This window comes from Carassius auratus, chromosome 20 (genome assembly GCF_003368295.1).
Source record: "Carassius auratus strain Wakin chromosome 20, ASM336829v1, whole genome shotgun sequence".
NCBI lineage: Eukaryota > Metazoa > Chordata > Actinopteri > Cypriniformes > Cyprinidae > Carassius > Carassius auratus.
In genome coordinates this window covers 7,790,820-7,860,353 of record NC_039262.1, presented here as the reverse complement: position 1 = coordinate 7,860,353, position 69,534 = coordinate 7,790,820, and the positions used below count along the sequence as shown (strand labels likewise).

The following is a 69,534-nucleotide window of genomic DNA, read 5'->3' as shown; positions in this document are numbered from 1 at the left end:
CGAAAAGTTTAGGCCTCAAAGAAATCAATTCACTTGTCCACCGGTGCAAATTCCATAGGTATAAAAAAATCACTCTATTCTAGGATAGATTTAAAAATGATTAAAATTTAATTATTTTTTTATTTAGAATTCATTACTCGGTGCACTTGAAATAATTTGTTTGGGTTACCTTATTTTATTATTATTATTATTTTGCCTTTCAATTGAATTAATTGTATTGCCTTTTTCACTTTTATTTAAAGCCACTTAACCTTTTAAATACCTCTAACATTGTTTGTGTTTTTCAATTTCAGTTAAACCTAATGTAAAATGTCAAAAAGATGCGCACATTTATTTATTTTTTTTCCACCACACCACAAGCGTATTAAAGGCAAATCACACTTAGTTTCCAGTTAGACCATTTTAAGAATTTTACCTGCAAGTGTAAAAAAAAAACAATTGTCAGAAAACATGTTTTATAGATGAATTTCGGGGCACTTGCATACTTCTTGCTTGGAAATTAATTGAAAGTCAAAGGGATGCCTAATAAGGAAAACTCAGATCTGCTTTGATGACACATTATGCAAAGTTAACGCATACCTTATGACCACATTATGTTATTTTAAAACTGTACAGGCTGGTACCTTATAATTAGTATTACATTTTTTAGAGTCTCAATGTGCACGCACCACTTATGTGCAAAGCTTAACGGGGGGATAAGACTGTCAAATCATTCTCTGCAGCGTAACAGCATCACGAAATGCGAACTTCTGTAAGATTTTATGATTTTTTATGATTCTTGCATTTTCACATCTAAGATGTATACAAAGAATGATCGATAGAGTGTTTTGCCTTGTTTGTTTTGGGCTGTCGTGCTACCAGTCTAAGAAGAATAGGCAACAATTTGACAGCATGTAAACATTTCGATTTGCGTTTGACAGCTCTATTGCGTCTACGTGATTTTTGTCATCTTACTTGTTTTTGCTTCGCCATCACGCTATTCTAACATACATATCTCGAAAGTTAAGAAAGACGATCTACTCACTGGATTTGACATTTAAAATATCCAGACAACCACTTGTTGAACCAGCAGGCTTGCTCATGTTGAAGACCTCTGCTCCAAGAAAACTGCGTGGAAAAGTTACACTTTTCAGGCCCAGTAGAGTCTTAACACTTTCGACTTGGTTTTAAAAATGACATGCACAAATTTAACATCCGGTTTGCGATGGACAACTGGTCCTCTGCTTTCTGTTGGAGTTGTCTTTGATTGTGTCCAAGTCGCTCAACTTGTTTTTCAGCAAATAGAATCCAGATTTCCTTTGACTGTTGACTGATGCGATGGATGCAGCCCCACAGACAACATATGCCCAAACCGGTCCCTGGTTTCTCAGCGCCACGGAAACTTGGTGCAACTAATGGAAAAACCCTGGAGCTTGAGCCAGCACTGTATAACATGAGCTGGGAAATGTGTCTCAGCCCGGAGCCTTGTTGAGTGACTTTGTGATGTGTACCGTCAGATTAAAGGTTTGGTAATATGTATGAGAAGTATTAGAGTAGGAGGGCGGGAGAGAGAGGGAGGGAAGGAGGGTGGGAGGAGAGCCCAACTTCCTTTGACCACTTAGCTTTTCCCTGCCTTCTGCTTCAACTCCTGCTCGCGCATGACGTCACGGGGACGGATGAAGTGATATTCCACACACCGTGAGTCAGACACTGTCAGAGGCTAATGGTGCGCTCTATAGGAATTGATTGGGATCAGCAAGGCTGTTTAAATGACCGAATCAAACGTTTGCCTCGATTAGGAACACATTTCCATCCTCAGAGAGCTCAGTGCCCTAACTGCTCCCAGACCGAAGTAAACAGTTTAAAGCATTCTATTTAAATAACCCTTAACAACCTGATCACTCTTTCTTGTTGCAACGAACTTACTTTCTGTCGCGCTTCCCCGGATCCTTTCTCAGTGCGCGCGCACCTGTTGCTTTGGTAGAATGACTGCAGGAAAGAGATCGAGCCCAAAGTTTTTTACATCGCTCTCTCATCTTACCAGGTTTTCAGGCACGGCTTGAAAATTAGAGGATTTGTTTGTAAGTGTATGTTTATTGCATTTTCAGAGTGATTCAACAGGTAAATGGCTTATGTTATGATTACTGTATGTTACTATAAATGTTGCTGGCTTGTGGTAAATGTTTATTTAACATTGTAATTTGTTCAAATGCATTGTTCAAAATCTAAATGTATCTAATCTAAATCTATGTTATATTTAAAGGTCTATACTTAAAATAATTATTTAGGTTTTAGATGGGTAACATTTTCTTTCGTTGTATAGCCTACTAATGTGTATGTAACATAAAACTTTCAACTTTAGAGATTTTATTTTATTATTAGCCTAAAATGAGCTGTATATTTTTCAATGCTCATAATTTAAACAAACATATTGAATGCAAGGTATCTTTGTCGTGTGGAGCGCGAAGTAATAATAGTTAATATTTATTTATGAGACCCAGCCTAAACACGTAGCCATAAAAAAAACTCTATATATTTAGATTTACCTATACTCTAATGAGTTCTATATGAACAATATATATATAATATATCTTTCTTTCTTTTTTTACTAGCCTTAAATGCTTAATACATTTCACCACAGACTCGGGTAAATTGCTTTTAAGTGGAAACAAAACGAGAAATCGTTGTAAAATCAAGTGCGCGCTGTGTTTTAGAGGGGACACATGCGTGCGTTTGTCCCTCGTGGACTGGGAGAATCTCAACTGTACTCCTTTGAGAGTGTGCGCAATGACATCCTGACCTTAACAGCGTGCCGTGTTGTGGCCGCCGCCAGTAGACACCCATATTTTAGGTTTAATTATGAACATTCCCACGGTAGCTCGGGGCCATATGGGAGCCCTAAATCTCGGTCTAAACGTGGCGAACGGGGGCGTATCTAATCGCAATTAGTGATTGTCATGTCCTCCTTTAAACGGTGTACTCAGTGCACTGAAAAGAAATTAGGATTTTTGACAGGTGAATGACTGCACATTTAAATGTGCGTTTTTCAGGACCTTATGAGCCAGACTGAGAAAAACAGTGTCACAGTAAGACCCATATCTCTGTGGGCATCACCAGCAAACTCTAGGCCATGAGGGATTAAATCACAATGATTCTGAGTGTGATGACTTTTAGATAGACTATATGATATGTTAAGGGCATCATGCTCATTTTAAAAATGCATGCATAAATGTGGCCAAATCAGACTTTTTCTGTCCCATCTCTTTTTCTTTTTCATTTCCCACTTTCGCTGTCTGTGTGTTTATATGTGTGTGTGCCTGTGTGTATGTGTGTGTCTTAGGGGTGGGGTGGTCTGCTCGTAGTAATCTGCTTAACTCGCCCTAATCCTGTCATTCATAGATAGTCTTTACACAAACATAACCAACATCATGGTTGCCCCGGCTGCTTGCTTTCACTTTTTGTGCTTGTGACTCTCCTCTCAATAACAGTCAATGAAAATCTCTGACAAAGAAGCATCTGATTGTGTATCTAGTTGTTGGCTTGACAGAATCAGTATGCAACTGCTTACTTAGCCCTTAAAGTGGAGAGGGACAGCAAAACCATCTCTTCTTCTTAACCACTCCTGTAACAGCATGTTGGAGATGTTGCAAAAGACTTTTCTGTGTTGGCACTTTGTTCTGAGACGAACAAATGTATGAGGCAGAATCAAATCAGAAAAAAGTTGCGGATTGCTGATGACACTTTCAGTGCACTTCTGTTCCTGATTGATAGAGAAAGAAACACATGAGTATGGGAACTGACATTTTAATTTATTTTACATTATTAAAAATGGAAGAAATATATTGATATTACATAAAAACACCTGATTCTATTTGTTTAGAAATGTCTGTTAAACTGTTTTGTATTTACATGTACATATCTTTTATTTGATCTTATATATATATATATATATATATATATATATATATATATATATATATATATATATATATATATATATATATATATATATATATATATATATATATATACACACATACACACACCACAAATCACTTATTGAATACTCAGAAAAAGTTCTCACTAAATAGAAAATTATTTTTTTGTATTATTTTATTTGACATATTATCTGCCATTCAGACTGTTGCCTATTTGACACCTTTTTTTTTTACTTCTTTTTTTTCAGTAACAATCAGATACTTATTAACTTGTCTAGAATTAGACAGCTAACTTTTCCCTGGTAACTTAAAATATATACAGTATCTTCAAATCTTTAAATAGGTTTTATTGCTGAGTTTAGGATTGAATAATAACATTAGCAATTTCATATCATTGCAAATTCTTATGCAATAACATTTGTCCATATAGTATTTTAAAGGGAATTATATTTTAATAAATAGAAATATACATCTTCCCATAGCAAGTATGATGTATGAAAAATCATCTTAATAATTTTCTTATTCTTTCAGTTACTCCAGTTTCAGTTTCTTATACTTCAGTTTGACCCCATATTTCACCCTTTGATAAACCTTTTGGATTCACATCCACAGATGTTTTAATATTAAAGAGACCTGATAGAAAATTTAATTATATACATACAAACACACATTCCATGTGTTAGCGATTACCATATTCATTTCATCTTGCACCTTACATGAGGTTAGACTGTCACACATACATTTCTCCACACACCTCTAGTATTTTCCCATTATGCTGCCTACATTTCCAAAATATAATAATAGTAATAAAGGCCGAACACAACCTCGCCCTGTCTAACTGGCAGGTCGATGGATGCTTTCTGACAAATCTATTTGGGGCAAATTGTCAGTGAGAAACTTCCGCCTGAGCTGGCCTGGACAAAACTGGCTGTTGGACGGACTAAATCCTACTGCAGGAGGGTCGGGACAATGGGCTCTGAATGTGTTGATGTGCTGGCAGTGGCTTGGGTCTGACAATGGCCGGATTAATTGGTCCCTTGGCTGACTGATTTGAGATGGCTTCACTCGGGTCCTCTCCATGGGGAGCCCCATTGTCCTTCTCCTGATTCCCACTTTTCACAAACTCCAAACAAAAGTCAATTTCTTTCTCAAGGGGGTTTGGGAGAAGAGGAGAAATATCGAGACCTCGTGGTTCGGCTTCGCGAGAGGTGACTTTAAAAGAGAGCTCCTTTCTCCCCTCATCGTCTAAGTTTTTAAATGGATGACTTAACTCATTCCGTTTCCCTTTCTGCCTGCCCTCCCTCTCTTTAAGGCCCAGAGCTCCTCCTGAGACTTAGAGGTGTTATCGTCAGTGGGACAGGAGAGAGGCACCTGTTGCGAGTGCTGGCAGGCTGGGCTGAGGAGCTCGCTCTCATTAATATTAAAATGTCAGAGATGCCATCATGTTGTTGCGCTGAAATCGGTCTGATGTTGTCCCCCCCCCCGTCCCGGCTCCCTGGGGACCGACTCTCCGCTTCCACAGTCACTCATGAAGGGCACCCCCTCTACCCTCTCTCGCTGCCTGTCTCTTTTTTCTGTCCTCTCATTATCATTCTGCTTTTTTGAAAGGCCTCGTTAACAAATTATGACAGCTGGCTAAAGAGGCTTTAGCCGTTCACACCATTTCGGCAAACACTTTAGGGGCACGAAATGACAAACTTTATTCTGCTGTGACATCAACTTTCGTCTACTTGTTTGCACTCTCTTATTTGTCTCTTCAGTGACGGTTCATCAATGGCATATTTCACCGAAATGATTTGCTGCCAAAGCCCATCACATCATTTTATGCCTATAATATGATATGATTTATTTGATATTTTGGACTTTTCTTTATTTATTGATTTTGCTTTTTGTTGTCATATGTGAGGTGACACTGAAAGAATTGGATAATTTTTGACTATAGTTATGCTTGTATGTTCTGTGTCCTGAATTCATTTTAATTAAATTTAATTAAATTCTATAATATAGAATATATTATTTACATATTAAATAATATATTTGTTAAATAGTTAAAATAATCCTCTTTCTCTCTCTCTCTCTCACACACACACACAGACACACACACACACATATAAATGTCACTTTTAATTCTGTAGTGATTTGTACAATATAGATTGTGTCAAAGCAGCCTGGTAACACTACAGTACAATGCCTTTAGTTAATGCATTAACTAATACAACTAAATTAGCAATACATTTGTTATATTTTCTATTCATATTTGTTAACATTAAATAAAAATACAGATGTTCAATGTTAGTTCAGCTCCATTAAATAATATGAACAAATGCTACTTTTTAATAAACTTTAATAATAAGTAAATCTTGTAATTATCTCTTGGAAATTTGTTTTATTGTTAGATTATGGTGTAGTTAACCAATGCTGACAAATAGAACCTTATTGTAAGGTGCTACCAAAATCAAGTAAAAAGTATCTTTTTTTTCTACTAACCACTAAGTATGTAAAGATGTCCAACAACAGTTATTTTATATAAAAATCAAATACAATAAAAATAGTTTATAGACTTTGATAATTTAATACATTTGTCAAGCTCACTTGTGCACCTTTTGATTTATTTTGACATACATGCAATACAGTATTTAGCTACTGAATAAATATAAATAAGTAAAATAATATTTCAAATGAAAATTAATTTACAAAACATATGCATTTATCTATCTATTTTTTAACTAAAAAAAAGAAAAAAAAGGATGCATTATTAGCTATTATAATCCTCTTGTCTTGTGAATTTCATTTGTACATTTCCACCAGTTATTAATTCAATAATAAAAAAAAAATAGCTTGGAATAGCTTATAATTGTATATGTTACACTAGCAAAAGACCGTAAAGGTCAGACAGAGCTGAAATAGCTGATGTTTTGATGCTGAAGCTGGCCTCAGTGACTGTGGGAAGATCACACCCCGCTCATTACATGAGGAGGCTTGGATTTTGGGATCAGACAGAGGGTGTAGAGGGAGGGGAGGTGAGGCGATATTGAAGCTGGAGCTGGGGCGGGGTGGAGGGGAGGGGATTTCATTTTTAGGTGTAACTGATGGATGCATTGTTTTCCCAAAGAGTGATTTTTGTTGTTGTTTCCGTTCATTCTCCACGATCAGCTTTATCTTTCATTAAGCTTGATATTACTGTGTTACGTTTACATGAATTGCATCCGTCACCATGACTATCTCCGTTGTAGGTGGCCGAACTGAAAGAGATAAGGCCAAATATGTCCATGTTTCAAACTTCATATTTCTCGTCTTCCTAGTGAGAACCGCTAATCATACAGTTGGCAGACAGACCAGAAAGGTTTTTCCCCCAAACTCAGACTTTCTCAAAAGGTTTAAACACAAATGGTACACAGAAGACTGGCCCTTGCTCCTCACTCCTTAGACCCCAAACTATCATTCATAACCTTTCTGCGTCGCTCCGAAAAGGAAAAGAGGAGAGGAGAGAGGGAGGGGAGAGGAGGACTGTGGGGAGGACCATGAACGCTTATTTAAAAAGACTTCCTTTATTGGACCATGTGCAGGCAGTTCACTCACAAAGGCCTTAAATAGGATATTTTCTGTTCCCTATAGTTGCTTTCCCTTTTAAGTGCCGAGGCAAAAAAAGTAAGTTTACAACTCCTCTCACAATGAAGCTCTTCACTCCCAGGTTGCTGAGACCCGGGCTGACCTGGGAAAGTTAATTAGGAGGCCAACAATGAGCGAGCCCGAGCAAAATACCTCGCCTCTCCTCCAGCCAAAGATGTCATCCATTAATTAGGCAAATCTTTAAGGTGGGCTTATTGAATTTACAGAAAGGCCGCAGTTTGGGCGGGCCGCGTTTTTTGATCAGGCCCTCGCCCCAAACAATGCCTTCTCCTGGTTAAGGAAAAAGGGAGGGGATTGGTGGAAGCAGAGGAGGAAGAGAAAGAGAAGGAGGGGGAAAAAGGAGAGGGAGAGAAAGAAACGTATGGCTTGCAGAGGCTCAATGGGAAAAAGGACGGGGAGATTCACAGGGGCTTGGGGGGCATGCTTCAGCGATGATGTCATGCAAAGGCAACCTGGGGGCTTGGGAAGAGTGGGAAGGAGTGCGTTGGGGGGGCCACTCAAAGTTAACATGGCTGCATCTGGGCCAAAGCCTTCTCTCTAAAGGAGCAAAATGCATACGCACCCCTGCTGATCAAAGCCGGCTTTCACCTGACATCTGCGTTCCACCACGGCCGGATTTGCCTCAATGCATTACCGTGATCAATTAATGAGCGGTTATGCATTTCGTTTCAAATCAATATTAGTATCGGTACCTTATATTTGTGTATTGTTACATTACAGAATGACTGTTGGCTCGGCAGTCCATCATATTTAAATCATTTAATCTATACTGGTATAGTTGCTCTGTTTACACAATTATTTGTGACAACTGTCATGAAAAATTGTATATGTATTAAATATGAACGGAGACAGAATGCTTCTATTTGTCAAATATTTTTTCAGCAAATATTTTCAGTTGAAATAATTGCATAATATTACTCCTGATGCTATTTTTTTTTTTTTGAAAATGGTTAAAAATGCTACAATAAAAACTGAGCTAAATATATACGGTGTAAATTGATTAACATTGGATTATATGTAATTACACTGTAAGATATTGTGAAATGTATGCTTTTTGCATGTAAAAACTATAAAGAAATTGGTGTAAACAATAAATTTTATTTTCATTTGTGTATATTCTCGGTAAAAGGATATCTACATGACACATCACATGAATATGTTCTATATAAATAATTGGTAACACTTTATTGACCAATTCTCATTATTAACTAATTGCTTATTAGCATGCCTATTATTAACATATGGCTGTTTATTAGTACTTATAAAGCACATATTCTCCATGACCATATTCGAGTTCTCTAAAATCCTACTAACTATATCTTATTAATAAGCAACAAATTAGGAGTTTATTGAGGCAAAAGATGCTTTGTTAGTGGTAAGAATTGGAGCTTAAATTAAAGCATGACAAAATAATCTAGTTTGTGCTCATTGTCATCAGTGTCAAAAAACATAAATGTGTTTTGTGTTACATTTTATATTATTTAATTAGTGTTTATTTTATTAGTTTAGTGTCACGTGTTACACCATCTATCTGTATTGGCCATGTTTTATAAAACTCTGATTCATCACATGGATTTCTTTTTTGCCACCTCTATTATCCTGTTGGTTGTAAGTACATTTTAAGGGTAAAAGCACATTTTTGTAGTTCAAGTGCATCGATATATTAACATTACATAATTTAATGATTTATTATTTATGATATGTAGTAAATGCATCAATATGCCATTCACAGTAAACATACATTTAAACTGTGAATTTCTGGCAACCACAGCTGTCAATTGTTTTGAGTACTGACATGAAGAAAATAATTTCTGTTGCAGAATTAGATAACAATTGTCTAATGGTCAAGTCTTTGAGTGAAAGTTAAAAGTGCATAAGTGATTATCACTTAAGAAGACAGTAAGAATCTCACTAACATTACACATCACACAGAAGAGAAATTCCTCCAGGAACTGTATTGTCCTGGCCACATGAACCCAAGCTGCTCTTTTTATTTGATTATGACTGATATAAATCACCAAGCAAAGCCTAGCTTTGGATTTAATATATGTGGGATTTGGTCTGTGTGTTGAGATCTGGCTCTTCAGGAATTTCATTGATTCTGGAATTCCAGAGTTCTCAAACTGAGCCCTGGTGTGGTAAAAGCTGACACTTGTACACAGGCAAGCGGTATAGTGTGTATAAAACTTGGTAGTGGGAGGCTGGGTATCTTTCTGTCCTCCTCTTTGACATGACCGGTCTTTGAGAAAAAAACCCTTCCCTTGAAGGCCATACCCCTCTTCTCATAGCTCATGCCGCTTTAAGGGCACTGACTGGGCTGAGCACTACCTCCCTAAAATACACCCTCCCCCTGGCCTTCCTAATCGGAGGGGTAGATCTATGTGTTTTGTTGCTTGTCAAAAACAATCACTCTTTGGGCCATTACAGTTGCTGCACGTCCTCCTTTAATTGGTGTAACGCACAGAGGAATGAAAGCGAGGGCGGCCCACAAAAGCCGGCCAGTGAATAAGAACCGACTTGCACTGAACTGCTCTTCAGGGCAAAAAAAGTTCATAGTTGGCAACTAACAAGGAGTTGTAGGGGGGTCTTTCATTCAGCTATATCACTGGTGAAACTGCCAGCTCACCAAACCTTAAAAATGTATTCACTTAATATGTTGGATTAAAAGTTAACATTAATTTCAAACGAACGTAAATAGAAATATGATAAATTATATTACATATTACAGGGAAATTGACTAAGGCTCTTAAAGGTGCAATTTTTCCCTCTTTAAATAAGTTTTACATAATGAAATCCATTGCATTTGCAAAATTTATCTCCTAATGAAGGTGGCCATTTTTAAATCACATGACCAGCTGAATGCCATTTGCTTCCACTATTGGACTCTTTGGCTTCATCAGGTAGGCACTTCTTTAGAATAAGTAATAATGTGTGACCATTGAATCACTTCACGGTCATTCATGAATCCTTTTCCTAAAGGGCCTCATGTTCATGGGATAGCAAAGTGTCCATCGGATGCACACCAAATGATTATGAATACTATGAATTCAGACATACTACTCTTTTCATATACTATTTTTTGCCTACTATATATGAGGGAAGTATGTGATTTCAGATGCATTGTTTCAGTTAAAAAAAAAAAAAACAAACAATCATGGCTTATTTTTTTTTAGTTGATGGACCCAGGCATCTAGGTGTCACTATAAGCCCAAGACGATAACATAACACAAAGAGTAAGTCCTAGGGGCAACAAAAAGTGACCTGTTAAAATGTTCATGCAGTTTAAGTCCACTTAGTAAACTCTAACTGTAACTCTTTTCCCCCACAGAAAGCTGACTCTAACCACCCGCTTTTCCCTCTCTGATCGTCCTGTGCTGGAGGTTGTCAGCCGAGTTTTATGTCCAGTTCGCTGGAGCTGAAAGAAGTCAGCATCGTGTCTTGTTATGAAACAAGATGTCCTTGCCTTCCGTTCCGGGTGAACGATGCCTGGGGTGACTTGCGTGGAGCGATGGCCTCGCTGTGGCGCTCCAAAGAGGCGACCAACAGTGAGGAAGTCAATGCGCCATTGTGTATCGAGTTCGTCGGCTACATTTTTGGTAATTATCCCGACTGTTTGTTGGAGACTTGGATCTGCGAGCCAAGCGGGCCGACAGTGGAGCACAACACCGTCAATAAAGATTAACTTCTTCATGAATGGTCAACATGTCTAGTTGAGGGAGAAAAGCTCAAGATATTATTGATTAGTGCTATCAATAGGTTTAATTTTGTATGTTTTCAATAGTAAGACAATTGATACAATCCACAATTTTTTCACAGTGTGAATAAAAACATTAAACAGGACTTGTGCATTTTGCCCAAACAAATATTTGTCTATTAGAATAAGTTTAATAAAATCCACCTGCATATATGTAGCTGTAAAACTATATTTTTTGTGAAGGTCTAACCATAAACAGAAGTTTGATTTGCTAAAGCAGAACAGAAACTTCCAGGATGTGTCAAACGGCTCTGACATACTATCTTCATTAATCACCATTTTTATCAGCTAGCATAACATGACATAATGGTCGGTGCCCTTCAAAATTAATAAAATTAAGTGCATTTTTGGATGTGAGGGAAAGTTTATGGTGTTCAGCTTCCCCAAGAACCCAGCTTTCCACAAACAGTGGATGCAGTTTGTTTTTCCGGGGCAGCAACAGAGTGTATCAAGTGCCTTTGTGTGTTCTGGTCATTTGAGTGACAAATGTTTTATAAACAAGGCCCAAGTCGACGCTGGATTTGCACATTGTTTGAAATTAAAACATGGAGCTGTCCCTGTGATAAAAAAACCCCCATTCATTTCAGTACAATTGCATCAGATTTCTGTATTTTGTTGGAAATCAGCACATAAGTGAATCTATTTAAATGGAAACAACACGAAACATCCATATTTTAGCTCCACTCACTGCACGCCTTCAGGAGCTCTGATTTTTCCGGAAAGAATCGGAAAGCTGTAATTTTCTTTTATAAATATGATAAAACTAAAGACTTTTTGGATATATGAAGGATGCAGTACTATACTCTAAAGGTACTCAAGATTAACATGAGAACAGGTGAAACTGTGTATGTTAAGTAGGCTACCCTTTAAGGTACTATGCACCCTTTAGGGGTAAATAAGTAATTTGTTTTAATTTTAATGGGGCAGCTGTACATCATCTCCCCTTTAAAAGTTGTCTCAGTTTTGTTCTGAATTTTATTTTATATATATATATATATATATATATATATATATATATATATATATATATATATATATATATATATATACATATATATATATATATATATGAGACCAACATTTAAAGTATACAAAATAGTGAGGTCCTGGGAAGGTTACATACGCACAAAAGATAGATTTTATGTACGCACAAAAGTTTTTAGATTTATAAAACCATGCGTAGACTTTGCCAGAACCTGCGCAAAAAAAATCCCTTTATAAATCCCAGTCATGGAACGATAGTGCGCATGTGCATCTCCACACTCCTCCCCGAAATAACCATATATGGAGATTACAACCCCTCGTTTTACTATGCATAACCTCATCTGCATATCATTTCCATGCATATTCCCACCCACGTGACACCATGTTTAACGTCAAAGGTATAAGACGTAAAAAAAAAAATAAGAGACCTGACTAAATGCCATTTGTACCACATTAAATTTTATTGCCAAAATCATCCAGAATGTTTTAGAATAATATCTAGAAAAACAAAACTGTTTAGTTCTCAGATAAGCCTATTTTACTTGACCTAATTCTTTTCCACTGGCCAAATAGTATTTCAGTTGTTTTAAACAGTTCAAATCAGATAAAATGTATGCAGTTCTACTGAAAATGTGAACTTCGTTTAGCTATTTTTAGTGGAAACAGATAAGCCTGTATGACTCGGCGCAAGTATTTAAAGTTTAGTTTAGATTAAAACATTGCATGCCTCGGGACAAGTGATTAAGCGCATCAACTGCAAATACATATGTATAAATTAATATAGGCTAGCCTAATTTTTGTTTAACTTCTGCGTAATGACTTAATGTAATTTCATCTCCATTAATGAGAGTGGAATATTTAATGTAAATGAGTAGCCTATATCGAAATACGCACAGTCAAAAGCATCCGTACGCTGCGCACATATTTACGCCAAGTTTATTTTTTATAAATTCTGATAAGTGCTTGGAAAACAGCGTGCGCACATTTCTATGCCCATTTTGTGCGTACGCAACGTTTAGCTATAGCCTATTCCCGTTTTAACGAGAAAGTTAGCAGTAATTAATTAGGCTGCAGGGCTCTCTAAGCTATTTAGGGGCATCCCTTCATTGAACATTGAGAGCGCGTTTCTCCTGTCCAAGGGCTTTTCTCCTGTCCAGCTCTTCTCGGTTCACATTGCCTCTCAGAGGGCAGAATAGCCCAAGCCTTGATCCTCGTCAGTTGTCATCCCCAGTTCGGGCCACTTTGGCCGCTGCTAGTGGGGAAGTCAGGCCTAATCCCTGGAAGGAATCGGGGCAAAAGAAAAGCAACAATAACCAAGTCAACCGTAAAAAATGAAAGCGAAATCTCTATTATCAACCCCAACATTTCCCAGCGATGCAGTGAAATCAGGCTGGTTTGTCATTCGAGTCAGACACCGGGGGGAGAATCTGGGGTCGCTTTGGGTTGGTAGACTCACACGACGTTTAGAGAGCAATATTTCGGCGAAAGGGGGCCTCGCATTTGCAAAATCCCCCTCACATCCCGCCATAAGCATTAAATGCAGTCTGACTTTATGTTGTATAGGCAGCGCAAAACAAGAAAAGAGGCACAGTTCTCACATAAAAGAACTCGGTTTTTGGGGATTAGGGACGTCCCAAAGGATGGAGAATAACTTCTGCATAACTTTACAGCTCCTCTCTCTCCAGGTTTAGACTACGGCTTAAAGCGCACAGTCTTTAGTTAACCCTTAACTGGTCCCTACCCAGCAAGCAATTTTGCGTCTAATAGACGTCTAATAGCCGTCTAAACACAGCCGAGACGTCTAGGCTAAATCGAGGCTAATTTTGGGCTGTCAGTGAAAATCTAATAGACGTCTAAACATACCCCAAGAATAGACAGCTATTAAATGACTACATATATACGTCTAATAGATGTCTAACCATAGCCCAAGAATAGACAATCAGACAGCTATTGAACGACTATATTTATACGTCCAATAGACGTCTAAACATAGCCCAAGAATAGACTAGTCATCAATTAGACCGCTAAACAACTACATACGTCTAATAGACAGGCAATATGGGTCTAGGCTAAAACAAGGCTGATTTTGGGCTGTCAGTGAAAATCTAATAGACGTCTAACCATAGCCCAAGAATAGACTAGTCATCCATTACACTACATATACATGTAATAGACAACAAAATGAGGCATAAGGATTCTTTTCACTCAAATATAACAGGTTCTCATAAATTAAAATCCATCCAAACTAATTGAATATAAAGGGATTTATTTTGAACAATTATATAGACAACAACAACTTGGACAACATTCAAACATAAAAATGAACAAATAAAACATTGGAAAAATATGTAAAACAATTAATTTTTAAGAATTAACTGTTTACTTTAGATACATAACCCCCACCCCCTGCCCTCCCTGGTGCTTGTTTGAAATGATTAGAAATAGCATTTTTTATTTCACATTCCATAGCTGATGGAAAGCTGGTCATCACTGCGTCTGCCAAATGAGAAAAAGGAAAGAATTATTGCTCAAAAAAAAAACATTGTTGACAATCCTTTTTAACTAATTAGTCAATCACTTTTGCTAGGATGATTTAATAGATAGAGTTAACAGAATATAGATTGAGACTATATAATTTATATCAATATAGACAATAATTTATATCAATATTATAATTAATATCAATAATTGAACATTTTTGCTTGCTTAGTGGTGATGCAATACGGCGTGTAACGATACGCGTATTGAACAATTCTGTACAAGGCATGCATATATATATATATATATATATATATATATATATATATATATATATATATATATATATATATATATATATATATATATATATAGGCTATATAGACACACACATATACATATATATCTGACATTTTCTTCTCGAATGTTCATTTTTATCAAGCTCATATATGCAAGTTCTGTAATTTCACTTAAATGGCAATGAAAATGACCTATTAATTTTCAGCGAGAGCATTAACTCGATCTCTCAAGCGTCGCCATTCTCTTAGATATTTGGGATCCATAACTTCTGAATATGGAAATAAAATTAACATTATAATTGATTATGTAACACTGTTATCCCAAGACATGTCTGACTACTACCATAATGTGTTTTGAAACTGAAATACAGTATTTTTTTAAATTATCATTCTAATGAAGGTGAAAACAGATTTTATTTTCATTTCTACTTTAGTTCTTCCCCTCAAGTTTAAAGGGATAGTTCACTTCGAAATTAAATTTTGGTATGTTTTAGCTTACCTTAAGAACGTCCAAGATGTAGGTGTCTTTGTTTCCGCAGTAGTTTCAATTTTTTAGGTCAAACTATTCTTGTCTGTCAGTCATATAATGCAGGTCTATGGTCACCACCTAAAAAGGCCATGCACAGAGAAGTCCAAATTAAACAATTCCCCATTGTAAGTACACATTGATGGACTAAGACACGAAACGAGCAGTCTGTGTGAGAAAATGAACAGTATTTATATCGTTTTTACCTCTTGTACACAGCCACGTCCAAGTGATATGAGGGCTCGCGTGCTTCCAGGTGTGTGATGCGTCCGCGTTCTGGCTTAATTTGCGCAAGCGCCGCACTTAGACTAAGCCAGCCCAGAATGCACACACACCGAAGCACGCGCGCCCTCAGATCACTTCGACGTTGCTGTGTTATAAGAGGTAAAACGATATAAATACTGTTCGTTTTCTGACACAAACCGCTCGTTTCGTGTCTTAGGCTATCAGTGTGTATGGTGGGGAATTGTTTAATTTGGACTTCTCTGTGCATGCTCTTTCAGGTGGTGACCATATAGACCTGCATTATATGACTGACAGACAAGAACAGTTTGACCTAAAAATATAAAAATTGAAACTACTGCGGAAACAAAGACACCTACATCTTGGATGCCCATAAGGTAAGCTTAAACATATCAAAATTTAATTTCAAAGTGAACTATCATTATAAATCATTCTTTATCACTTACTCATATAACTCTAATAAACATAAAAAATACTTATAGGCATAGACACTTAAAAAAAATAAAAAAATAAAATAAAAAACAACAACATGTAATCATTTACTCACTTTCACTTGGTTCCAAACCTGTATGGCTTTCTTCTGTTGAACACACACAAAAAATATATATTTTGATGAATGTTGGTAACAAGACATTTAATGGTAGTCACTGACAAGTGTTCTGTATATTCAATTGCTGTACTTTGTTGACTGATTGCAGGATAATTTCCAATAAACAGTGTCTTTAAATCAAATAAAGTGGATTACATCACTCCAGTTCTGAGGTTTTTACACTGGCTATCTGTCTGTCAAAAAATTAATATCCAAAAACTACAGTTGGTTATTAAATTAACATTTTAAGGCCAAAGTAAATTTCTAATCTTCTGATGCACTATGAACCATCCAGAGCAGACCTCTCAGGACATCTGGGACAGTAGCCAGCTACTTTTATATCTCCAAAGTCAAAACAAAACATGGAGAAGCAGCATTCAAATTTATATCTGAAACAAATTCACTGAAAACTGAATGTATGCTGCATATTTTAATTATTTACAAACTAGTTTAAAGACTTTATGTTTGCCACTACCTTTTATTAAATGGAGAGGATTTTTATTTTTTTTTTTCATGTTGCACTATGCTGCTGTTAAATTTTATGTAAAGTACTTACAGAATTTGCTTTAAATCAACTCTAATTTAAATACAAATAAATACTGGTATCTTTATAATAATAAAAAAATAGTAATGATAAGTTTCATAGTTTCATGCTTACCACATTCATTGAATTTAGATACATTTGCAATAACACGTGCAAGGTAACGTTAACTTTTTGGAGAAAAGAAGTACTCTGCAATGTTAATGTTAAAATGTCACGGTTTCTACACATTATAACAGCTAACTAATTTAAACAATAAACATATCAAAAATAACACGCATACTTACAAGATCGAAGTAGAAATGTGAAGGTTTTCACTCAGACTGTTGCTCACCCGTTGCACTCCGACAGCTGCCTCGTGTAAAATAAAATGGCGGAAATGTTTATCGCGAGATTTGGCTTAAGTGATCTAGTCACGCAATGGCATTAGTTCCAGTAGACATGTCTCAGTAGTGTTTCAATTGTGCCATCTAGCGGTTGGGAAATGCAATTGCATTTGATTAGATATTTTTATCGTAGATTGTGTATGAATGTTTGACAGAAAATATATATTAAGCTGTGTAAGCGAAAACATTTCAAAGACTAATATTCTAGGTCGCTGGTCTATATCTGAGCCCAGATTGCAATAATTTCGCCAGGTGGGCTAAAGCAGACCGCATATAGCCCGTCCAATTCGGAGCTAAATCGTGATCTGCCATGCCGTGAAATGACGTATTGAACCTTGATATCATACCAATGCGAACATGATTGAATATTAACCATTTCATGCACTGCCTGGCAAAAAAATACAATTAATCAGTTTTGACAAAAAGTGGGCTACAATAGCCGGGTCTGAATACGAGCTAAATCGTGGCTACGCACAGCCTACACATATAACATGTAAAATAAAGTAAACCAAACAACTTGTAATCACGTTAGACTCTGCGTACATGATGGAATATCATACATCTCACAAGTTATTTTGCAAAAAAAATACATTTATCCAGATTAAATGTTATTTGGGCTAAAAGTGGGTTACACATAGCCGGACTATATCTGGTCTATATTTAACCCAGACGTTGAAATGACGGCTATTGCTTGCTGGGTATGGTCAGAGTCATGATTTACCAAGTCAAAGTTAAGGCACTTGAGAAAAAAAACAAAAAAAACAAGACCGAATCGCATTTATTTTTTAATCTAAAAATATTGTATTTATATTTTCTCATTTTATTTTATAATTTTATTTTATAATTCTCAAAATTAACTAAATTATTCACATGAGACAAACGATCAAAAGATTCCACATTCAGTTGTGTAGCTGTTATTGGTGTTTTATTCCGAAAGTTTTATTTGAATGGCAGAATTTTGTTTTAAGATTTGAAACGCCTTAATTGGAAGAAAAAAATAATTAATCTCGGGATAAAGTCATCACGATCACACGCCTCATTTAGGCTACCTCAGAAATCATTGTGAGGGTCAGGTGACCCATGAAATCAATGTCTCTTGTAGTTCCTTGAAAACCTGCTTTTCTTTTTAAAAATTCATTAGGATAATCTTGAGCCATGAACACTGATAATTTTCAGAATTTAAACCAAGTTGTCCAGGCTCATCCCTTTGCTTAAGAGCTCTCCAGTCGATGAAGATACTTCACTTAGGCAGCCTAATTAGTGATTTTTGTCCTCGTTCAATTGCCTCTTTCTCCGTTGTGCATTCAAATGAAGCCTTAATGCACAAGGTAATAGTAGGCCTACCTGTATAAAACCTGATTAGTTTCACAATGATCAATAATCTTTATTTCTTCCAGGACATGTGAGGTAACGTAACATATATAACCTAACATATATCAAATATTTGGTAATATTTTCACTGCAAACGTCCTTTTGGTATCACGATTTTGTATACCTCTTTCATAAACTCCCTGTTTGCAAATCAATGAATTCAGCTGCCGAGGGGAGGAGTGGAGGGATGACTTGGATCATCCAATTTAAGGCTATCACAATAACAGAGCTGCTACCAGGGGCGTAGAATTTAGTAGGGACGCTAGGGACGTGTCCCTACCAATATCCAATGACCACTGATTTGTCCCTTGCAATAATAATATATATATTTATATAAAACAAATTTTATATATAAATTAAAATATATTTATATATAAAACCACTCTTACAAGAGCGTTCTGTAAAAAAAGCGCAATTCCTGGTACACAACAATTGGTGATCTCGTAGAAGTCCCGCCTCACGAACCCACATCGCTAATCCGATTGGCTGTGCTTTTTCTTTCTAACTTGTGAGAGGCTGTAGCTTAATTCGGTTGTGAGAAGCGGCAAAATTCCTCCGAAACCTAGATGCGGTAAGTGAGGGAGAAAGAAAACAACAGCTATGTGAGCCAAAATACGGGACAAATCGCGTCAAATATTGATTCTGGGACAGTGCAGTTTTTTTTCAATGTATGACAATCGCGGGATAAGTAGCCAACCCAAACTGTGTGTGTGTGGGGTTGGGTGTTTTGTGTGTGTGTGTGTGTGTGTGTCTGTCTGTCTGTCTCTGTATGTCCTGGTAAACCCTTGTGGGGGTAAAATGCCCCACAACGATGGCAATATTTGAAATCCTTATGGGGACAAGGATTTTTTTATTCACATGAGGAAAACAGCTTATAAATTATCTAACTGATGTTTTTGAAAATGCAAAAAAGTTTTCTGTGATGGGTAGGGTTCGTGTAGACTTTTTTTTTACACAGTTTGTACAGTACAAAAAATGTGTGCGTGTGTGTGTGTGTACACTTTGTGATGGGCACTTACACTAAAAGATCATGACAACTATTTTATATTTGCTATTTAAAAAGATTTATAAATCTGACAAATCATGTTTCTATTTAAGTCTAGTGTTTTGCACAAGTTTCTGTAAGGGTTGTGTAAAATATGAATTTTGTACTTGATAAAAAAGTGGAAGTCTGCAATGTCCTGAGCTTACTAATATAGTGAAACAAATGTGTTTGTCAATTAGGCTTTTTTTTTGATGTGCTGAGTCAGGATGGCAGCTAAAAAAAGAAAGTTAGATATTAGGAGCTACTTTAAAACAAATACAAGTAAGTCATTTAAAATATTTTCTCAATTGCTAAAGGGTAGAGTCATCGGCAATTTTTTTTCTAAGATTTCTCTCCCTGTTAATTCTGTCAATGTGTTGTTTTGCCAGCTGAGGTGACAGAAACAGTCCTGCTAGGTAGTTGCTCAGGAAGAGAGGCAAGTGGAGAGGCAGGGTCACAGGTGAGGTCAAGTTTTGACATGATGTTGACATGTTAGTATAGTGAGATTTATTATTGAGACAATTGTTAGGCAGATGATCTGCTATATAGTTCGTCAATGTGAGTTTGAAATGAGCGCTTTGATCAGGCACAAGTTGTTGCATTGTTCATTTGTATGCATTGTTTCATTTTATCAGGTGACAGAAACAGTCCTGCTAGGTAGTAGCTCAGGAAGAGAGGCAAGTGGAGAGGCAGGGTCACAGGTGAGGGCTAGGCTGGTAACAATGTAATCATAAGAGTAAATGTAGATATTTGTTTTGTATTACATTGATATTGCACTGGTATATTTAGAGGTTTATTAATCACTCATCATACATGGTTTTAATAATATGGGCATAAAGTGCTTACTAGCCTTATCATAGTGTAGATGTATTTTTCATATGCGGTAGTTGATACAGAGTGGTTAATTGTGTACTGTGGTGTATTTTTAAGGATGCTGATCCATCTGTAGACAGCAATAGACAGAGTAACTGTGAAAGTGACGACATCGAAGAACAGAGTGACAACAATGAAGAACAGTGTAGAACTGGAGATATTCTGGACTTTGACATCAAGCCAAACCAACCTCACCCCAAGAACATTGCAGTTCAAAAGCTGTCAAATAGGGTCCTCCATTTTCAGGAAAATTGGTACAAGCAGTATCCATGGCTTCACTATAGCCCCACTGTGAAGGGAATTCTCTGTTTTTACTGTGTGAAAACATACACAATAAAGAAAAATACACTGTCCAAAAAAGCAGACCCTGCGTTTTCCTCTAAGGGATTTAGTAACTGGAAGAATGCTCTTGTTAGCTTTGAACGCCACCAGAATAGCAAATCGCATCATCATGCAGTCACAGTTAGTGCTCAAGAAGCAAACCCAGTAGATTCACAACTCTCAAGTGCCTGGGCAAAGCAACAAGATAATGCTAGGCACTGCCTGCAAAATATTGTAAGTTCAGTACAGTACCTAGCTAGGCAGGGTCTGGCACTGCGAGGCCATGAGACCCAAGATGGGAATCTATTTCAGCTTTTGAAATTTAAAGCCAAAGATGATGCTAGTCTCTCTAGTTGGCTATCCCGTTGTCATGACTATACCTCTCCTCCAGTGCAAAATGAGATTTTGCAATTGTTAGGAAATTGTATTGTCAGAAGTATTGCAGTCTCTATCCAGTCTCTACCAGTTTTGCAGTACTCACTCATCATAGATGGCACTCAAGATGTCTCAGGAGTAGAGCAAGAATCTATCTGTTTTAGATATGTGGACCATGACCTGATACCACAAGAGGTTTTTGTTGGTTTATATGAAGTTCCAGGGACAACTGGAGTAGAAATTGCTAGGGTGGCTGCGGATGTCCTCTTGAGGCTAAATATTCCTATGAGTTGTCTAAGGGGTCAGACATATGATGGTGCAGCCAATATGTCAGGAAGACATTCAGGAGCACAAGCAGAACTTAAAAGACAGCAGCCATTGGCTTTGCATGTGCATTGTGGGTCACACTGTCTTAACTTGATCACACAGTCCGCTTGCCTAGCCAGTCCCGTGATACGTGATGCCTTGCAGTGGGTCCATGAGCTAGGGACATTAAGCCACCAGTCTGGGAAATTTAAGGCCTTATTTTCAGCAGTAGCAGCAGGTTCAGAAAGACAGTCGATATCACTCAGACCTCTGTGCCCAACCAGGTGGACAGTCCGAGGAAAAGCTATCAGAGCAGTGCTGTCTCAGTATGAGAGTGTTTTATCTAGCTTGGAGGAGATGGCATCAAATGGGTCTAACACAGGTGTGAGGGCAAATGGACTACGAGAGAGATTTGAAAAGGGTAAAACTGTGCTTGGACTTTTTTTGGCGTTAGAAGTGATTGTTGAGTTAGAGTGTCTGAACAAGTCCCTGCAAAAACGGACAGAAACAATTGCAGGAATGAGAAGGTCAATAGACTGTGTCAGATCTACTCTAATAGGAAAAAGAAATGAGGACAGCTTTCAGGAGGTGTTTCAGAAAGCAGTGGCAATGGTTGACTCCCTTGGGATGGAGTCTATTCAGATTCCTCACCAAAGACAGCCACCAAAACGTTACACTGGTGGGGCGAGCCAGCACACTCCCAAGTCAGCTGAGGAGCATTATAGAACAGAGTTCTATAAAATGATAGATTGTGTTGATGCCCAGCTTCAGGACAGGTTCTTCAACCAACCAGATTTAGATGTCTTGCAGAAGCTAGAGGAAATTCTACTGACTGGAAAAGTAAATGACATTGTTGATCACTATCCAGAACTGAATAGGGATAATCTAAAAGTCCAATTAGCCATGTTTCGGACTAAAAATACTTTCAAATCAAGTACTGAAGTGGCTAATATCATGAGAGGAATGGCTATTGAAGTGAGAGGCTTGTTTGATCAAGTTGAAACCCTTGTCAGGCTGCTTTTAGTCATCCCAGTCTCATCAGCTGAGGCTGAAAGAAGTTTCAGTGCTCTTAGGAGACTGAAAACATGGCTCAGATCAACAATGGCACAAGTGAGACTTAACAGTATTGCTGTGTGCCATGTCCACCAGGACAAACTGGACAAAGTTGATGTAAAACAAATATGCCAACAGTTCATTTCTGTTAATGACAGACGTAGACATGTGTTTGGCTACTTCAAATAGTAAGGATTCGGAACAAGACAGTAGACACAAAGTTAAGTGAAGTTAAGTCTCTGTCAAACTGCCTCCTTGTCATTATTTGTTACCTGTAACATTACAGAATTAGTTATTGCATTACACTATAAGCAGAGTAAAGTTAATAAGTCTGTTAAACGGCTTTCTTGTCATTATTTGTTACCTGTAACATTACAGAATTAGTTATTGCATTACACTATAAGCAGAGTAAAGTTAATAAGTATGTTAAACTGCCTCCTTGTCATTTGTTACCTGTAACATTACATAATTAATTATTGCATTACACTATAAGCGGAGTAAAGTTAATAAGTCAGCCAAACTGCCTCCTTGTCATTTGTTACCTGTAACATTACATAATTAATTATTGCATTACACTATAAGCAGAGTAAAGTTAATAAGTCAGCCAAACTGCCTCCTTGTCATTATTTGTTATACTATTCATTTCCTGAATCCTCAGCTTCCGGGAATGTCCCCATCAATCTCAAAATCAAACCTACGCCTCTGGCTGCTACACTGTAGTAGTGGAGAGTTAATGCAACAATCCACGACATAAAACCTGCGAATTTACCCTCAGACATCAGCGCACGCAGTAGAATAGCCCTTAATGTGAGGCATTCTCAGTCCCCCATTTCCATCAGGCTCTCATGACTGCAGAATTGCCGCGGACTGCAAGTTATCAAGAGGCACTAATTTCACATTAAAGACCATTGACTGCAGTGGCTTGATTCGAGGGTTTGCGACAATTAACACAATCAGAATCGGAGCCCAGATCGTTTACCTTGACTCCGTAATTATTTTTGGCCGCGCGCGCTATAGACTACATTCGCAAAATTGCACACGGTGTCAAAAACCGAGAAGAGAGAGGATGCAGCACGTTTTCATAAAGACAGTCTCCAAACACACACAGAATAATGAAATGCAAAAAGAATACAGTGAGAATATATTAAAATGCTTATCAAACCCGATTTTAAACTGTTTGCCTTTATGTTGTAGTAGGCTACCTTTTAAAATTCACACTGACTAATAGATTAATACTGATAGGGATAAATAAAATAAATAGACTATATTCTGTGTGCATGATCAGAAACTTGAACGAAATAAACTAATTCTGCAACTTTTTAGAAGCTGTTAAATTTCTCTTTAACACCAGCAAAACGTAACAGCACCATAAATACTTTCCTTAAAAGTGAAAATTCACAGCGTTATAAACTAATAGTAAAATGTATATGTCATAAAAACAAAAGGGTATCTCATATATTTTACGTTAAATAGATGCCAGAGCCATCAGTGACCCTATTAAGCTCTTTCTGTAAAAAAAAAAATTGAGCAACATGCAGAAATTCAACTCTGAATAATAATAAGTCTAGTTCCGATCAACTTAAAGCAAAATAGTTTAGTTAAAATAGTACATTGTATAGACACAAAACAATTATAAATGGATGAAACGAGACTAAATTTCCAGTTCTTTCAATTTCACTTTAGACATTACAGGTGCACCCATCAGTTGAAATCCCGTCTATCGCGAGATTACCCTAGTGGTCATGTGACTGAGACATATGGAAAATAAGGACAACAGAAAACTGTGCTGAGTCACAATTGTTAACGAAATTTACATTTGTATCAGTATGCTTATTTGCTGAATGTGATGTTACTTTCGTTGCCGTTGCTAACTGCTCTTTTTCGCCATTAGAAATTAGTGGCTATAGTTCACTAAAGCTGCCATCAGCAGTCATGCCTGTATCACAGAACAGCTCTCTGGGATCAGTTTTTATCTACATTTCCAAAAGGCTTTGAAGTCAACGAGGATTGTACTGAACTGCTTCGTATCTATTGTGAACGCTACGTGAATTTGGCGAACTGCCTCGTGACTTATGCACGACCTGTCAAAGTCTGTCAGAACTGTTACACCGGCTTCAACAGTCTGGAGGACATTTAGAAAAGCATATCATTTGACAAAGTAGGTGCTCATCCCAAGTCTAACACTAAAGTGCCTATAAACGTTCTTGCGTAGTTTGAAGAATTACACGAGTCACATGCACTCATGTCTCGTGATTTTGTGTGTTCACTGTTTCACCCTGGTTTCACCAAGCCGACTCACTTTGACAATGGAATATTTTAGTATGCTTAAACAGATATTTTAAGTTATTATAAAATAAACCAAGTCTATTTAAATAGTTACACATCAGTATGCCTATAATATTCTCATTGTACCTTTTAAAACAAACGAACAAAAAAAGCTTAAGATGTCAATATGTACTGTATGTTTTTTTTTGACATTGTACAAGTTGTTTTTATTAAATCTGACGCAAAAGGTAAACTTTTTAAAATTGTCTTAACATTATCTGAAAGCTGAATAAATACTTTTTTTTCAGTGATGTACGGTTTGTTAGGATAGGACACTATTTGGCTAACATAGGGGAAGATACTATTTGGCTAAGATGGGGAAGTTTTGGCCTAGTGGTTAGAGTTTGACTCCTAACCCTAGGGTTGTGGGTTCAAATCTTGGGCTGGCAATACCACGACTTGGTGCCCTTGAGCAAGGCACCAAATCCCCAGCTGCGCCACAGCATAAATAGCTGCCCACTGCTCTGGGTGTGTGTGTGTGTGTTCACTGCTCTGTGTGTGTGCACTTTGGATGGGTTAAATGCAGAGCACGAATTCTGAGTATGGGTCACCATACTTGGCTGAATGTGACGTCACTTATTATTTTTACAAATATTTGAAAATCTGGAATCTGAATCTAAATATTGAGAAAATCACCTTTAAAGTTGTCCAAAAGAAGTCTTTAGCATTGCATATTACTAATCAAAAATTAAGTTTTTATATATTTAAGGTAAGACATTTTCAAAACATCTTCATGGAACATGATCTTAACTTTATATCCTGTTATTTTTGGCAGTAAAAAAAAAATCTATAATTTTAACCTATATTGTTTGCTATTGCTACAAATATACCAGTGACTTAAGGCTGGTTTTGTGGTCCAGGGTCACAAATCAGTTATGGACTGCAGCTGTAGAAGTTAATTGCAAAATACTTTATGACTTGTCATTATGTGTAGTCCTCATAGTCTGCCTCTGGAAATGTCAGTTGCCATGACAGCCATGACATGTTTTCTGATAGGTTGATACTGCTCTATACCCTCTTCATCGAATTAGATGAGATCTGGACATCAGCAGAATGCAAGCTTAAGTAACATAGCCTTAAATTTTGTAGGTTCAATTAAAACAGGTATTAGACTGCATGATTCCCTTAAGCATTTTCACTCTTAACCACTTGTTGCAGTATGAAGAAATTTTGTCTGTTTTATGATTTGTTTTTATTTAGTTATGATTATTTAGAGAATAATTCTAATATTTTTTGCATGTTAGAATGCCTGAATGAAGATCAAGATGCTCTTTCCAATGATACTCTTCACTTCATAGCCACTCAGAATCAGTCATTCTCCTGCTTTGAACCATATCAGGTAAAATCAAATGGCTCATATAGGTACGAGCTTGGTTAAAAGAGATTACTTGAGTTTGAGAGTATGCTGTTCTCTTAATAGAGGAACCACACTGAACTGTGTAAAGACTGAAAAGCCTCATATACAAAAGGTTGAACGAGGTATATGGTAGAATGGAGAAAAACCAAATGCTCTGCATTGATTTAGAAGATGCAGTGAGTTTGCACTAATATACACAAACCCTGTTATTGGATTTAAACACAGTCCTAAGTTATGATAAAATTAAGATTTATGATATGGGATTCTGGGAGAATTGTAAAACAGCACCCTCTATAGTCCTACATCTGTGCAAACTAAAGGGTGGAATACAGGATATGACTTATGTAAAAAATAAATAAATTCCTTGAATTTGACAGATGCATTGACCATAGTTGCCAAAGTCAGAGCTAGTCTTCAGATTTTGGCCAGTTTGAGTTGTTATGAGGGGCATAGCTTTTTTGAGCCTTAGAGTATTTATCCAAATGGAGAATATCAAACATATTTTACAAGCTGTTCAGATTTGAAATTTAGCAATGCATGGCTTTGCTCACCAGTGGATCCTCATTAGTGAATGGGTGGCGTCAGATGAGAGTCCAAACAGCTGGTAAAAAAATCACAATAATCTACAAGAAATCCACATGACTCTGTCCATCAGTTAACGTCTTGTGAAGCCAAAGGGTGCATGTCCATAATACATATTAACGCTTCCTCCAGTAAAAAAAAATCCAGCAACATATTTGTTTAGAATTGTTTGGGACTTCTTTATTTAATTGTTTTTTTTTTTTACTTGTATTTGATTTGTGCATATTTGTGCATAGAGAATTCATATTTTAGCCAGAAACAATAGTTTGAAATTAAGTAAGTCATAATGTTAGATTGGTTTCTTACAAAAATGCAGCTTTTCACAGGACATTAATTAGTGGGGTCTGAAGTTATGTGGATTACTTGTGGATAATGGTAATGCTTTTATTAGTGGTTTTGACTCATTCTGACAGCACCCATTCACTGCAGAAGATCCATTGGTGATCAAGTGATGGCAATTTTTTTTTTTTTGGATGAACTATTCTATTAAAAGTGGTGTAGTGTATTCCAGACTTTACAGAAGGTAGGAACACCACTTATTGGTTTTATTTTCAGGAAATGTATTAAAATCCATTATAAAATGTACATCTAAAATGCATTTTCCTTAGGATAAAATCATAGAACTATCTACTAAACACATTGTTTTTGTTTTGTTTTTGTTGGTACAATGTATTTTAGAATTATTTTTTTTTTTTTTTTTTACCACCATTCATCTTAAATGGCTTATATAGCTTCCTCTTAATTGAACTACAGTACTTTTGTTATTTCTTCTGTTTTTGCTAAAGTTTTGTTGGTACAGTGTGAACCAGCCTTAATGGTAGCAGATTATGATAGAACTATCAGAATTGTGGTATCAATACCTTGCTTATTTATCAGATGAATATGACACAGCACCTGTGGAGTACAAACTTTAGCTGCTTTTTGCCGCGGGAGGAGACGGTGCCTGTCATCGCAGTGTCCAGCTTCATGCTCTTCCTCCCCATCATCTTTTACTTAAGCAGCTTCCTGCACTCAGAACAAAAGAAGCACAAGCTTATACACCGTAAATAACTTGCCTAGCCTTGCAAATTGTGTCTTTAGAAAGTTTAAGGAAAGGGCCAAGGTCTTTGATAGTGTTAATTGTGCATGCTTGATCCTTACTGCTTTAGATTTCATGGTAAATGACTTTCAGACAGTATTTAACCAAGCGGTCTTGAAAACTACTAATTTTAGCATCTGTCAAAACATTTTAATGCTCTAAGCAAGTCTCTGACTTCAATGTTAAACTGTGCATTGATTATTCTGTTGCATCTGTTGCCAGTTTAGTTCAAATCTATTCTCTCATCCTGATCCACAGCCAAAAGAGTCGAGTCTAGCAGCAGCCTAATGAATATCCAAGACAAATTCAGCTGAGTGGAGATGAGGCAAGGAGGGGAAGAGAGGACAGTGATTCTTTGGTTCATCACTCCTTCTAAACCAACAGGCACTTTCACTATGGACAGGTAGGGTTCACATCTTCTTCTGGACTCCAAGCACATCAAAGAATTTATGATTTCCTATTTAAATCAGATTTTTATTTTTTTTTGCACGATTTGTAATTTGCACTTTGAAATACGCCAGTTGCAAGTATTACTGATAATTCTACTGATTTTCTCAGAGGATCAGTGATGATTTCAATAATTATAGTGGATGCTAGTATATTATTATTATAAATTGTATAAAGGAAATTTATCTTGTACATTAGAATATTTATGCTGCATTTTTACTGCACTAACAGACCATGGTACATTTTATATTCTCTATTTTCCTAGGTGATAACAAATGTACAGTCACACACACACACACACAAACACACAGTACATGGCTGTGGTGCCATTTCTGGAAGCACTCCATGTGCATTAGAGAAAGATCTTGTAGCAAATACTTTATTCAGGGTCAAAGGTGTATGCAGTGAGTAGAGGAGAAAAGTAAAGGACGGAAGAGGCAACATGAAGCCTTTTAAGCTGGTCCATGTGCCTGTTTACCTCTTTTTTTGTTTAACAATGGATTTGCCATAGTCTTCTCTCATTGAGTGGTTATAAACTAAACTGTCATATATTTAATGAACACACAAATTATTCTGAAAAAGATAGACATGGAATAGGAAAGCTTAATTAATGGTGATGCATCAAAGAGATCTTTCATTTTCTGAACTCAGATGTTGACCATAGCATTAAGTAAAGTATTATTTTTATTCTCTGAATGCAGTAAGGTTTATTCATAGGATATTTGCATACTTCTTAAGTTGCAAAATTGTTTTCAATTCAGAAAGCTTCCTCATACCTTTGTTTTAATTGTACTTGAATCCTAAATTCTTCCTTGTTGCTGTTGACAGGCTTGTTGTTTTCAGGGTTATGTGGACTTTCCATGGATTGCAAAGCACCTGCTTCTCAAGTCATTAGCAGCTAATCTAAATGTAGGATAAAGTTACTTGGCCGATTAATCGTAACAACACATCCGTTAAGCTGCATTGGCTTTTTGGTCTTATGGAGCCAAGCCAATGCCTATCACACTGCCTGTTAAGCGCATTTCACTTGATTTATCCCGTCATATGATCGTACAGGAAGATATGGGGCAAAATAGCCTTTTCATTTGTGGCTCATGAGTTCAATGTCTAACAAGAATGACAGCTTTCATCCCTGAAATGCCAGATCTGTTGGTGAAAGTCATTACTCCTGACCTGACTGCCAAATGCAGAAACCAGGTGAATTTTCAAGGCCACGTGTTCATAGAACTGAAGCAAAACCTGAAATACCTTTTGAGATGTATGACCCGAGCCTTACTTTACCTGACAAGAACCTTAGAGAGGATGAGGGGGGACTGGTGGGGGGGTGAGATTATCCATCATCACATTTTGCCTTGGTAAAATCGGAGCAGTGACTTTGGACCTTATGCAGTGAGCCCATTATGAAATATCCCTGAGCCTGAAACTCAGCAAGGTTTGATCCAAACAAACCTTCAAAGTAGCTGCTGCATTGTTTAAATATTGCCATTAGGATTTTGGATGACTTGTTATTATAAATCATTTCTGTGTGTTGATTAATGATTGCTTTGTGCTCTTTTGTAAAAATTTGCATACTAACAAAAGTCTGATTTTATTTTCACATTTTGTAAGGCTGTAATTTTATTACGAATAATAAAGAGATCTCATTCTAAAAGTGTTTCATTTTATTGTATATTTATTTTCCATATGTATTGTTTATTTATTATGTTTTATACAGCATATTTAGCAGTGAGTTTACCACGTTTTTTTTTTTTTATAATAACCCCTCTGGCTTGTTTCCAAGCACCATAATCTACCCAAAGGAGCTTTAATAGGAATTGAATAAGAAAATCATTGTTTATTTATTTATTTATTTATTTAGAAAATGTAATTTTGTAATTTGATTCAATGTCAGTCATTATTTTTTAAAATCCTCAATATTGCTTGAATATTGTTTGTAAGGAATAAATATAACATTGAAAGTAGTATGTATAAGTCAGCATAAGTTATTTTGTTTCTTATGTGTTAAAATCAGTACAAGTTAGATAAAATATTGCATGAAACATGAATTTAATCCATCATATAAAATCAAGTATTATGTTGGGGGTTAAGAATCTCAAAGGACAAATAAACAACTGATGTTTTGTTTATGATGACAGAAAAAGTATGCAGTGTATGTCAACATTGGGACATACTGTTAATGAGATACTGTTAATTTATCACAACTTAGGTTTATCAAATTTGTATTTCTTTCTAGTTCATCCTTTCTTAATTTAGGTATTTTTTGTTTTTATATCTGTAATTTGAGGTTCCTTCATCTACTCTATATAAATCTGCTCTGTAATCAGTCACACATACTTTCTGCGTAACCATGGTAGTTATGCAAACTTTTTAAAGCTGTCAATTATCTAAAGTTGAATATGGTGCTTTGTTGAAGAAGTATAGCTTTATAATTAGACAATTCTCACTTAAGAGCCAACGTGTGTTGCTGAATGAAAGGGGCCATTATGACCTCATAAGGGTCAAAGTCTGAAGATCATGGGATTTTGTTATTATGATTATAGAATCACTTCATCACAGTGGTCACTTAGCACCGCTGATGGCTACAGATCTCTCCATTCCAGCCTCTATTTGCTATTTCTTAAATGTTCAACCTCATTACAAAGGTCGTACAAGAGGTCAGCTGGAGGTGACATTGCATATGCTGATTGTTGTGTCAGAAACCTAAGGTTGATGACTTCTGTGCCCCGTAGCTTCATTTAATAAGACAACAGGATCACAGTCTGCAAGGCTTACACAGACCCAGGGGGTCTAGCAGAATAAGAGCTTTTGAATAATGGGCCATGGCATAAGGGCAGAAACATCTGACCCTGTTGGGCACCCCTGCCCACTCATCTTTGGGTACAGTGCATGGCCCATCAGCTGGATAAGACGGCTATAATGCCTCTTGAAGACAATAATGGAGAAGATCTGAGGGAGGCAATAGGTGGCCACTGTGGTGCTTCTGTCATCATCAATGATGAAGTGCATTCAGGACTATTTCTAAAATTAGTTTGGCATCTGAATAGCTCAGTACAACAAAACAGAAAGCACTGGATAAAATAAATAATGTGCTTTCCTAAAGGCCTTTATATTAATGTCCATGATGTTACACATTCAACTCAAGACGCTAATATATTTTACTCTCAAATGTTTTCTAATGGCAATGTTTGTTTAAGCTCTATTTCGTATTCATATTGAACAATTTTACAATTGTATATTATCTTAAACCGTCAGGTAGTAAAGAAAATAGTACAACAAGAACGAGCAACAATAACACAGTAAAATAAATACGTTTCGTTTACCTGCACGAACGGTCTAAGATCCAGCATCGCCTTGAAAGAAAAGATTTGATCGCTTGACTCCAATCAGACCAATCAGAATCAAGTATTCAGGAGAGCCGCGAAATTAATTGTTTACATGCAAATATTCTACTTTTAGGTATCAAATGGTTAGACTACATGCCAAATGTATTAGAATATTGAAAACCAATATTTCATATTTATGGAATTTACCTTTATTTTATAATTGCTATAACTGAATATCCACTGATAAAATTCTAACTGTAAACGTGAATTGTAAAGAGAACATTTAGTAAATATATACACAAAAGTAAATGTCACAGTCTTAATTTCCATGCAACTTGTTATAGTTGATTTTTATACAGATTTATGGCCTTATAGTGCATAACCTCCATGTAATAATGTGTAAATTAAGATGAGGGGTTGTGACCTGCACAATTACTTCCTGCATATTTAATTCTGTCTGATTAACGCTAGATGCTAAGAGCAGCTCTCAAGTGTGAAGCAAGCTGTCTCATCACTGTAGCTCTTATTTGTTATTTTGTGCTGCCATCATTCAGGTCAATGGGACTGAAGAGGAAACGGCAAAGGTTATTGAGGAGGGTTTGAGCATGATCACTTCCTCTCATTTCATTCTCTCTCATATCAGAAAACACACTTGATGTTGTTTTTCTCTTTTGTAAATGATATGAAATTTATTAACAGTTGATCTATACTAGTATCTACATGGAGATAAATCATAAGCCAGGTTTATTTTATTACTCTGGCTCCATCTATCGATGGAACATGATTTTAAGCTAAAAAAAATGACGATTCTGTCATAATTTACTCGCCTTCATGTCGTTCCAAACTTGTACGAGTTGCTTTATTATGTTGAACATAAAAAAAATATATATGTTTTTCCATACTATGGAAGTCAATGGCAACCACCAACTGTTTTGTGTGAACTATCTCTTTAATGAGTGAAAAATAGACTTGAGACCAGATGTGTGTTCATGCAATCATTGCTAAAAAAAAAAAAAAAAAAAAAAAGCCATCATAAACCAGTCTGTTGGTTTTGTATGCTGGTTTTAGTGGTTTTAGCTGGTCTCTCTGGAGACCAGGATTTTAACCAGCTAAACTAGCAGAAAACCTGCTTGGCCTAGACCAGCTTAAACCAGATAAGACCACCTAACTGTCGTAGTTTGATTCAAGATATTTTCTGTCTAAATTTGCCTGGTTTTAAAACAAGTTCACAAACAACATATCCATGAAGAAAATCAACCACATTTAGTAGGAAAATCCATCACATGTTATAAGGTGGATTTGCCATATGAGGGCGCCATTGCAACAGTCTGAATCCGAAAAGCATGGCGCTGGAAACATGTATTGCGTTTCTGTTAGCAGACAGCTATGATTTTGAAGATTTCTTGTTTTTCAAGAAAAATGCAACTCGCAAGCGCAGGAAAGTAAGGTAAGGTGAAGAAAACTGTATTCTATATGTCTACAATTTGCTTTTTTTGGTTACAAACAACACGGCACCTCTTTTATACGCCGTTTATTCACTGTAGCTTGCAACTGTTTGACTTGGAAATATTCTTTCAGTTGTCCAGCCTGTCCAAAATCCATCTTAAACTGGTGATATTTTGAAACCTGGTTGCTGTATGACTACATACGATGTGCCAAAAACCGCTCGATTATATAAATTAAGCGTTAATTGAAGATCACAGCTAGCTGGAAACCAGCATCAAAATACCATTTTTATTTTCAGCTGTGAAAACCCAATAATACAACCACTATTAATTCATATTTCAATAGAATGAAGGTGAAAACTGAGCCAAGTGATGATCTGCAAAGGTAAGATGATCCACACAGTATTTGAAAAAAAAAAAAAGATGCTGTTTTTAATACACATTGGATGTATGCATTAACATTATTTTGTTTTCACATGTCAGAGAGGATGACAAAAGAGATGTTTTCAATACCGTGCTGCAAAGCTTGACAATAAATGATTTTAAGAGTCACTTCCAGCTGACTACATCTCAAACTGAGGTACTTGAGTTCATGCTGGTCCTATTTTCTGCTAATCTCCTTTGTGTTTGGTAAAACAATTGTTCTTTTTGTGTTTATAGGAGTTGGTACGGCTGCTGGCACCTTGTAAATGGACTTCCATTAGGCAAGAGGGATGGACAGTGTGGCATGCAGTGCTTGCTAGCCTGTGGGCTCTTTCTACCCAAGAGTCTTACCACACTGTGGCAAACCGTTTCCACATCACAGAGTCACTCATTTGTGATCAGCTGGATGAGTTCTCTACCCTTGTTACCAGTAACTTGGCTAATGAAATTCACTGGCCGCACGGGGAGGAAGCAGAAATGTCTGTGGTGGGGTTCCTTTCTACTGTGGGGTTACCAGATACCCTCTGTGTAGTAGGAACGGGTTTCATTCCTATTGAGAAACCTACAGATGTGCCAGATCCAGAGATATATAGAGATGCAGAGGGGTCATACTCTGTAAAACTCATGGCTTTTTGCAACCACAAGGGTCACTTTACCTACGTGTCTGCAGAGCACCCTAGAAATTGGCACAACTCAAGAGTCCTTTCAGCATCGGAGGTTGGCAAAGCATTGCGGGAAAACCCTGTGGCTCTGCTACATGGCAAACACATTATTGGCAATTCCACCTTCCCACTTTCAGAGCACTTTCTGACTCCATTCCCTGATTATGCAACACTCGGACAGAAAAAAGTTTCTTATAACCAGAAAGTGCAGTCATCTCTTGCAGTTGCACAAGGCTCCATCCATACTCTGAGATCTTGTTTTCAGAGGCTCAGATGCCTGCAGAAGCATTCGGTTTGCCAAACCAGTTTAGCTGTGAAGACCTGCTGTATTTTATACAACATGTTCCTGGAAACCTACAATGTTCTAGTGGACTGCATTAGGGATGATGTAACTCAAAAACCTTTCCATGAACTACGCTACGGACATTCTGGAAGTCTTGGTGGAATATCTAAAAGACAAGACATTGCAGCCTCACTCGGGCGAACCACTAAAAAAAGAAAATATATGTACAGTCAGTGTTGAAAAGTAGTGTTGCGTATGATAATGAATGCAACATGTTGACAAAATGTTCTACTTTTATTTATTAGGTGACTGTTTTGTTAATCACTGTAGTATGTATATATTATGTACAGTTATGTTGTCATAATGCAATGCATATGTTGAATTACAAAATCAAGAAGGACAAGTGTCTGTATAATAAAACAATATCCTCCAAAAGGATCTAAAGTTTTAATCTGCTAATGATTTAAAACTAGGGTTTTCAATTAGGGGTCTGTGAACCTGTAACCTGTAAAACAGGATTTTCCACTATGTTTTCTATGATAGGTATAAATTGATAGCCTGAATGCACTGTAAGTCGCTTTGGATAAAAGCATGTGCTAAATGCATTAATTTAATTTAATTTTTCTATGCATTATTAATCCATTATACAGCATGGAATCTTATTTTCATTAAAGTTCTAAATAACACGAATGCTATTTTTAAAAGCCATATTGGAGTTTTTGGGTTGGCTAAGAATCTGTGTGAGTGGTCCTTAAATCTGTAGAGGCTAAAAACCCCTCTTTATTTGTAAAATAAATGAAAAATGCATCTAAAAGTAAGAGCTGTGTGTAAACACGTACTCCAGTAGAGCGCGTGCGTAGAACACGTACACCGCAGGCGCACAGATTTTTCGTGTTTCAGAACTTCGACAGCAAGCGGTGAGGCGTTATTAACTCGCCATAATAAAAGCCCAAGTCCTGTTGAACGTGGAAATCCACTCATTATTTATTCTACTGGCAGCTTGATTGCAGTACAAAAAAATAGCATGCGTTTTTACAAATACCCCCTGCTTTTTAAACGGTAAGGACTGTCTTAATAAAATAACACGAAAAGCTTTTATTTTGAAAACAATCGCAATCGTGGCAGAAAGCGTGGATGCTGGCTTCCTTATCCAGCAGATGTGACTAGTCCTACTACAGTGGAGCGACTGATTGGGCGGCATAGCGGCAGAAAAAAATCGGGGTTTAGAGCCGCTGCGAAATGGCTGGACAACAGTTTCAGTACGACGACAGTGGCAACACCTTTTTCTATTTCCTCACGTCTTTTGTGGGACTAATAGTCATCCCAGCCACCTATTACCTCTGGCCCCGGGATCAGAATGCGGGTAAGGCCCCATATGCAAAAACACTACCAGCTAACGTTAAGTAGTTAACGTTACATGTCGCTTGATGATAAGCACTGATAACCAGATTGCCACATCTGTGAGGAATGTTTTCTGACATTGTATTAAAATTATTTAATAAAATGAATACCGAAGGTAACGTTAAATATAAGTAATGGCATTAAGTTCTCGCCTGATTATGGATAAGTAGCATTAGCAGCTGACACCACTCAGCTTAACTAACAGGTAGACTACAGTTATTTCCGATATTTTTTAAATGCATGTTATGCATCATAAGGCTATATTTGAACATTGATAGCATCAAATGCATGCTACCCACGTTAAATGAACTGGCCATTCGTTTAATATGAGCTTTTTTCTTATGTCCTCGTTTGTTTAGATTGCTTTGCTTTAAGATTAGCTGATCTGATCAAATAATGCTCGTCATAGATCTTTAATTGTGACTTTTCTGTCTTCATGGCATGCCACTCCCACTAATTTTTCAGCACGTGTTATGAAATGTTGCAAATGTATCTGTTTATTTAGCTGCTCATGGTGTGTTTTTTAACTTTGTTTTGAATTACACTGTCATGAACTGCACTTTTACATGCTGTTTGCACTAGATCGACATGCTCTTCAATTTTAAGTCAATCGAAGCTGATCGAATATCACAATAAATTAACCCATATTTGCAGACAGTGATTTCTAGATTCTGCAGGCTACAATAGAACAAATATGACAGATTACTAATTTAATATTGACACCATGAAATTGTTTCAATAAAATTAAACACTTAAGAATAAATGCAATGTGTAATTAAATTAATCTTTTGAATATAAAGTTCAAATGTCTGTTTTAGTGTAGATTTTCAGTATGCAGCGCAATAACACATTCACAAGAAAAGTTAATAGGTTATTGTTTTTTATGCCTTTATGGCTCATTAATTTCCTACCAGACTGGAATGAATGGAAAGTTATTTGTGTGTGTGTATAAAACCCTTTAAATATAAATAAAGATGGGTTTGTCGCACACAAATCCATGTCTTCTGTTTATTCTGTTATAAAACAATAACATTTTGGCATACTTTGAGGCAGCTTTCGTAATCTAGCTTGCAATGTAAGAGGGTCACATTCAGATAAAAATAAAAAGGTTTGCAGTACCTCACTAACTAAAAAGTAACAGTACTACTATGCTTTTTAGACATGTTAATATTATTGCTTTGTATAATTTACTATCAAAAACTTTCTGTACTCTGGTACAGTTCTGTTTTGGCAGAATTTGCATGTTCGCATAGTAATTGTGAACTAGAATTTATTTTTCTTATTGTTGTCTGTTATGTGAATTAATTCACAGAGCAATTAAGGTTGAAGAGTTTACGACGAGTTCATGGAAGATGTCTGTGGTATCGCCTTCGGCTTATGAAATCACAGCAGAGCATTGTTCCAACTCTTAAGTAAGTGATTATGTTTGTGTGTAATTAGTAAAAGGCGGTTTAGGGGAATTGATCTCATTTAGCACATTGCACCAAATATTATTATGACAAACTGTACTTGTGTCCTGTCTGTTTGCTGTTTGTGAGCATTTAGTTTTTAACATGAATAAATCATTGTAATTTCAATAGATTTCTGGAGTTGTGTGCACTGTATACAGTGAGCACTAAGGAACAAAATTAATTGGACAACAGCATCCATTTAAAATGATGTTAAATGCTAAAGTATTATTCCATTTGCTTGCTTTGCATGGTAATTATATTAAAGGATCAAAATAAACATATTTTGTTTTAATTATTGTATTAAGTGCTTGGTGTTCTGAGAATATGATTTAATTTCTTTTGAAATAGCAAGGGGACAGCAGTGCTTTTTGGTTTTGCAACAGATATCATGCGTTTTTTTAAAATTTGATTTATGAATTTTCAGGGTCAGACAAGTCTAGATCCATTTGATTGTGTTTGTCTAATAAAAAAAAAAAATCATATTATTGTAATATTGTGGCACTTCCCATAGTTGTCGAAATTTATGAAATTATGAATTCTACCGGATGATACTGACTTCAGACATTCGTCAAATCTCTGCTCTAACTATTTAAAGAACAAAGCTTGCATCAGATGTGTGGAGTATTCAGAAATACCCTGTTTTTCATTGCTTAAATATGTTCTTTTTGCTGTTTAGTCACCAAGTGTTGGTTCCAAAGTAAAAATGTACTTCTCTGTCATTTTAGAAAAGCAGCCCTGTTGTTTGGGTGGGCAGTATTTCTTTTCCTGGCCTATAAGGTGTCTAAATTAGATCGAGAGTACCAGGAGTATAACCCCTATGAGGTCCTCAAATTGGAAGCAGTAAGTAAACCTTTCTTACTTTTTGAGAATCTTCTTCTTTCTCATTTGAATCTTTAATCTACTTCTTCTCAGGAGTAAAGTATCCATTATATTTTTGTTTAGGGAGCATCTATTGCTGAGATTAAGAAGCAGTACAGAGTACTATCTCTGAAACACCATCCTGATAAAGGCGGAGATGAGGCCATGTTCATGAAGCTTGCTAAAGCTTACTCAGCGTAAGACTGTCGCCTTTGACTTATTTATTGTTGCCTTTTGCATTTAATCTCATGTTATTTATAGCATTTGCCAGCTCATTTTTATGTGTATGGGTTGGAGTTGGAATTGCAGTGTGTAATCATAGGTGCAATACAATACAATTCGTAAAAGCTTTTAATAAAAATCGAATCCACTGTGCCAAAATTAAACACTTAATCTTCTTAAAATACCCATGCAGCACCTTTCTGTTACTTATCAATACTGCACCACATATATAATCATCCGGGTTTTAAAAACTGTTGTCCACACTCATGCTTTCTCACAGTTTAACAAATGAGGAATCACGGAACAACTGGGAGATGTATGGCAACCCTGATGGCCCAAGAGGTGACGGTTTCTTTAACTTGTTAACGTATTTCTGAGGAAGTGTTCTGCCTTATGCTGAAAATTCATCATTATTCCTTATTTCTCTGTGTTCCAATTCACTCTTGATCAGTGACGAGTTTTGGAATCGCTCTTCCTGCATGGATTGTTGACCAGAAGAATTCCATGCTGGTATGTTCACCTACTCATTTTGTCCAGCTGTCAGTTAAATTTAGACCACATTTAAGTGTCAAATAATAGTTACATAAATATTCCAAAACCTGTTGGCTTGTGCCTTTGAAAGGTGCTGCTTGTCTATGGGTTGGCTTTTATGGTTATTCTTCCTGTGGTTGTGGTAAGCTTGACTTCTAATCAATTACTCTGACATTAGATATCATTAAAGACATGTTTGGGGTCAGTAAGAATTTTTTTTTTTTTTTCAGTGTTTTTGAACGTTTTCTATAATGCTGACCCAGATAATTGTTCCAAAATACATTAAAACCCTAAAATTGTGAAGTATTATTACAGTTGAAAATGACTTAAAACAGTTTTGTTAATGTGTATCATTATAAATGTTTTTATCACTTATGATAAATTGAATGTGTCCATGCCATATGAAAGTATCCATTTCTTTTTTTTTTTAAAGTTAGTGTGCCTTGTTGGATTTTGGTAACCATAGAATAGGAACCTTTTTAATTAATTGATATTCTGATAAACCCAATAGTAATGTTCATTTTTGTTTAGGGCACATGGTGGTACCGCTCCATCCGCTACAGTGGTGATCAGATCCTTATCAACACCACTCAGCTTTTCATGCACTTTATGTACAAAACACCTACAATGAACATGAAACGTAAGTTGAAGAAAAATAAGTCATGACCCTTTAGATCCTTTAGATTCTACAGTCTCTTCTCTGTTTGACAGGATTGGTGATGGTGCTGACGGCAGCATTTGAATTTGATCCTCGTAGTAACAAAGAGGCCATTATAAGACCAACAGACAACATAGAAGTTCCCCAGGTAAAATCTTCCAACATATGTATTTTGTGCCAAACATTTAGAGTGCTTAATGAAGTGGCTAGTGAATAATGATTCAAATTGAATGCTTGTGTTCCTTTGTGCAGTTGATTCGGGAGCTGGGGAACATTAATGTGAAGAAGAAGGAGCCTCCATTCTGCTATCCCTATAGCCTGAAGGCTCGAGTCTTATTACTTACGCATCTTGCCAGGATGGATGTTTCTGAGAACATAGAGGAGGGTATGCATTCACACACACCTCTCAAGTGCCAATTCTGTAGGATGATAACACACCAACTACTTATCTAATGCAATTCATTACATTTCTGCATTTGGCAAGTGTGTGTGTGATCCCTGGGAATTAAATCCATGAGCTTTGTGCTGCTAATGCAATGCTCTGCCAGTTGAGCTACCCAAACACAATATTCATGTTATTTATGTGTATTAATTTGCTGTTTTGTATTTTCTACAGATCAGAGGTTTGTCATGAAGAAGTGCCCTGCTTTACTACAGGAAATGATCAATGTTGGCTGTCAACTTACTATGATGGCAACCAGTAGAGGAGGTAATTAATATAAGGATGTTATTAATTTAATTAACATGTTTTCATTACCGTTCAAAGGTTTGTTCATTCAGATTTTATGCAGTAATGAAATTACTGTATTATTCAGCAAAAATCCATTGAAGTGAGCAAAAGTGACACTAAAGACTTATGAAAGGTTCATATTTTGCTTTTGGGAGTCCCTAACAACAGGTTTACATGCTTGCAAGGTCAAAAAACACTTTCATTGTCTTATAATATCCCTTAATTTTTTCCTTTTTTGCTCAACGACTCCCAAATGGTTCGCTCAACGATTCATTTTTCCAAACCCCTCCTTTGAGTGATGCTAAACTGCAGTGATTGGTCTGATGACTCAGTCTGTTGTGATTGGTCTACTGCATGCAGCGCAGGTCAATAACGGAACGCCCATCACCATTACTTAGCCCACATCTCGGTGACCCTTTTTCTGTTAGTAAAGCATGTGATGTTTTTCTGTGAGTGGCGCTTAGGTGGAGGCAGAAAAATTCCCCTGACCACTTCAGTAATGCTAGCTATAAAATTTGTTAGCTAACCGACCTTCTGTAAATTTATAGCTTCTCTAAATGTACAGTGATATAACATAACCTTTATTTGACATACAGTACATTTAAATTGAGAGTGAATATTTTCTAGAAAAAATTCCAGAAACTAATTTTGAACTTTCTTTATTTGATAATTTTTTTTCTTACCAAGTTCTTAAAAAAAAAAAATCCAGCCACTCCCTATCACAACAATGTATATAAAATTACAGATCATTAAGCATATAAATCGTTAGTTTGTTGTTTTACACACATGCACACAGACATTATTTCATATGCAACATAGTTGTGAGATGTGTAATACACACCATAATACATAACAACAAAAGACAATACTTTATTTAACCTTTTCTGACAAGAAGTGTGGACTGCAAACACGAGCATTTTTGATACGCTTCTGTCCAGTCCGCTCGTTTTATTGCATTTAACGACAGATTAAATTATGCTTATGTAGCTGAATCTGTGCTGGTTTGACTTGGCTGCCTCCAGTTTCCCCTTTGTTTTGCCTCCAGCTAGCGCGGTGACGTAACTGTGACGTCAGGTCTAAAGGGCTCTATATGTGTTCGCCCATTGCAGAAACGTATTGATAAAGCACTGCAGTTTGTACACCAATGTATTGCTCAATTCTTTAACAGAACTCCAATAATAACAACAACAATCATTCACTATTCATCGACATATTTCCAGACCATTACAAGCAAACTTGCTGTTATCTGGTTAGACAGAGACCGACAAGCTGCGTGAAGCAAACACAACACACAACTAAATACGTATTTTGTATGCTACAGTACGGAGTACATTACAGCAACAGTTTTTAAAAGAATCGCTCCACTTTTAGAATTAAACTTTCCTGATAATTTACTCACCCCCATGTCATCCAAGATGTGAAAGTCGCAAAAAATATAAGGTTTTTGAGAAACATATTCCAGTATTTTTCTCCATATAGTGGACTTTAGTGGTGCTAAACGGATTAAAGGTTAAAAATGTAGTTTCAGTGCAGCTTTAAAGGGTTCTACACATATATTATCTAGCAAAACGATCTGTAATATATATAGATATAAAAAACAACAAATGCTTGTCTTGTCTAGTTCTGCGAGGTTCATGCTTAGTCTGTGTTTGTGTGTGTGTGTCTGTAATGGTTCAAGTCAGAGTATTTCAAAAAAATCCCAACACTTTTCTCCTTTGCACAGCGAAACGGGAACCGGATCAATTCTTTCATCTTCCATTACAAGCAGCAAACTAGTAATTAACGCTTAGTAGTAATTAGTAATTAACATTTGTGGCGTGCTCTAATGCTAGTATTTCCTGACACTGTTTAAGTTTAGAGATGTAGACTGCCTTCTAGCGGTTGGGATATAAACTCAAAACGAATCAACTGTTTATTTTTTTTAATATCGATATTCTGTTTTTGAGAATCGATACAGTATCGCCGAACAAAAAAAATCGTGATTCTTGCCTATATCGATATTTCCTTACACTCCTATTCTTAGTGTATTGCTCATCATGCATCCTTGGTGAGCATAAGCGACTAATTTCAAAAATGTACAAAATTATTTCAAAGGTGGTGTATATATTAAATGACACATGATTAAAAAATGATTGCTGATGTTGGATTGTGTAGGGCTTCGGGCTCCCAGGCTGACGTCTATAGAGAACTGCATGAAGTTGTCTCAGATGGTGGTTCAAGGACTGCAGGAGGCCAAATCTCCTCTGCTGCAGCTGCCCCATTTTGAAGAGGAGCACCTCCGATACTGTATCTCGAAGAAGGTACATCTTTCTGAAAGGCGTTGCAGAACACAGAAGGATCTGTTAAAACTATTGTGTTTGATACCGCAGCTGTTATGGGTAACTGTTTTCAAATCTTCTAAATATGGCCCATCTGTCATCAGTATAAGGTACGGACGTTGCAGGATCTTGTCAGTCTGAAGGACTCTGACAGGAGAAACATGCTGAGATTCCTTGGGGAGGAGAAGTATGAGGAGGTCCTGGCGGTCCTCGGCAGCTTTCCCTATATCAACATGGAAACCAAACTTCAAGGTGAGATTGTTCAGCAGATTTTCAATAAAAATCACATAACATGTGATTTTAAACTCTGTGTATGTTTCATTGATCCATAGTGTTGGATGATGAAGATAGCAATAACATCACGGCAGGATCCATTGTCACCGTTACAGTCACCTTGACGCGAAAGAGGATGTCTGTAAGTAGTACATTTGTGAGAATATCTCACGAGTCCATCCAGATGTTTAGTTGAGGGCTGAGGGTGTAATGCTATTTTCAAATACAGCAGTTGATTTGTGAGTTATGTTTAAATTACGCTAAGTACTTAGCCATGGAATGGCACATCTTGCAGTTGCAGCAGACATCCACAAGAGGTCAATGCTGAGCTTCTTTGTTTTTTTAGGATTAGCTTTTCATTTCGGCAACAATACATGACGAAAACAGTCTGTATTATATGACTTCGTTTTAATGCACAACAACATTGAACTAAATTGTGATTGTGTTTAGGAGATGTTTGAGAAAGAGGAGGATGCACCACCACCTACTGAGGAAACTAATGCAGAGGAGGTAGCAATGCTTTCATGTTCATCAGATGTAAATTTATAGTGACCTTAAAAATTTCCATTTACATCTTGTTGTTTGCTCATTATAATCTCTAAAGGATTTATGAATATTATTTTGTACTTTGCAGCAAGGAGATGCCAAAACAAACAAAACAAAAGTTTGGCAAAATAAGAATAAAGGAGCCAAAAAAGCTGCCAAGTCCAAAAAGAAGAAACTTACTAAGAAGAAACCAGTCACCCAACAGCAGGCAAAGGGAGACAAGGCCAAACAAGCCAATGGCAATGTGGGAGGAAATGTAGGGATTCTAGAACTGTATACATTCAGTGTTGTCTTCAATTATATTCGATAAACACTAGCATTCAAAAAATAGATCCAAAATATTTTTTTGGAGAGATATGAATACATTTATTCAGCAAGAATGCATTAAATTAGTCAAAAGTGTTCGTTAAGACATTTAAAATGTAAAAAAAAAAAAAAAAAAAAGTCATCTAAAATAAATCCTGTTCTTTGGAACTTTGGGGGAAGGAAAAAAAAAAAAAGTGTAATTTTCCACAAAAAAATGGAGCAGCACAACTCATTTAAACTTTTTTTCTTGATCACTAAATCAACATATTAGAATGATTCCTGAAAAATCATGTGACACCAAAGACTGGAGTAATGGCTGCTGAAAAATTGTCTTGTTAAAATAGAAAAGTTTTGCAGATATTATATATTTTTGATCAAATAAACGCATAAGAAGTTTGATTTAAATTATATTAATTAAAACAGAAGTCTATATTTCATATTTATTCACTTTAGTCAATTTTACTATTATGCACATCTATATCCAAATAAAAAAATCTTTCATCCAGCTCCATGTTCTTTTATTCTCATTCACAGGACGTTGCTGCTGCATCAAAAGTGGAAGAGGACGATCTCTCTGATAAAGGCAGTGAATCAGACGAGGCAGAGGGAAATAAGGACTCACCCAGCGAGAGGGATGAAGAGAGTGACAAGCAGAGTGACACCGAGGTGGACGAGATTGCTGGAGATGACGAGGAGGTTTGTGTCCTATCCCTCAGACTGCTGATTGTAGCCATTGCAGTGCAGCTTTCCATAACCCACAAATCTCTTCTGTAGGAATGGGAGGCACTACAACAGAGCATCCAGCGTCGTGAAAAGGCACTATTGGAGACCAAGTCTAAGGTCACACATCCTGTCTACAGCTTGTACTTCCCTGAGGAGAAGCAGGAGTGGTGGTGGCTCTACATCGCAGATAGGAAGGAACAGACGCTGGTGTCTATGCCCAACCATGTGTGCACACTCAGAGACACAGAGGAGGTGAGGCCACAAGCACTTGTTTGTGCGGGAGAGTTAAAAGAGGGAATAGAAAGTGTGAAATTGTGTTGTCAGGGTTTCTGTGTGTCTAAAAGTCTTACATTTAGTTGTATTTAGTTGCCTTTAAAAATTCTTAAATTGATCAAAATTGTCTTATTATTTCAAGAGGTCTTAAATCTGGGGACGGAAAGACCAGAATTGCGATATGGCTGAATGTGAGGATTAAACTTCAAAAGGCTAACATTATAATTTCATTGAATAAACATGAGCGCTGCACATTCAAAGTCTAGTGCTGCCTGTTTATGGTATAAAGCATATGGTATACATTTTTTGTATACCCTGGTTGTTCAGTGGTGTGAAGTTAGTTAGTTTTTACAAGATTTATGGGCCTGAAAGTGTCTTTTAATTTTAAAGTCAGAAATTTGTGAAAAATTTGCTAAATATATTTATTGGAAAGACTACCTTTTGTGGAAAGGTTGTGCAAAGTAAATTGTGATTGCAAATCAAATTGATATTTGATTTTTTTTTTTTTTTAAATTGCTATTTTAATTTTTGCTAATTTTTTAAATGTTTATATTTATTATTTTATTTTTTATTTTTATGTTACTGTTTAGGTGTCATTTATTGAATTTTTAGTTTTAGCTTCATATTTTTTTGATTTTTTTATTCAGCTAGTAGTTTTACTGCTTCAATTTAGACTCCAGTTACTTGCCACGGCAACCTTTCAAATTTTTATTTTATTAATTATTTTTTTGTAATATTTATATTCCATTCAGATATTCAAAATGTTTTTATTAATTTTAGTTGTAGTAACCCCATTTGTGAGTGAAGTGATTTGAATTTATCAAATTGGTTCACAAAATATGAATAAGTGAATTGATTTGAATCCGAATAAATATTTTCCAGTAATCGTAAATGACTGATCATGGTAAAAAAAAAACTTTATTTCATTTTTTAAAATACTTAAATACTATTATTTAGGTTTAATTTACTTTTTCACATTTAATTGTGTTCTGCTTTAGTTTACTAATGTTTTGCTTCATTTTAATCTTATTTCACATAGTTTCAGATGCAACCTGTTTTAAGTTTTTAGTGTAATAATGTATTTTATTTCATTTCAGATTTATTTCAAATAGCCAAACAACCAAATGTTTAGTAGTTGTAGTTAACAGTTTGTGAATCAAATAGTGAATTGAATTGAAATCAAACTAAAATCAAACTGGTTCAGTCTGTATCAGAATGATAATCACAAATGACTTGTTATTGAGTCAATATTGACAAGGAGTGGGAGCCCAAAAATCTCTTTATTGTTCATATAACCATGACTGTAGTTTGTGCCATTGCGGGATTGGGAGTGTACTTCTGTGTACTGTATTTCTATTTGGAGAGATTTTCAGTCAATTAATTTGGTGGGGTTTTTGTTTTTGTTGTTTTGGAAGTCCTACAAGAGAGATATAAAGGCATTTAGAGTTCGAATACATTGACAAAAACGAATTACTATAATTAATTAAAATATGGTGTGCCGTCATTAAAATGTAGTAAATGGAAAGATAATAGAATGAGTTTGTGTGTGTGTGTGTGTGTGTGAGAGAGAGAGAGACTGGCTGAATGGTACTAGCTACACAGTCTCCTGCACAGCAGTTTTCCCCATAGCTTGTTGCCAGGCAACCTCCATACTGCAGTCTCTGTCTGGTTACAGAGCAGCCAGACGCCTGTCATAATTCTGTCTGACACACTGAGTGCTTCCTCTCTGTGAGGAGCATGAGAATGCAAGGATGTAAACAAAAGGGTCATAAATCACCCCATATCTCCCAATTACTCCTCCGTATAAGGTTTTGTTGAGTTGTGTAAAATGACCAATGATTATCCAAACTTCCTGTCTGCCTCAGGTTGAACTGAAATTCCCCGCTCCAACCAAAACCGGAAACTATCAATATTCTGTGATTCTCAGATCAGATTCATTCATGGGATTAGATCAGATCAAGCCACTCAAGGTCAGTTTATTTTATCTTATTTTTATTTTTTATAAACTCTCATTTTTGGAAATGTTTTTTCTTATTTCTGTCATAAATGTATAAAATATTTATGAAGTTTTTTTTTATATATATATTGATTTTATTAAGTATTTATGCATTTTATAAAATATTTATAAAATATTTTAAGATGATGCATGTTCAAAGGTTTGGAGTTAATTAGATTTTTGTTTTGATAAAAAAAAAAAAAAAAAGTTCTTATGCAAACCAAGGCTGCATTTATTTGTAAAAAAAAACATTTTTGTAATATTGTGAAATATTCTTACAATTTAAAATAACTTTTCTATTTGAATGCATTTTAAAATCCTATTTATTCCTGTGATGAAAACTGATTTTTCCTCAGCCAGTTTCACTTGAGAAATCATTCTAATATGCTGATTTGGTGATCAAGGAACAGTGTTAATATCTTCTATAATATAATGAAAAATATGTATTGCATACATCATATACATATATATTATTTTAATATAAATGTATTTATTTACTATAATCTTCTTTGTTTCAGCTGGAGGTTCATGAGGCAAAGGCCTTGATGGATAACCACCCTCAGTGGGATATCCCAGAAACTGAGGAAGAGGAGGATGACCAGGAGGACAGTGATGGCATTGAGGAATCTGACGAAGACGAAGAAGATAACGACTAAACCAGTCATTTCATGCAGACTTGAGCACAGCTCATACACACATGTGCCCACTCATGCGCACACACACACACGCTCCTACACAGCCACATAGCTCCAAACCATTGCCGTCTTCTGGGCCGCCACACACCGGAGGCAAACAGGAGGCAAGGACGTTGATGCCCCATGTTCCTGTTCAAAACACTCATGAATCACAAATCTGTCCTTTTATTTTGCCAATCAAAATAAGACTTAAGGAACTGTTGGTTACCTTTCCCTGCGTTCGTTATCAGTGGGCTGTCACAGTGGTTATTTGTGGGGTCCAGCAGTGTTTCAGATTCCTCTCCACTCGACGAAAAAGATGTCTGACCAACCAATGCGTCAGAAAAATAAAAACCAGAGTACCACTGAAAAATCACACACCTCATGGCTGTCATTTTTCAATGTCACTGTTTAGGCTTCAAGGGTGTTTTCTACCTTATTTTGTAGTTTTATGTAGTTTATTAGATATCAAATTGACCAGGTGTTTCCACTTTTTACGAGGCTGTGTGACGAGTAATCTGGAGTGAGCATGAACCGCAAGGACGTGGATGTGCGTTCTAAGCTTGAGCAGAAATGACGGAGTGAAGGGTGTACTGCACCGCTGTGGGTTGCCGTCTCAATTTGTCTCCATGGTCATGAAGTGTGGAAGTACAATACATTTATAAATCTCACCTATCTTAACTTCTTCCAGCTTCTCATCACAAGTGCAGGTTGTCACAGCCTCACAAAAAAATAAAAGAAAAAAAGACTGCAGACATTCCACAGCCAGGTCTATGGTTTAGTCCTGATTTAACTCCTGATGCCGCTGCTGTTCAACAAATACGCAGGTTTGTCATATGTTTATTGAAATCTTAGAACAATTCAAGTCTCTCTCCACCCCAATTTATCCATCCCACTGACTTTTTAAATGTCCCCATTGTTGCAGAGTACAGTTGTTACAAGGAGACCATGTTTACAGCCTGAAGCCTTTCCCCATCAGTTACACTAATCTGTTGGCCATAGTGCAGCAAAACACAGTTGGGTTTTTCTTTTTTTCTTTTTTTTTTTACCTAAAAATGATCAAACTTATCAAAACTTCACTTTAGGATAATGGTTTTATCTGGTTTATTTTGGCACTAGATATCTCAATTGTAGATCATAGTTTAACGTTTTTTTTTTTTTTTAAATATAATTTTGTCTTACATTCCACTCTCATCAAATATGAATGCCTTATTCGATTTCCTTGTGGACACAAACATTGCAAATGGTTTGATACAAATCCGTCAGTTTGAGTGATGGGAATAATGGAGGGTCAGTGTTTATTTCTGCAGGTTTTGTTGGTTTTATGTATGGAGGCTCAAAATTAAGGGTAGATTTAGCTTTTTTATGGATCTGATTATTTTTGTCCCATTTAAATGTTATTTTGCACCAGTGGAAGGTCTGACAGCGTATTGGAAGTGCTGATTTAGTGGTTGTGAAAATATTAGTCTGTTCTGTTCATTTGTCAATTAGTGGGAGGGGTTAAGCTGACTGATATGAAATTATTTGAAATGTAGAAATGCATATGAAATGTAATCTCTTCATTTAATTTTCTCAGTTAATTTTCCTAGTCTTTTTATATATATATATATATATATATTGAATTTATGACAGGAAATTGGATTTTCTTGTTTGTTCCCAATAGCTAATGTATGTAATTTATAGATACGTTTTGGAAAACTGCAAATGTCATTCAGAAATCGTTTACTTCTTTTTCCCCCCTTGTGTTCATTAGCATAAACACAATGCAATCTTTACTCACAGAGGGAAAGTGTCATTTTCTGGCTGCTTGTAACATGCATTCATTCTCAACCCATTTTATCAAAATTATGTATCAGTTTTATCTAAGAGTTTTACAGCTAAATAGACATTTTAATATTATAGCTCCAAAAAGATTGTAGCCTCATTATTCGTGCTGTGTACAGAAAGCTGTGACCTGAAGTGCACAGATTATGAGAAATCATACCTGGACATAAACCGAGAAACTCACCGGCCAGAAAAAGGGGTGAATTGACTGGTAAACAGTATCTGCCACTTTTGTTTACAAGAAAACTGTCATTGTAAATGGAAAATATATATTATTTGTATTTAAATAATTTCAAATAAAATAACTTTTTAAAAGATTTTCTTTTTGATTAAACGAATGAATATTTCCCCCTGAAACTACATCCTCTTTGATAAATGCATGGGTTTATAGATCAAAAACTTAATCTAAGTTTTATTCTTCTGCAAGCATCTGGGGGTTCCCATTAAATTTTCATAAACTATTTGAAGGAATATTTGTCAATGGCCTGTTAAGTATTGTACAAAGGAAACTTATCATTATGGCAAAGTGCTACAGGGAACATCCTGATTTTTATATTGAGGGTCCCTAGTCTATAAAATCTACATTTTGTTTCTTGCATGTTTACTGTCAAACAGCCTAGCTTCTGCTAGGCTAATATCTAATATAAATGTTTTTAGGTTTGCAATTTGGACACGAGTGATTTGATTTGAATAGGAAATCCAGCTATTCCAATAATATCTCAGTTCTGTTGACAAGTTCTAAAAGCGTCTAATAATGTAGAATGTTTATATTTTTCCTCTACAGAGTTAATCATATGTACCTGATTAATTTATATTCATCCACATTTTTTGCCACTTATAATTGTTGCCGTTTTAAGCAAATTAATGTATTAAGTTAGAATTCCACGCGACACGTCAACATGTTAAAAAGTGCAAAATAACTAGTTCGATGTAGTTTAGATCAGTTATTCAATAACTAGATTCACTCCATGTCCTGTAGACTATGACGGACACGCTTTAGTGTATTTCTGCAACCAATATCAGTTCCCACTGACCTTGTGTGGCGTCCTGAACAGGTTGCGATGCATATTCAACACCCAGATCCAACATATGCGAATATTTATCTTTTTTTCCCCCCACTTCTGATTTTCAATAGCTTTGAGGACATGACCACAGGGAATGGTGACATATATTTTCAATTAACGTAATAAATAAATAAAGATTTATTAATAATCTCAGTTCATAAAACGACAAGAAAGGGAAAGTTTTTTTTTATTCTAAAAGAGTCTGTTTAAAATTACTTAATCTGGAGAAAAAATAAAATAAAAATAAATAAGATATAGCACCTTAACCAAATCACCGTGAATTGAGGTCTTAAACATTCTGAGATTTATTTATTTATTTATTTATTTTACCAAAAGTAAAGTAGACTAATTCATTTAATTAATTTTGAATTCATGGTAGGCACACACATGTACAGTAGAAGACGACTAGTTGGTAAAATTATAATTTAGCTTACTGTAATTTAGATCAAAATTTGCATTGAATTTCATAAACAAGATTTATGTTCTAGTATATGGTTTATAAAAAAAAAAACGAAATTAATGAGCCTATTTACAGTGGCCTTGTTTTATGCAATGGGTTCTTACGAGTGTTAAAATATCACTGGGTCTTCTGTATTTTATTAGGCTACTTGAGTCTGTGGACAATATAAAACAACAGTTTCAAATCCTAAATTCAGAAACGTTCCACATTGCTTTATAGCGAGGATCGGAAACACTGGTGAAAATAGCCCGCAATCCTCCACGGAATTTCACAAACAAGCTTCTTGTGGGATCAAGTGGGTTTGTTCCAAAACCCAAGAACCGAAGAGAGATTCCCCTCACCGTATACACACACGAAGTAGGCTATTTATGCAATAGATTTTTTGGGGATACAGTCGGATGTCCTGTGTCTGTGTGTTTTACTCTCACCTACATCGTTTTGCATAGCAAGGCGAAATATATAAACGTTTCACCATACGCCCCCGTGGCTTGGCATTTAATTAGATCCCCGGGGTGCGGATCAGTTTGGCACCGTGTCTGCGTGCAAGCGAAACCGGCTGTTTTTTTGCTCCCGGAGCCCTGGCCGCGGTCCTCGCGCGACTTCACTTCTGCACCGGCGGCGCGGGAGGAAAATCGAGCCCGCAGTCCAGCTGCTGCAGCTTGGCTAAATTGTTCTGCACGACTCCGACAGGCGACAATCTAAGCGCTGTAGCCGTCGACAAGCAGAGGTAAAATCATTCTGACATTCGCTGCTTTTTCCAGGTGGATCATTGCTGATGTCGGTGTCGCTCGAGACGTCAAGTTCGTCGATGCAAATATGAAATGGCTACTGTGATATTGTCCGACTGGTGATTAATCAACAGATATGTTGCATTAATTGTGATAACTTACTGTTCAGTATACGTCTGTCTATTTTTAGACGATCTTGAGATGAGATTTGCACTTATGGATAACACTCTGAGATCTAAGGTTGTGCAAGTCTTTAATTTAAAAAACATATGATTTGAATGACATCTTCGATTTTTTTGGGTACTTTTAGACACTGTGCAGCGTAGCTTGCTTGCTTATTTATTTATTTATGTCAGTACAGTTCCCTTATTTGATTGAATATTGTATAGTAAATTCTTATATTTTATCTGATGATCAGTTTTTGATTACACCCACAGGAAATAAAAATCACAGATGGCTTCTTTTTTAGGTCTACATTGTTTATCCTAGACAGCAATGAGATTAAATAGCAAGATCACCTTATGTCTCCTGCTTCTCAGATTTTATGTTGTAAAAATGGACCCAGATATGAGATCTCAGCAATGCCTGTTTTGCAGAGATTATAATATTTATGATCAAATGATCTGAGCCATGTATCCATAATTTGAATGCTTTGTCCTAAAAGTTGTCCAATTTGGGACTGTTTTTATTTCTTCTAATGATTTTTGGGAAAACTTTTGAGGCAAAGTTGATACTTAAATGAAACATTGTTTAGATCTTCATTATGTAAGAATTTAGATTTATTAAGGGTCAACCTCCGATCAATAAACATTTCCTATGTGTAGAGCTGTTTATGTGTTCTAGTCCGTTGGGAAATCCTATCTGCCCCACCTGTGCTTGCTTTGTTTTGCTGCCACTTTCCCTTAAATACTAAAGGACTGCAGTTCAGCCTGGGGGCGATAGTGATATTTGTACATAAGAGAGCTGATAATAATTTTGCTTTATTGCTTTCAGCTAAGCAAACAGCTTTTTGCAGACACGAAAAAGTAATGTATTGTCAAGGCCGTTTATGGGCCATAATTTCTTCTTCTCCATTGCACTTTACATTACATGAAACAAGCAGTCCTGATTACTAATAGCCATCATTATTAATCCTCAAGTAATGTTTTTGGAAAAGAACAACTTCAGAGATTAAGCATGCTTGAAATGACTCCTGTGAAGGTCCCTTTCCCCCTTGACACCTACACACACACACACACACACACACACACACACAATGCAGTGGTGTGTGTTTTAACAGACCCTCAGGCACTGTGTCAGAGTGAATAAGTGGATACACACATTCTTCATTATTGAACCAAATAAGCCACTAGAGATGGACTGTGTGGAAGTGTGTTTGGTTACAAGGTTAGAAAAGCACTGCAGTCACAGAGCACTTCAGGGTCATGCAAAAACAGCCCTGCCCTTTTACAGTGTATGGTATGGTTCGTGTAAGGAAATACCGCTGAACGATAGGTGAATAATTGTTCTGTTGACCTTGTGCTGAGGCATCAGCGATATCAGCAGGATGTTGGAGAGTGCCACACACGGTACATTCAAATTCACACTCGTTCCTGGTCTGAAAATGGGCCTGAAATAAGACTTGATTGTGGCGTAATTGGCCCAAAAGTGGCAAATCTTTTTTATTTTTTGGTAGACAGAGTGCCTTTCCAAGTGCTGATATGAACTCTGCAATTTTCTGAAGTGTTTCTTTGAGAATATGATTACGACTGAGATTTAGCTGGGTGAGATTTCATTGAACCTGAAGGTTATTTAAATGATCCTCACCATGAACTCCCCTGTTGTTATGTCTGTTAACAAGACCTTCCTCACATGACCTCACCATTTACTATTCACATAATGTCTTTGATTGCACCACTTACCCTTTGGCTTCACCTCTTACTTTTAACTGAGATATTCAAATATGTCTCCTGTTGTTGAAATACTACAGTAAAGCTAAAGGAAAGTGTATCTGAATATCTCTCGCTGAATGTCATCCAGAATGAAATTCAGTCTTCTTGTTTTGCTGACTCAACCTAGCACAGTGACATTGATAGGTTGTTAGGGTTAGGGAATTGATAGATCTCTGCTTTATTTATTTGTATTTTTATTATTATATAGCCTAGATATAAAGGGTATGTCAAATTAATGTTTTTTTTTTTTTTTTTTTTTTTTACTTTGTATTGAGCTCTATATAATTTTTTTTATGGATAGATTACACAAAAAAATTTGAGGTTGAAAACATTTATTTTATATTGTTAAAAAATATTCTATGCTCACCAATGCTGCTTTGAATTAATCAGTAAAAACAGTGATATTGTGAAATATTGTTATAATTAAAAAACGGATCTATTTTAATATATTTATATATATATATATATATATATATATATATATATATATATATATATATATATATATATATATATATATATATATATATATATATATATATATATAATATTTACATTTATTTTAGTGATGGCCAAGCTGATAGTTATTTGTCTAAATAAACAAAAAAATGAAAACTTAAAAACTAAAACCAATAATCTGTAAATACTATACATGGATCTATTCATCAGTGCATTATAATTTACAGTATTAAAAATGGATGATGTTTTTATGATTTGATTTACAATCAATTTTATGAATAAAATTACAATCAATGGTGTTTATTAAACTAAGACATAAGTTAGTTTTTAAAAATTTAAGTAACATAATGCATATTGACATGTAATCTTAACATGACCCCTAAGTGTAAAATAAAACAGCTTTTTTTAGGCTATTGATAGAGTCTATATCTTATGTCATGATTGTAAACAAATATTAAGTAATAAAAATTCACTTTTTTTGTCATTTCAGCAATCCAGAATGTGTGTGTGTGTGTATAGTGAATGTGAATCAAGAGAGTCAGTTTGCATTTGTCTTGGGCACAAATTAATTTTAATGTTTAAATTCTGAATGTGTCTGTGTCTCTGATTCTGTCTTTTGCTTCTGAAGTAATTTCTCAAGGGGAGCCTAAGCCTTTCTGTGCCTGCAGAGCACAAGGGCAAATACGAATAAATATGATAAAATATGGATGAATGCTAATAAAGCACCGGCCAAGTGTGGCCCTCACTAAAAGGATTATCTGGAAGGGCAGACATTATTGCAAGGGCAGCTGGCGGTCTGCTGTGAGAACAAAGCACGGAAACTTCTGCATCCAGATTGCTCATCTCAGTCTTATTTATTATGTAATAACTAAAAAGGTGAGGGTACAGGTTTGATTTTGTGATTGTGGAGCACAGCTCTCTTTTGCACTGATTTGTTGTGCTGAAGGCTAAGGAAATTCAATTGTAAACTGGCTCTCAGGGTGTGATATGACTGGCTCATTTCAGCTGGGTCCCATTACTCTCATTAAATATCATAGGAATGGTTCAGTTTTAGGGAGTACTCAAACCCCCTGTTGAAATGATTTCCACAGGTCACTGTTTACAACCCTTTGTTAGACTCCTACACAGTATTTTCCTGGAGTTTACATTCAAAGACTAGCAGCCATTTATTTAATTGGAATATTTGGCTGTGCGCTCTATATACATACTGTTTACTACTTTAAACATGCAGTACAGTGTAATGCTCTATCAAATGCTGCAGTACTTTTGAAATACCTTACAAATTTAACAGACTTTTTCCATTAAGATGCACATTTTAATATCAAATGTTTCTCCGAGCAAGAAATCAGAACACATTAAAGTATATTTAAAACCATATTATTGAGCTTTGGAAAATAACTAGGTTGTTAACAAGCTTGGCATATGCGTCACTTTAAACTACATTGGGATGGAAAAAATTTGTGCCATGAAATTAAATGATTGAAATGCTTAGACTTCCTCTGAAGACTGTAAAGAAATGGCTTAAAGCATGCTTGAAGTAGGATGGTTATTAAAAGCCAATACTTCTTGTCTTGTGTGGTGAAAAGTCATCTATTCTCCTCCAGTCCAATTTTCCTAACAATAACTGTACTGTTTGGCACAGTTGGCTAATTTGCATCTCATTTTTTATTATAATTTCTTGTTTTGTTTTTTTGGTCAGTCAAATTTATTGCTTTTTTCAAACCAAAATTCAACATCGGATTTTTCATGCTTCATTTTTTTGTTGCTTGAAAGGAATGGAAATGGTTATTTGTGGTTATAAAAGACTTAAATCTGAGAGACCTTAATATGCAGATTAGAAATAGTCAGAGTTTACAAACCTCTATAGGAAGATGATACAACAATAGGTCGTTGCTACATACATACATTTGTGTATAGTAAAAATTTAATTAAGGCTTCTTGTACTAAATTACTAGATTTCTAAACCGACTTCATTCCACAGGTACATTTAACTTTGCAGTGGAGAAAGTCATTTACATTAAATGTTTGGTTTGATCATTTTGAAATCCACAGCTGCCTGTAGTGGTAGTGATGGTGGTGTTGTGTGTGTGTGTGTGTGTGTGTGTGTGATGTCCTGACCACTTTGGGTCATCTTTCCTTTGAAGATGCATTGCATCACTTCTCGGCTGAATAACAAACATGCCTACCCAGTGGTTGGGTCAGGAATGGCTGCCAAGACATGTTCCTTTGCCAAATAAAGCATTGGTCTGATCGTTTATTGTGCTGACAAAGATTCCTGAGAAACTCTAATTCGATAACTCCTTCAATAACCTTATTTAGGGTTAATTAAATCATCCCTTACACTTCAAAAGGTACTTGTAGTTGCTTTTATGTCTGAAACTGGAATTCTGGTGGGTATTTAAATCTGCTGGAATTTGTTACCCAAGTCCAAATGTTGCTCAGATAAAGCCTACTTTACACATGTCTATATGGATTATTCTAACTAGAAACACAAAGAATAATCTGTCCTAGACTGAATAACTAATAGTTTTTAGCTAGCCGTTGTTATAACATCCATATAACACAGGTCATTGTCCAAGACATTTTTTTTAAGCTGTACTTTGTTTTCTCAGAAATCACCTACTTTTGAGGGGAAAATATTTAGATAGTGAATAGTAAGAATATATTGTTTCAATTTAAAATTTTGAAAGATTTATGAACATAAAGCCCTTTAATTTTCCAGTCTTAGAATAATACATTTTAAAATCGATGATGACAATAAGATGCAACAGTCTGTTTTTTTCCCACTCTTCTACTCAGAAAGTGGTGGAATTGTGCATTCATTGGTAATTTTGTTCTAATCTGATGTTAGACAACTTGTTACCTTAAAGAAATAATGTGTGTCCCTCAGCAGTGTAGCTGATAGCTACATGATGCACACTGCTCTAATGTTCTCAATATGTGTGTGTTTGTGTCTCCCAGTGTAATGTTTTGGTCGATGTGTGAGTTGCTGTGGGAATGAGACTGCGTGGCAGGGATTTGGAGGATTCCACTGTCTCCTGGATACCAAGCGTCTTGGGTGTGCAGACCGTCAGGCTCCGCCTTCGCCTCAATCGCCGTGACGACAGGGGGAGGGGCCTTTGGCAACTGGTTGACCTGGGAGAGGAAGCACAGAGTGGGCATCGGATACGAGACAGTACGCCTCCTACTTGTTCTCAAAGTAAGACATAAATTCATAATAACTGCAGTTCAACAGCTGAGTTCAGAGACATAAAATTAATTCTACTTCTAACAGCTTTATGTGGATGGCTAATAGTGTTGGGCGATTTGCTCCATAGTCCTATCATCAGCCATTAAGATATATAATATAAATAAACTTGCCTTGCCTATGAGATTGCCGATATACGATATTATCATGCTAATTTATACAAATTTTTACTTAAGAGTGAACCAACTCCAGCATACAACAGCCTAATGTTAGTGTAATTTGTTAACTAAACGTTATATATTTTTTTAGTGGAGTAGCACATGGATGTCTTGATATTCCTTAGTTATTTAAACAGCAGCTACAGAAAGCGAGCAAAGAATATTTGCATTATCAAAAAACATCATCAATGACTTCAGTCTAGCATGAGTTTATGCCGTTCAAATGTAATCAGTGAAGCTGTCTCTTATATGTGACCCTGGACCACAAAACCAGTCTTAAGTCGCTGGGGTATATTTTTAGCATCAAAATTATAAATTTTTCCTTTATGCCAAAAATCATTAGGATACTAAATAAAGATCATAATCCATGAAGATATTTTGTAAATTTCCTACCATAAATATATCAAAACATAATTTTTTATGCATTGCTAAGAACTTCATTTGGACAATTTTAAAGGTGATTTTCTCAGTATTTTGATTTGATTTGATTATTTATTTATTTTTTTGCACAGATTTTCAAATAGTTCTATCTCGGCCAAATATTGTGTATATATAGTTAACAAACCATCCTTCAGATGAAAGCTTATTTATTCAGCTTTCAGATGATATGTAAATCTCAGTTTAGAGATTTTTACCCTTATTTTTTTTATTAAAAATAAGGTTTTGTGGTCCAGGGTCACATATTTACATCGCATGTACATCTGCACTTTTATGATGAGAGTGTTTCAGCGATGACTTATCTGAATGCCTCTAATTGGCCATTACGTTCATGAACTCAACGGAGTCGTGTGTGATTGATTATAACACGCAACCATGAAAAAAGTGTAAAAAGAAATATGGTGCAACAAATAAGTTCTAATAGTAATTAAATAGTACTATACAAATAATAATAATAATAATTATTATAATTATTATTATACATTTCTTGATATCGTCAAAGGCATCAGGTATCTCTGACCATCATCAATACATGATAATATTGATACTCTTAAGCTAAGAGTTATATTAGGGTTCTTGATGCCGTTTCCTCACTTCCTGTTCATGACTGAAAATGTCAGATCTATAGACAGTGTATAAAATGCTATTTTTGCATACAGAGACCTCTTTGTAATACTCAGGGTTTTATCATCATTAAAAGGGATTTAGATAGTTCTCCAGCTGATGAAAGGACTGGCAAATACATGAGAATAGAGTAATTGGGCACAAGAGGAAAAAAAAACATTAGAGAGGATAAGATAGACAGTAAGAAAAGAAGAGTGACAATATCCTCTGTTCATTACATCGGACCCTGGGATTCAGCACTGCTTGACTCCAAAAAAGATTAATGGAGATTAATGTGTGTCGTTCTTAATTATTGCACTCCCTATTCTCACGCTGTGTATGAAGAAAGACAGATGTTCCTTCCAGTTTTGGGGGGGAAATAGTATGCAGCACTATAATTGTCTTACACATACATACACACATTTTTAGTACTAGTTTTCATATTTTGATCACATGGTCTTTTAGAATCAGGGTTCCCTTGTCTGTTGCTATGGCAATGTGCCATGTACGAAGTAAATAACTTGTTGTTGTTGTTTGTGAGGGGTAGCACATCAATTAATTTTTTTTCTTTCTTCATAAAACCCCTCCTCTATGCTAGGCGTTGGCTGGAGTTGCTTGCTTTTTTTTAAAATCTTTTGTTATTTTGGTTTGAGTTAGTAGATGTGTGTGTGTGTGTGCACATTGTATTGCACATTTTGTGCATGTGTGCAATCAGTGGGAATATTTTAGGTATAATTTCCAGTCAGTGGCTGCAGGCAATTCTGGGCATGTGACTCTGAAACCAGAAAATTGATGATGGTTCTCTGTTTAGTTCACCTAGAGCTTTAGTTCCAGTCAAAGCAGCATTTTGTCAACATGTCAGATTGGTGGTTTAACATCAGTGTGTGTACATTATAAAATGCTTGTTAAACAATTAGCTTTGAATCCAGTTATGCCTTACATCTGAATGCAATAAGAAAATTTAGATTACTGTAATTGAGAAAATAGTAACAATAATGATAGAAAATCGTTTAATTGACTCCACATGACATTTTAAACTAATATAATGTAACATGTTTTAGGTTTTTTTCCATCTTCCTTTCTTTTTCATTCATTTACATAGACACATACATGAACACTCACAGACAGTAGTTGTCCCTCATCTGCAGTGTTAATGGGTTTGAGATGATTGAGTTGCCACTAAAGATGAATCCATGAGTTTAATTAACTTTTGATTTATTGTCTTCTGTATTCCAGGCATAATTAGAAATTAAATATAGCAATCAGCTGTATGGGTGAATGGCGGCCAGCTCTGCGTCAGAATGTCTAAATGTATTTCACAGAGTGCAGTGTCCAGGGAGACAGTATATTTCACTGGTTCTCAGCTGTTGGCACATGTTCTATGCTTTTGTATTCTAAACCGTTTTGATGCTCTGTTAGATCACCACTTGGTTCTAGTGTTAAATCTGGGTCCTGAAGCAAAACTTGAAGAAGTGATTTGTATAGAGGCCTTGGTTTGGTGAATATTTGTGTTAGGCTAGCGGGGTTTAGAGCACAGTTTCCATGAGTTTGCTCTTTGTTTGTGGTTTGCGTCCTCTTAGTGGCCAGTATGGCTGCTCCCTAGATACCACTGTCTCTCAGCCATGAGAGCGGATGTGATTTCTGTGATAGCAGCTAGTGCTCTGCCAGCAAGATTCTTCACAAGTCCCAAAGAAAATAACCTTTCTTTCTTTCTTTCTTTGCTGGCTTTTATTTCTGCAATGGCAAGTGCTGTTGTCATAGCAACCCATGTTGATTATTGATCTTGCTGATGACCCATTTGATTTTGTGTAAGTCTGATGTAGTTTGAACTTTGCTGGTGCTTTTGTTTCTGTGTTTACATGGTCATCCATTTGTTGTTTTCAAAGCATGCGGCTCTTTGTTGTAAAGGGATTGTGGGTAAATAATTGTGTGTGTGTTTGTGTGTATGTATACACACACACACACACACACATACATACATATGTATACTGTACATATATGTATGTATATGTGACCCTGGACCTTAAGTGTCAATTGTTCGAAATTGAGATTTATACATCACATGAAAGATGAATAAATAAGATTTTCATTGATGTATGGCTTATTAGGAGCTGACAATGTTTGGCAGAGATAAAACTATTTGAAAATCTGCAATCTGAGAGTGCAAAAAAATCTAAATGCTGAGAAAATCACCTTTGAAGTAGTCCAAATGAATTCTTAGCAATGCATATTACTAATCAGACATTAAGTTTTGATTTATTTACAGTAGGAAATTTACAAAATGATTTTTGCTAAATATCCTAATGATTTTTGGCATAAAAGAAAAATGGATAAATTTGACCCATACAATGTTTTTTTGGCTATTGCTACAAATATACCCCATTGACTTAAGACTGGTTAAGTGTGCTTTATTGTCAATTCTTCCACATGTTGAGCAAATACATACAGAGAACTGAAAATGCGTTACTCTGTGTATATAGAGAATACTAACAGTAGGGCATAAAAATACAGATAAATACAGATTAAATATAACATACAACTATACAAATGAGGGCATGTAAAAAAAAAAAAAATAAACATTGAAAATAAAAAATTAAACACAGTTAAATAAAGCAGCACAAAGCACATGGCAGCTAGAGTGCAAACCAGTGAAGGAAACAAACAGTGTAGATAAAATGATTGTAGTGCAAAAGAGCTTCTTCAGACTTAGATTGATCCTGCTGAGGGATCTCCTCACGCTGTCCAGGGGCAGCATCAAAGATACGGTTCTCAGCACCAGGCTTGGTTGGCAGGCCGCCTTGGGGGACCAACAGGTAGGGAGTCTCAGGCTGGTAGAGCAGGACTGGAGAGAACACACTGCACAAACAAATACTCAACAAGGCACCACTCAAAACCACACTACAACACTACTCAGCGCAACACACAGAGACAACAAGATGGGGAAAAGAAAAGAAAAAGAAAAGCAAAACAAAAACAAATGTAATGCAAATATCCAAATTTAGACTGAAAAATATCTAAAGTATAAAATCTAAACAGTTCAAGAGCAGAAACAAGACTGATGAATAACTAAATATGATATAACAATTAAATATAAACAAGAATACTAAGGAGAAAAACCAAAATCTGAAAATCAAGAGCAAAAACTACAACAAGGATACACAGTAACAGGGCAAGACTGGGATATAGAGCAGCAAGTCAATAACCAGACGAACCAGCAATGACAAGAGGAAAAACAGCACAATATGACAGGAGGAAGTAACACGAGGACCGTAATTTTACAAATGAAACTGTATTTTTATTATGTTTTTTAAATATTCCCACTGATTGCACACATTTTATTATGTTTTTAATTGAATTTTATTCAGTATACGCAATATTTTTTTTTGTCTGTCATAAAAGATGTTTAAAAATATGTTGTAACCCACATAATTTTTATAATTTTTTATTTGATAATTATTATTTTTTACTATTATTCCATTGCAAATTATGGCATGATGATCCTGGAATTTTACCATTTTTTTCCAGTTCTGTTTGTTTGTATGCATGAAGACATGCATTAGTGTGTGTGTGTGTGTGTGTGTGTGTGTGTGCGCGTATGTGTGGTTAGACTTGGAAGACAATTGGCTTGACCTTCAGTTGACCTGGAAGCAGTTTATTACATGTAAGTACCCATGTGGGAGGTCAAGGACAGGTCAGTTTAATAGACTGTGTGTGTGTGTGTGTGTTTGGGATGGGTTGGGGTGTGGTGGTTAGGTCCTGGTATTCCTTGTGTTATGGGGACCCACAAGTTTATACCAGTACATTTTAACCCTGTGGGAATTTTTTTTTTGGTCCCCATGAGGAAACAGACTTATAAATCATTCAGAAGAATCTTTTTAAAAAAATCTAAAATAGCAGAAAGTTTTGTGTAAGGGGTAGATTTAGGGGTAGGGTTAGGGATAAAATAAAGGGAAGGGATAGAAAAGGGATAGAAAATACAGTTTGTACAGTATAAAAATCATTGCGTCTATGGAATGTCCCCATAAAACATGGGAACAGTGTGTGTGTGTGCTTTGTGTAGTTTTCTTGTAGCAGCAAAGTGTTGATATAAAAGGGGCCAAAATGTAATTTATTGCCTCACTGCCCAATGGCTTAACCTTTTCATACAAAGACTTTTTCTAAATCTTATTTCACTGTCCAGATTGCATAGTGGTTAATCTTTTGCTTGTGTATCTAACAACGTTATCCTGGACAGAGCAAGTCAGCAGATACACTGTCTGTACACTAGCCAGCATGTGATAGTGTGTGAGTGTGGGTGGTACACGAGCCAGACCCCCGCCCCCCCAAACACACACACACCACTGACTCAGGGAGTGCTACACATTCCCTGCGTTCTTCTGAGAGGGGTCGGAAGGGAAGGAGGAAGCTTCTTTCACTCTGTACAGTGCTAGAACTTATCTTTCACAGCAGTGTTGATATTATTGTCGAGTTCAACGAAAAAACCATGAATGAGGGCTTTAATGCACCTTTTGAAATCATCTAGGCTAGTTCTTTAGTTTGCCTGGTTGAATGCTTGTATACACTCCATGGTCAGTGAAGCTGCCTTTTATACCTGTTATTGTTATAACATAGTAACTAATGTGCCTTATTATGGCTTAGTGTTCAGAAGCATTTAGGCAGTGCTGATATGTGCTGATGGTTGAATGTTTGTGTTGCTGATAGATGAGTTCAATATTGAGTTCAGTTTGTGGCCTGTATGAGTTTTTGAGCTGGGGACAGGCATTTATTTATTTATTTGCCCTTAAAAATGTAATATTTTACATTATTAGTTGTTAATTACTACCTATCAAGTATCATTAAATTATATAACAACACCCTGTTTGAAACAAATCTGTTTGTTGTAAAAAGGCTATGCCAAAAAAAAAAAAAAAAAAATATGGCAATAATTATAAGGTATAATTAATTCATTTCTGTAGTCTGCAGTATTTGTTTACATTATTTAAACACAGAGAAAGAACTCGAAATCGGTTCATGCCCATGAGAAAATGCATGCATATTTTATTTTCTGAGGATTTTTAAAGTCTCACTATACAACAAGGATGTCGATTTGTTCTAGTTTATCCTGTAGATTTAAACCTGCACGAAGAATCAGGAAATTCTGATTTAATATATATATATATATATATATATATATTATATATATTTTTTCCCCCCAAATATTGCTATATTACATTTTTTTTGTTTCTTTTTTAAATACAATTTTTTATTTATTGAATTTACAGTTTATTAATTATTACATATCCAAAAATGACATCGAATAAAATGTGTCATAGAAAAACTGTTTAAATCATGAGTAGTAGCCTATTTTTCAAATCAACTAGCCTAAACAAAATTCAGCCCATTAACTGCTGGCAGTGGACATATCGTTTTGGGAGTCTCGGCTGTTCTAAACACTGCTGTAGTCTAAATTATTCCGCAGGCTCTGCATCAGTTTATGACTATGGCAAAGGGAGGATGTTAGGCGCCTAGTTGCCATGACGACAGAAAAGGGGACGAAGTAGCGGCTGCGGAGCGCGCGGAGGTATCGCGAGCGGCAGAAGCGGCCGGTCTGGGAAGCCACAGAGGCACGGAAGCGAGTTTGAGTCTTGACATTGCTGATAGCGATTCCGCTCCAGCGCTGAGAGCTCGGTGAGTGTTCATACATTTAACATGTGTTTACGTGCCGCTGATTTCGCAGTAAGATTAGGAGATAAGGAAGGAAGAGCTCGCGCAAAGCAACGCTGCTCGTAAACATTAACACGCGCATGTGGAACGCTGCTCTATTTTCGACGCTCTATTTTTAATGTCTCTCTCTCTCTCTCTCTCACTCTCTCCCTCTCTCTCAGGCTGCTTTATGGACGTTTTGCGAGGCACCGGTTTTCTGTCCTATTGGAAGTAGGATAAAATCGTGTAGTTGTAGGAAAAACCATTGTCCGTGAGAAATAGATTAATGTAATTACGCATGGCCTGGCTGATGCATAGGGGAGAGAGAGAGAGAGAGAGAGCGAGAGCGCGCGAGCAGGTGAGCGGAAATAATCTGATGTTTAGAAAGTGGATGAATATTATTTGAAATTGGGGTCATGCCTATTTGTCTTGTAAAAGCATAATAACTAAAATTGACGATTCCCTTATATTTCGTTTATAGTATATGGCATGTTACTTGATGTTTTGTGCAGATAACTTTTTGTATTCATACTATTTGTAGTTTAATCTCATGAATGTTTATCCGGAAAAGCAGAAAAGTAGATTCATGTCATTTTATTATCTCTGCTTGCACAGCTGATCTTCAGAGTGTCTATTGACACTATGCACAGCGAGTGCACTTACCATATTGCATGGCATATTAAGGACCCTCCCTTTAAAAATGAACATGAAAGTAGTGTGTTCTGTGTATTTAGTCACAGAATCAATACAAATAATTAGAAGGTAGCATATTAATTAAAATGATCAATAATTATCCCAATTTAATTATTATTATTATTATTATTATTAACTCTAGTTATGAGAAGTAATTCATAATATTTTTACTAATTTCTTTGTCATAGAAAACATAATTAAATAATTATATCCTAAAATGCCACCTTAAAAGGTCCCAGTTCATTAGAGTCCCAGGCAATACTTACTTAAAGAGGAAGGATGAGAGAGGAGAGAGCAGGGGAAGCTGTCTGTAAGGGCCGATCTTGAGGCCAGGCGCCACAGCTGGAGGGGGAGGGGATGAGAGTGAATGAGGACTGGGGGAGGGGGACTGACTGAGAGAGAGAGAGAGAGAGAGAGAGAGAGAGAGTTGGAAGAACGGAGGATAGTGAAGATGCTTTTATGTGGCTCAGTGTCTGTTTCTTCCACAGTCTGCACACGGTAGGCCTCCTCACAGTTTCATCATTAAGCTTTTGTTCTTCACATAATTCATACCAGCCCAGTTTCATATGTGCATGGTTAGTAAAGTATGTTTTTCTGGCATTTACACAATAAATATGATTGTGATATGTAATTATGGATGGTCTGTATGTTAAATTTGTCGTGCATTGTTTCTATTTTTTTAATTGGACAGCATTGCTGTAGTACTACTGAGTACTCTTATCTTGTTTGTTTCACTGTGATGTTTCCAGGAACAGCTGCTCGTTTGCAGGTTGCACTACCGGTTGCAGTGTTTGAGCTGTGGTCATGTGTTTGAGTTGAAATCTCAGAATGAATATGTTTAAGCATTGACTGTTATTTTAATTCAAACTGTTTTGGTTTTGGTTGGTTTGATGTTTGTTTTCTGTGAATTAAGGGAAAGGGAAATCCCAGGGTTCCCACTGTCATAGAAAAGCTGGAAATATCAGGGAATCTTAAAGCTGTGATTTCTAGGACTGGAAGAGACATGGAAATGAAAATCCTAATAAATAAAATGCAAAATGTAATTGAAAATTCAATAGATGCTGTCTTCCCTTCTAGTTAATTTTTAAATTATCAGCTACTATATATATATGACCCCAGACCACAAAACCGGTCTTTAGTAGCATGTGTCTATTTGTAGCAACAGCCAACAATACATTGTATGGGTCAAAATAGATTTTTCTTTTATGCCAAAAATTATTAGGATATTAAGTTAAGTATGTTCCATGAAGATATTTTGTAAATATATAAAAACTTAATTTTTGATTAGTGATATACATTGCAAAGGACTTAATTTGGACAACTTTAAAGGCGATTTTCTCAATATTTAGATTTTTTTTTGGCACCCTCAGACTCCAGATATTCAAATAGTTGTAAATATTGAATATCGGGTCACACATATACAATTTTTACTCATACACTATTCTAATGTAATCATTTCTATAGTTATGCTCAGTTTTAAATTTTCATCCGCTAAAATTGCTATATTGTTTATTTTAATTTTTTTTTCTTTCAGATTACTAAAATTATCCAGTAATCACGAATGACTGACGAATGAAAAATCATGGAAAATCATTGGTCTAAAGGTGTGGGAACCCAAAATTTCTTACTTGACTACATATATTTCTGTGTATGCGTGTTTTGGTTGAGGGGTGTGTTGAAGAGTTTTATGATGAATTTATGGTTGGATATTTAAAAGTTGTAGTTTTTGTTTTTGTTTATAACATAAATATCCAATTAGTAGACACGTGTACTCCTTATACAATTCATGGTATTTGTAAAGTCAGATCTCCAACACACGATGCAGAATGACAATTTTTACTATAAAAAAAAAAAACATGCTACCTAATGTATTCAAATGATGTAATGTCAATGTAAATGCAGTTTAACATTGTCATTGTGTTTTTCTCTCTCAGGTCTGATGAGTATTCCTTCTGCTGCATCAGTTCAGTCAGGGGGTGGAGAGATGCAATCACCTGGGGCCATTAGTCCCTCCTTCCTCCCGCCCCCAAGTGGAAAAGTTCCAGGTCGCAAGAGGGGTCGCCCACCCCTAAAGAGGCACCCGGAATATCAGAGTCGCTACCCAGAATCCCTCCCACCCATTAAAGTGCCTAAGAAGAGAGGGAGGAAGCCTGGCTTTAAGGTCAGTAAATATCAGAGTGTTTGTGTGTCTGTTTAAATACGCACATGCATGCGTAGGCCACAAAAAAGATTAGGCCTTTTCAGCCGTGTCTACCAGATGCATAAACGTCATCAAGTGGTGCATTTTAGTGCATAATGGTGTGTGTGTAACACTTATGATGGTTTAGCTAGAGGAACAGAGTAATGCTTTGTAGGTAGGCCCATCTGATGTTGACTGTACAAGAGAAGGAGGTGATAGGTGGTTGTTCTTTGACTGATGTATCTGCAGTCTGCTGCTGCTGAGTTATTTTTAGCCGTGTGCCTGAGCACAAGCCTCATAATGTCGCTGCTGCTGATTTAAAGAGCAACATGCTAGCACAATGTGTGTGCATGTTAGCAGATTTGGATTAGACACAGTGCAAATACATTCTTGCTTAACCTTAACCTGATGGTTATTGCTTTATGTAGCTGTGTTAGGGACAGTTTATCTTCCAAAACATACCCATATTTATTATCAAATAACAATCTCCTTATATATATATATATATATATATATATATATATATATATATATATATATATATATATATATATATATATATATATATATATATATGTTTTATAAATGTCTAAATATTATCATATAAAATGTTATTATTAATAACAGTAATAATAAATATGATGTGTGTGTGTGTGTGTGTGTGTTTTAGCTGAAGGCTCGCTTGATGACACCTCTAGCCATCTCTCCTCCCAGCAGCACCCCGGAGCCAGACATGAGTTCTATTCCCCAGGACGCTGCTACTATCCCCCACTCAGCCACTCCACAGGTCCTCACAGGTAACAAACACACACACACACACACACACACACACACACAACACACTTCTGCCGACTCCCAGTTTTTCTATTTGCAGTGTTGCTGTGCCTATCCCAGAAACTAGTACCCTGCTCTTACTATTAAGAGAATAATAAAATGTGAGCATTAGTGGAATCACTGTCCTCAGAGAAGTCACATTATGACTCAGTGCCATCTCATTCTCTTCTTCGTGGCTGTAACTGTAATACTGTAACCCTACCCATATATTGCATTCAAATATTGTTGTGCCAGTTGTGATGAGACTTCAATCCACTGGTCTGTCACTCCAAACTCAGTCTGTGTGAATGTAGCCATAAATTATTTCACTGCACAGACACACTCAATCTTTGAGGTCAGGACCCAGTGGTCTACACGGGCTGCCCATCCAATTGGCAATAACATCCATCACTAAAAGGAGATGGAACAGAGAGAAAAGAGTAGTTACATCTCTTATTTTAAAGGTTAATAGGTGTGAGAGTCTCTAGGGACATTATTGAGGGACCTGACTGCTCTTGCCTTGGAGGCATTATCATCCAATTTAACTCTTTATTACAGTGGAGAGATCAATTCTGTTCTGCTACATTGTTTTTATAATGGAATAAAAAATCTTAGTATTTAAACTAAAGAATAAAAGCTTAGAATAAATTCAAATCCTGACTACAGCTTGTGTGTTTTAAATTCTGCCTTTCAAAATGAGTAGAGGCTGCGTCTCAATGCACCTGTCTGGTTCTCCATTAGGTCTACTTTAAACTTGAGAAGATGTGATGGTACGGCTGAACTCAATCCTGAGTTCTCAAAGCTTAATCCCTTTGTCGTAGGGAGCAGTTGCCGAACAAGAGGCTTTTGTCTGCCCACCAGGTGTCTAGACTTTAATTCTTTGTACAGCGGAAGAGTCACGCTCTCTTTTAGTCCCTTTAGTGTATTTCAAAAAACCATGATCATTTTGTCCAATTTCATATGTTTGACATCAGCATATTTCCATAAATTCTTTGAAGAGAGAAATCTGACAGCATCTCAATGCTCACAAACCTGTGTTCCAGTATGTGTGTGAACTGTTGGACTGTTGTGGGGGTCGCCAAGGGACTTGTTTCGGCTGCTGGTGGAGGTCATGACCTTGATGACTTGAGGTCATTGTTAATAGCTTTTGAGCCAGAAAACGTGTTTGCTTGTGCTTGTTAAATTATATTGCCTTTCCTGAGTATGCAACATTTTCAGTGTCTGTAAGTCTACTGTACATGTCTGGCATGTCAGTAATCTTGCTGTCAGTTATCTGATTTAATGCTTTGTGTGTCACATCAGTCCTCCCACACTAAGTGTTCATTGACTTTATCATGTTACACATTCTTAAACACACGCACATGCTACTTTTTGCGATTATTTTAGCCCATGGGCGGCACGGGCAGTGTGTATGTGTGTGTGTGTGTCTGCCTCCTGGTCATGGCGCTTCTAGATGACAGACGACGGAGGAAATCCCTCAGCATGGCAGTCTGTCAGATTAAAGCATCCGCATGCTGCAGACGAGCGAGGAAGCGAGGGAAGTCAGTGGGGACAGATTGTGTGGGAGGATTTGGGAGGGGGACAAGTGATTGGTGGATTCCTGCACAGGCTGCTTTCTCTCTTTTTCTGGCTCTTTTTTTATTTCTGTGGTAATGCATACAAACCCTTTTTTTTTGTTAAGATGACTCGCTCATGCATGT

At 36.2% G+C, this 69,534-nt stretch overlaps 5 protein-coding genes, 1 long non-coding RNA gene and 1 pseudogene across 13 annotated transcripts in view; 5 read left to right on the top strand and 2 right to left on the bottom strand.

Annotated features, from left to right (window-relative positions):
- Nucleotides 1-1,522, bottom strand: part of nr2e1 (nuclear receptor subfamily 2, group E, member 1) — an 8,156-nt gene extending 6,634 nt beyond the window's left edge. The window contains exon 1 of one of the 2 annotated variants that reach the window (XM_026290794.1): nucleotides 1,025-1,522. In XM_026290794.1, coding sequence (XP_026146579.1) covers nucleotides 1,025-1,082 — 58 coding nt within the window. In that variant the 5' untranslated portion in view covers nucleotides 1,083-1,522. The remainder of the gene's footprint in view (nucleotides 1-1,024) is intronic. The other variant, XM_026290795.1, reaches the window with a different exon arrangement.
- A 12,507-nt stretch (nucleotides 1,523-14,029) lies between these two features.
- Nucleotides 14,030-17,644, bottom strand: LOC113120764 (uncharacterized). Its single transcript, XR_003294654.1, has 3 exons — nucleotides 17,249-17,644; nucleotides 16,379-16,411; nucleotides 14,030-14,781 (listed from the first exon to the last, which is right to left on the bottom strand). It is a non-coding gene; the product is annotated as an uncharacterized LOC113120764 (long non-coding RNA).
- A 380-nt stretch (nucleotides 17,645-18,024) lies between these two features.
- Nucleotides 18,025-23,022, top strand: LOC113037907 (zinc finger MYM-type protein 1-like). The gene is made up of 5 exons (XM_026195229.1): nucleotides 18,025-18,045; nucleotides 19,241-19,289; nucleotides 20,132-20,202; nucleotides 20,378-20,443; nucleotides 20,673-23,022. The coding sequence occupies exons 1-5, from the start codon at nucleotides 18,025-18,027 to the stop codon at nucleotides 22,857-22,859; spliced, it is 2,394 nt and encodes a 797-aa protein (XP_026051014.1). The 3' UTR covers nucleotides 22,860-23,022.
- Nucleotides 23,023-23,515: 493 nt separating this feature from the next.
- On the top strand, nucleotides 23,516-28,394 carry LOC113037906 (osteopetrosis-associated transmembrane protein 1-like; annotated as a pseudogene).
- Nucleotides 28,395-33,086: 4,692 nt separating this feature from the next.
- si:ch73-257c13.2 (uncharacterized) lies at nucleotides 33,087-35,033 on the top strand. 2 transcript variants are annotated; one of them, XM_026290792.1, is made up of 4 exons: nucleotides 33,087-33,229; nucleotides 33,574-33,612; nucleotides 33,711-33,807; nucleotides 33,888-35,033. In XM_026290792.1, exons 1-4 carry the CDS (start codon nucleotides 33,126-33,128, stop codon nucleotides 34,833-34,835), a joined length of 1,188 nt encoding a protein of 395 aa, XP_026146577.1. In that variant the 5' UTR covers nucleotides 33,087-33,125; the 3' UTR covers nucleotides 34,836-35,033. The 2 variants fall into 2 exon arrangements, with proteins under 2 accessions (XP_026146577.1, XP_026146578.1); XM_026290793.1 differs by having other exon boundaries at nucleotides 33,527-33,612.
- Nucleotides 35,034-35,715: 682 nt separating this feature from the next.
- sec63 (SEC63 homolog, protein translocation regulator) lies at nucleotides 35,716-48,277 on the top strand. Its single transcript, XM_026290791.1, has 20 exons — nucleotides 35,716-35,958; nucleotides 37,309-37,408; nucleotides 38,173-38,287; nucleotides 38,390-38,502; nucleotides 38,808-38,869; nucleotides 38,979-39,037; nucleotides 39,150-39,200; nucleotides 39,590-39,698; nucleotides 39,770-39,864; nucleotides 39,969-40,101; nucleotides 40,333-40,425; nucleotides 42,601-42,746; nucleotides 42,869-43,016; nucleotides 43,097-43,179; nucleotides 43,488-43,547; nucleotides 43,672-43,839; nucleotides 44,424-44,585; nucleotides 44,664-44,864; nucleotides 46,751-46,855; nucleotides 47,400-48,277. Exons 1-20 carry the CDS (start codon nucleotides 35,835-35,837, stop codon nucleotides 47,535-47,537), a joined length of 2,265 nt encoding a protein of 754 aa, XP_026146576.1. The 5' UTR covers nucleotides 35,716-35,834; the 3' UTR covers nucleotides 47,538-48,277.
- Nucleotides 48,278-51,111: 2,834 nt separating this feature from the next.
- Nucleotides 51,112-69,534, top strand: part of scml4 (Scm polycomb group protein like 4) — a 27,508-nt gene continuing 9,085 nt past the window's right edge. The window contains exons 1-4 of one of the 6 annotated variants that reach the window (XM_026290785.1): nucleotides 51,112-51,630; nucleotides 56,983-57,220; nucleotides 66,777-67,003; nucleotides 67,692-67,818. In XM_026290785.1, the coding sequence (XP_026146570.1) occupies nucleotides 57,019-57,220; nucleotides 66,777-67,003; nucleotides 67,692-67,818 (556 nt within the window). In that variant the 5' untranslated portion in view covers nucleotides 51,112-51,630; nucleotides 56,983-57,018. Of the gene's footprint in view, nucleotides 51,631-56,982; nucleotides 57,221-63,804; nucleotides 64,135-65,298; nucleotides 65,341-66,376; nucleotides 66,447-66,776; nucleotides 67,004-67,691; nucleotides 67,819-69,534 lie in introns of those variants that run through there. The other 5 variants (XM_026290786.1, XM_026290787.1, XM_026290788.1 and 2 more) reach the window with 5 other exon arrangements.

Coding starts and splice junctions, on each gene's coding strand:
- sec63 (XM_026290791.1), top strand. CDS start 35,835: ATGGCTGGACAACAGTTTCAGTACGACGACAGTGGCAACACCTTTTTC. Junction 39,038..39,149: donor ACCAGAAGAATTCCATGCTG/GTATGTTCACCT, acceptor TGCCTTTGAAAG/GTGCTGCTTGTCTATGGGTT. Junction 43,017..43,096: donor CATGGAAACCAAACTTCAAG/GTGAGATTGTTC, acceptor ATTGATCCATAG/TGTTGGATGATGAAGATAGC.
- LOC113037907 (XM_026195229.1), top strand. CDS start 18,025: ATGACGGCTATTGCTTGCTGG. Junction 19,290..20,131: donor TCCTCCGAAACCTAGATGCG/GTAAGTGAGGGA, acceptor TTGTTTTGCCAG/CTGAGGTGACAGAAACAGTC. Junction 20,444..20,672: donor GTGGAGAGGCAGGGTCACAG/GTGAGGGCTAGG, acceptor TGTATTTTTAAG/GATGCTGATCCATCTGTAGA.
- si:ch73-257c13.2 (XM_026290792.1), top strand. CDS start 33,126: ATGGCGCTGGAAACATGTATTGCGTTTCTGTTAGCAGACAGCTATGAT. Junction 33,230..33,573: donor CGCAAGCGCAGGAAAGTAAG/GTAAGGTGAAGA, acceptor ATATTTCAATAG/AATGAAGGTGAAAACTGAGC. Junction 33,613..33,710: donor CCAAGTGATGATCTGCAAAG/GTAAGATGATCC, acceptor TTCACATGTCAG/AGAGGATGACAAAAGAGATG.